At 47.7% G+C, this 70,697-nt stretch overlaps 1 protein-coding gene, 1 long non-coding RNA gene and 1 pseudogene across 25 annotated transcripts; 2 read left to right on the forward strand and 1 right to left on the reverse strand.

Moving 5' to 3' along the window:
- Positions 1-468: 468 nt before the first annotated feature.
- RABL2B (RAB, member of RAS oncogene family like 2B) lies at positions 469-16,714 on the reverse strand. Of its 19 annotated transcripts, none has more exons than XM_054542993.2 (10): positions 16,558-16,687; positions 15,837-15,906; positions 15,247-15,410; positions 10,938-10,967; positions 9,655-9,734; positions 8,730-8,809; positions 2,860-2,971; positions 2,416-2,513; positions 2,003-2,086; positions 469-1,836 (listed from the first exon to the last, which is right to left on the reverse strand). In XM_054542993.2, the coding sequence occupies exons 3-10, from the start codon at positions 15,351-15,353 to the stop codon at positions 1,738-1,740; spliced, it is 690 nt and encodes a 229-aa protein (XP_054398968.1). In that variant the 5' UTR covers positions 15,354-15,410; positions 15,837-15,906; positions 16,558-16,687; the 3' UTR covers positions 469-1,737.
- A 44-nt stretch (positions 16,715-16,758) lies between these two features.
- On the forward strand, positions 16,759-27,871 carry LOC103888999 (uncharacterized). Of its 6 annotated transcripts, XR_010139554.1 has the most exons (6): positions 16,769-16,919; positions 17,035-17,127; positions 17,386-17,479; positions 18,272-18,350; positions 26,884-26,983; positions 27,188-27,871. It is a non-coding gene; the product is annotated as an uncharacterized LOC103888999 (long non-coding RNA). The 6 variants fall into 6 exon arrangements; XR_010139553.1 differs by having other exon boundaries at positions 16,759-16,919; positions 17,035-17,479; XR_010139556.1 differs by lacking the exon at positions 17,386-17,479 and having other exon boundaries at positions 16,775-16,919; positions 17,035-17,184; positions 18,269-18,350.
- A 40,043-nt stretch (positions 27,872-67,914) lies between these two features.
- Positions 67,915-70,067, forward strand: LOC129052770 (tubulin beta chain-like; annotated as a pseudogene).
- Positions 70,068-70,697: the final 630 nt, after the last annotated feature.

Consider the following 70,697-nt stretch of genomic DNA (forward strand, 5'->3'; position numbering starts at 1 on the left):
GGGTCAGCTTCTAAGGAACCTGATACAAAATAGTCACATAAAACCAATACGATGGTGAACTTTATAGTATGTAAATTCTATCTCAGTAAGGCTGTTGTATTTTTTTAAAAATATTTACTATTTATTTACAGTAACTACATTTTTTTAAGTTCTACCTCATCAGGGGATACATTCCTGGGAACCCCTGGTCAGGTCAAACATCTTATGTTGAACATCTAAGTATTGCTGATTTAAAGGGGAGATGTGCTTGTTCTTGAGCTCCCAAATTAATAGGTGATTGAATTCTTTTGAAAACACTAAATTCCACTGAAATGGCCTCCAATATAGTGAATTGAGAGTAAACATGGGCTACCCTGCAACAGGTCAAGGCAGCTACCCCTCATTGATAAGGGTGATGATTTGCAGATTCTTTTGTCTTTTTGCTCAGTACACACTTCAGAGCCACAAAACACATACATTTACTCAATGTTTATGTAATTCAGCCTTTACTGTAAAAAAGGAAACAATAAAAACAAAACCCTATTAATAAACACAATGCAAACAATGCCCAAGATTATCATAAAAACACACTAGCAAGCCACAAGTACCAGAGAGGGGTGAACAGGCATATCTGCTAGCTCTCCTCTTGCAGTCCTCAGCCTCCCACAGGAGGCACAAGGTCCAAACTATTCCTCAAAAAAAAAAGGACAGCCTCTTTATGCTGAAATAGGAACTTTAAAGGAAGCTCTTCTTGTAGTCCAAATGGATGTACCTTGTGGTGTGGCTGCAAGGACTCTGGATTTTACTGCTTGTGTATTCCTAACTATAGCTAGGCCTGTCACCTGCTGTTCCTGTGATCTCAGCTTTACCCAGAAGAGCTCCTGAAGCAGAGTGGGTACACAGAAATCTGGAATGAATAGCTATCTGCTCAAAAACTCTTGTTTAAAAACAGATGACTGGGGCCGGGCGCAGTGGCTCATGCCTGTAATCCCAGCACTTTGGGAGGCCGAGGCGGGCGGATCATGAGGTGAGGAGATTGAGACCATCCTGGGCAACATGGTGAAACCCCGTCTCTACTAAAAATACAAAAATTAGCTGGGCATGGTGATGCCAGCCACTCGGGAGGCTGAGGCAGGAGAATCCTTTGAACCAGGGAGTCAGAGGTTGCAGCGAGCCGAGACTGCGCCACTGCACTCCAGCCTGGCGACAGAGCGAGACTGTCTCAAAACGAACAAAGAAACAAACAAACCAGATGATTGGGAGACTGAAGAGGAAAAAAGATGGGAGACAACGTAGGGAAAGGATGGGGCCTCACAGATTCAGCTGTGGGTGGGGGGCAATCATTACCTCAGCAGAAGCACAAGGAATTGTCCCCGAGGTGAGCTTTGGAAAGAAAACAAAAACAAAAACAAAAAAAGCAAAAACACCTAAATTTCCTTTATTAAAGTGACATACAATCATGTTTTCTGATTCTCTTCACTGTCTGCCTCGGGGGAGGGGGTGGGGAAGGTGTTAATGATGCTGATCCCTAATTCTGCTTCAAGGAGATCTGGTGGGGACTTTTTCCACCAGTGCAGAGTTTGCTGGTGCTGACCTCATCCCTGTATCAAGGGCCTTGAATGTGGGAGGCTAATAGGATGGGTGGGTTGCAGGAGGCAGAAGAGGGGATGGCCTAGAGAGTTTCTCCATTCAGAGCTGGAGAGTTGTTGAAGGGAAGGGTATTTTAAAAGGGCTCCACCCACCCCTAGCCCCAGCCCCTCAGCTGTGGGGAGAGGCCACCTCCTCTGATGGGGTCTCGATGCTGCTGCTCTGCTCCTGGTCTGGCACGTCCTCCTCTTCCTGCTCCAAGTTGAAGTTCTGTGAACAAAGTCACAGGTGAGGCCTGGCCCTGCATTTGCTCAACCGCAGCTCTGATACATTTAGTGGGGCAAACTTAGGCAAGAGCCACTCTACTGGGTTGTAGTCCCTATCCCTGAAGAGAAGCCGTTTCTTCCATCCCACCCGAAATGTGGACCTGACCTACCTCGAGCTCCTGAAGAATCTCATCCATGAAGTCCTGGGAGTTCTGTTTGTAAGACACAGCTAATCGAATTGCATCATTGAAGAGCTGGGGGTGAGGTAGAGATGGTGGATGAGCGTGCCTTGCACTCTGCCCAGTCCACCCCACTGGCCCCACTGTGAGACTACACAATACTCCATTCCTAAAATCAGCAACCTTACCCCTCCATTTGCCTCTCCCCGTCACCCTGACCTATGGATGGTCAATGGACTTCTGCCTCATCAAGTCCAGGCCCATCAGCTCCTCCCCTCCCTGCCACCCATGCCCATGCACTGTCCCGGTTCTCTCCATCACACCTGCAGTAAGCCCTTCTCTTCACAGCTTCCTTTACCACCTAGCGCCCTGACCTTGCTAGCTACCTCTGCAGTCAACCATACCTTCACAACATTGGTACCATCAGCAGCTGAGACGAAATACAGGGGCAGGGAGAACTTCTTGGCAAAATTGAAGCTTTTTTGGGTCACGTTTATGTCTGCTGTAAAGAGAAGGTAGGACATTGGTCTGTCTGTCAAGGGAAGGGAAGAGGGTTTGGAGAGGGGGCCACTGGAGGCCTTCATTCCAGAAAGTGGGATAGGCAGGGATGATTGGGAAACATGTCCTAGAAAGAGCTCAGTTAATAGGGATCTGTGTCTTGGAAAGAGCGCAGGTAGGCTTAGCTGGCTTCTTTATAAGGTGGGAAGAATGCAAGCAACCAAGGGTTGTATCTTATCGTGGGAGGGAGGACCAATCACTGAAGGTTGCCTGCCCGGGGAATGGAGGAGGAAATGTGTGAGGGCGGGTCCCCAGTGAATTGCTAACACCCACGTGCAGGATGGCCCCACCATCAATTTTATTGGCCACCACGAGGCATGGGATCTCTGGTCTGAACTCCCGAAGCTCTGTATACCAGGCGCTCAGGTTCTTATAGGTGACTTTCCTCTGTACATCAAACACCTGCAAAGGGCAGAGGAAGAAAGATAGCTCAGGTATGTCAATGTTTCTGCACCCCATCTCCAGGTGACTCACACACCCAAGCAGGTGAGCATGAGCACATGGCGCTGTTGGTGGGAATGCTCTGAATTGCAGCCTCTCTGACCACAGAGGCTGCCCTTTCTCAGGGAAGCCGCCTGGAGCCTCGAGATGCAAAAATGTTTTTAAAAATCTTATTCTTGGCCCAGTGCAGTGGCTCACACCTGTAATCCCAGCACTTTGGGAGGTTGAGGCGGGTCGATCACCTGAGGTCAGGAGTTTGAGACCAGCCTGGCCAACATGGTGAAACTCCGTCTCTACTGAAAATGCAAAAAATTAGCTGGGCGTGGTGGCGCATGCCTGTAATCTCAGCTACTTGGGAGGCTGAGGCAGGAGAGTTGCTTGAACTAGGGAGACGGAGGTTGCAGTGAGCCCAGATCATGCCATTGTACTCCAGCCTGGGCAACAAGAGCAAAACTCTGTCTGAAATAAATAAATAAATAACGTATGCCTTTTTTGTTATCTTGTCATCTAATCTTAATCACCTATTTTAACAATCATAAATTGAATAAATTTGCCAATCGATAGTCTGTTAGAAATTGTAAAAACTTTTGTGTTTTTTAGTCTACTCTTGTATTTATTGCTTAAACTGTTTTAAAGTTCCTCTGTAGTAACTGTAAATGTTTCTAGAGTTTTACTTTAGTTACTATTGATTTACTTTTACTTATTTACTTTTTAGAGACAGGGTTTCACTCTGTCACCCAGGCTAGAATGCAGCGGCTCAATCACAGCTCACTGTAACCTCAAAACTCCTGGGCTCAAGGGATCCTTCTATCGCAGCCTCCCAAGTAGCTTGCACGCATTAATTTTTAATTTTTTTTTTTTTTTTGTAGAGGCAGGCTCTCCCTGTGTTACCCAGGCTCATCTCAAACTCTTGGCCTCAAGGGATCCTCCCACCTGGACCTCTAAAGGTGCTGGGGTTACAGGTGTTAGCCACCATAACCGCCCTTGATTTTTTTTTTTTTTTTTTAGACGGAGTCTCACTCTGTTACCCAGGCTGGAGTGTGGTGGCATAATCTCAGCTCACTGCAACCTTTGCCTTCTGTGTTCAAGTGATTCTCTTGTCTCGGCCTCCTCAGTAGCTGAGACTACAGGTGTGCGCCACCATGCCTGGCTAATTTTTATATTTTTAGTAGAGACAAGGTTTTGCCATGTTGGCCAGGCTGGTCTCGAACTCTTGACCTCAAGTGATCTCCATATATGGAGTCTTGCTCTGTTGCCCAGGCTGGAGTGCAGTGGCGCTATCTTGGCTCACTGCCACTGCAACCTCCACCTCCTGGGTTCAAGCGATTCTCTTGTCTCAGCCTCCAGAGTAGCTGGGATTACAGGTGCGTACCACCACGCCTGGCTAAGGGCAGATCACTGCCCGCCTAGGCCTCCCAAAGTACTGGGATTACAGGCATGAGCTACTGCACCTGGCTGATTTACTTTTAAGCTTTTGTTTACTTCTTTGTTCTGCTTTTTGTTTTTTGAGATGGGGTCTTACTCTGTCAGCCAGGCTGGAGTGCAGTGGCCCAATCTTGGCTTACTGCCCCTCGACCCCCTGGGCTCCGGTGATCCTCCTGCCTCAGCCTCCCGAGTAGCTGGGACTACAGGCACATGCCACCATGCCTGGCTAGTTTTGTTTATTTTTTGTAGAGCTAAGCTCTCATTATATTAACCAGGCTGGTCTTGAACTCTCGGGCTCAAGCAATCCTCCGGCCTTGGCCTCCCAAATTTCTGGGATTACAGGTATAAGCCACTGTGCCCGGCCTCTTTAAATTTTTTTAAAGTAATTTTTATGTTTTATTATTTGTAGTTCATAATTGTATTACTTTATAATTTGTTTTTACTTATTTTATTTTTATTTATTTATTTACTTATTTATTTTGAGATGGAGTCTTGCTCTGTTGCCTAGACTAGAGTGCGGTGGCAGTATCTTGGCTCACTGCCACTGCAAACTCCACCTCCTGGGTTCAAATGATTCTCCTGTCTTCAAAGCATTCTCCTGTCTCAGCCTCCCGACTAGCTGGATTACAGGTGCGCGCCACCACGCCTGGCTACTTTTTGTATTTCTAGTAGAGATGGGGTTTCACCATGTTGGTCAGGCTGGTCTCGAACTCCTGACCTCAGGTGATCTGCCTGCCTAGGCCTCCCAAAGTGCTGGGATTAAAGGCATGAGTCACCGCGCCCAGCCTGTTTCTACCTATTTTAAAATATCAGCAAGAAGGATGAGCACTGCAAACCAGCTCTAAGGGCAGAACTCTGAAAGACAACTGAGCTGCTGCTACAGTGAGCCTTCATGCCCTTCACAGGAGCTCCTCCAAAGTGTCTAGCCCAAACCGCCCTAGTACAACAGTCAGTGGATTAAAGTTACAGACAACCACCACCCTGTAACTGCTGGCACAGCTGACCTCACTTCTAAATCACCCAGCTATTTGTGCAAGCAACATGGTTCAAGCTCAGGGCTAGGGGCTCGCCCTGTGTGGTGGCGGGAGGGTCAGCAGCTGTCACATCTCAAGAGGTGGCAAGAAGTCTATGTGGATTCTCTTTCACAGGCCAATTTCAATGAATCACCACGTTGTATTGAATTCCCGATGAAGACTCCTTATCAAGGATGTCTCTAACTAAACTTCTGGAATCTGCCTCACACCAGGCTCAGATGCCTTTTGTCCAGGTCTGGTTTCCTGAGCATCCTTTCCTTGTTTTGAGAGCTGAGGAGGAACTGGCTAGAATGAGGAGCATCCCCATCTCAAGGTTTCAAGGTGGAGGGTCAAGCCCTGGTTCCATCTCTGACCCTCAGCTCCTCGTGTGGTCAGAAGGCAAGTGCTTTCTACTCACCAGGCCCCGTGCAGCAGACTGGGGCTGGTGGCAGGAACCTGCAGACACAGGCATGGTGGCAGAAGAGACACCCCAGGCCTTCAGAAGAGGGTCTGAGGGGAGTCCACGGACATGCATTAGATGCAGGAAGCAGTCACTCCAAGAGAAAAAGAGAGGTGAGCTCAAAATACCAAATGCCACTGTAGGCCTGAAACCAAACTGGCTAGGACCAAACTCCTCTGCTCTTGAGGGTCAGACTTCTGCACTACACTGCCCCCATTTGCCTTGCCCCATCATCCTCTTGTTTAGTACCTTAACAGTTATCAGAGTTAAAGCTTTTGGAATTTTTCAAGGGATTTTCTTCTTAAGGGGCAGTCGGGGGAATTAGGTGACGAGCTCCTTCCTTTACCATCTGCAAAGGGTCAGAAGGGAAGAATCCTCACTGTCCTCACCACTGCTATCTGTACTGTGCCCACCAGTAAGTTCCTGGGGGCAGCACTTGTGTCTTTCCACCTTGGCACTCCCGGCATCCTGCACATGTGCATCACAGACAATCCATGTTGTGGAAGTGATCAGTGGTGCAGGAGCACACAGGAAAGAGCAATTCTAATGACAAACATCAGAGGAGGCTGCATGGAGGTGGTGGCATTTAAGCAGGGCCTGAAAAATGAGCAGAGTTTCAAATAAAGGGGTGTGAGCTGGGGAGAGGCTGAGGGAAGAGCATGAAGGAAGGTGTACAGAGGAACAGGTGACAATGAGCAGAACAGAGCAGCTCCTTCTGGATTCCCTCTGCTATTGCTTCTTACAGATGAGATGACACCTACTCAGCCATGCATCCCTCTCAGTGCCAAGGTAAGGCCGTGCATATTTACAGACAATCACTAAGTGGGAGGTAGGGCTAGAAAGGTGGGTATCTAAATGCTATGGGGTGCCATGGCAAACTTTATTAATATATGCCAACAATGGTGGCAACCTGTCCATCCCATGTGTTCTTTTAACCATGTGACTCTGGTTCCCCACGGAGAGATGCTATCTGTTTCTTCCCTCTGTGACTGTGGACACAGAGATGCCACGTATTCCAGGGCTAGGCCATAAAAGGAAATGTAAGTCCCACCGGGTTCTCTTTGGATACTTGATCTTGGGATCTTGGCTGACACTCTGTGAGCAAACCCAAATCAGCCCAACTGACAAACTGTGAAGAAACACAGGGAGCAGAACCTGCTGGTGGTCTAGCCAAGTACCAGTGTGTGTGTGGGGAGATGCCCCAGGCAGTTCCAGGCTGGAACCCAGCCTTGCAGTCTTCTTAGCTGAGACTTCAGACATTATGGATTTCCGATCCATCAGAAAATGGTTGTTTTGTACCACCAGGTTTTGGGGTTTTGTGTTAAAGCAAGACCTTGAATGCTATTCCAAGAAGTTTTAGTGACCGAAGTTTTCACTTGGTGACAATTGCTAGGGTTAATAATTCAGAAGACTAGTCTATTACTTTCCGCATTGTTGATGGCTGATATTCATGAAAATGTGGGTGTTTTTTTTTTTTTTTTAGATGGAGTTTTGCTCTTGTTGCCCAGGCTGGAGTGCAATGGTGTGATCTCGGCTCACTGCAACCTCTGCCTCCCGGGCTCAAGTGATTCTCCTGCCTCAGCCTCCCAAGTAGCTGGGATTACAGGCACCTGCCACCATGCCCGGCTAATTTTTTGTATTTTTAGTAGAGACGGGATTTCACCATGTTGGCCAGGCTGGTCTCAAACTGCTGACCTCAGGTGATCCACCCATCTTGGCCTCCCAAAGTGCTGGGATTACAGGCATGAGCCATTGTGCCCAGCCATGAAAATGTTTTTTAAGTGGCCCAAAAGAAAAACATGCTCCTTTTTAGCATCTAAAAGTGGTGGCCTGAGAACCAAGCCAGAGAATTCACGGGTAGGAACTTCTACAGGACACAGGTTTACGGAGCTCCTTTTTCCTTTCTTAGCCCTTTCCTCGGCTGCATTTTTCTCTTGGAGTGACTGCTTCACCACACCCTGGTCACCAGGGTGGAACCGTAAGGATTGCGTCCTAGGCAACAAAACGGGAGGCTCAGGGGGAGGCAAGGGGCTAGCCTGAGAGAGAAGGTTCTCTGGGACCCGCAGCATCTACTCAGTCCCAGCATGTGCCCCCTAGGGAAAAGCAGCAGGCAACAGTGGAGGGAGGCGTTGGGAGCTTGTCTGACAGGTTAGATCCATCAGAGGGACTGTGGCCCTGTTTCAGGCACATGTTTGCCTCTTGGATGCTACACCTGATGTTGAAGCCCTGAGCTTGCTGTTCCACCTTTTCTCCACCCATCCCCACCTACAGAGAGCTCACCTGGCACCTTCTCACTAAGAAGCTCTGGGGAGCAGGTGTGGTTTGAAACATCCCCGGGTGACCCTAAGCCCCCCTCCCACAACACCTTGTAACACTTGCTTACAAGGGCCCAGGGCTGCTAAGCCCCTCACCCCTCAGGCCAGACTTGCCCAGTGCCTTTGTCCACCTCCCACCGTCTCATACCATGACTAAGCCCCTCACCCCTCAGCCAGACTTGCCCAGTGCCTTTGTCCACCTCCCACCGTCTCATACCATGACTAAGCCCCTCACCCCTCAGCCAGACTTGCCCAGTGCCTTTGCCCACCTCCCACCGTCTCATACCATGACTAAGCCCCTCACCCCTCAGCCAGACTTGACCAGTGCCTTTGCCCACCTCCCACCGTCTCATACCATGACTGAGCCCCTCACCCCTCAGCCAGACTTGCCCAGTGCCTTTGCCCACCTCCCACCGTCTCATACCATGACTGAGCCCCTCACCCCTCAGCCAGACTTGCCCAGTGCCTTTGCCCACCTCCCACCGTCACCTCCCACCGTCTCATACCATGATGCAGGCGTGGGCCTTGTGGTAGTAAGACGCATGCATGCTCTGGAACCGCTCCTGGCCTGCCGTGTCCCAAAAGTCTGCAACGTGAACACAGCTCTGACTACGTGTTGGGGCTGCAGATCAGACAGACCCACATGCCTGGTGCATTTCTGTGCAAGTCACTAAAATACAACACACATGTGGCACAAACCACAGCACGTGTGTGTACATGGGGAGCACAGGAAGAAACAGAGACCACACAGCCCCACACGTGTGTCTTCAAGACACAGTGTACCTGAGTGTGATGTGAGAGGTGCGTGTTCACCTGTGTGTATGGGAAGACAGTGGGTCAGGGGCCAGGAGGAAGGACAACACACTGGAAGCCCAAGGAGGGAGAAGATAGTTCCCCGTTTCCCACGTGACATGCAGAGTCCTTGAACTTCTAAACTAGTCCAGCTTCTCACGTGCACTGACCACAGATGGTAGACAGAGTCAGGCAGGCTGTGTGCCTGGCCAAGGAGAAGATTATGACCCGATGGAAGGTCACAGCCCGATGTGGGAGATAATGTTCTGACCACATTTATTTTTTTAAACTGGCTGAGTAAGAACCTCTGAAGCTGGGAAAACTACTGCCTCATCGAAGGCCTCTTATGTTCTTCTTCCCTGAGGTGGGTACAGCCCCCTGACTTCTCCCTTCCTGAACCCTGTCCTGCACAGGTGCTGGCCTGGATGCCAGGTCCGAGGGCTGGGACTTGGCCCCTGCGTTCCTCCTTCCACCCACCATGGCCTCCTGGCTCTCTGGGTTCTCTCTACCACCCCTTGTCCCTGCCGGGGTCTCATTTTCTCCCTCTGGACTCTCTCCTTATGAACCTTCCCTCACCTCCCCTCGTCTCCCATTTCCTCCTTCCTGAGGGTCAGCATGGCTTGGCCCTGTGCCACTTACCCACAAGGATGGTCTTGCCATCTACCGTGGCTGTGTGCTTGTACAGGGTCAGGGCGTACGTGGACAGCTGCTGTGGCTGACTACACTCAGGTTAAGGACCAAAATCAATAAAAGGGGAGGTGAGGAAGGAGTGGGGAGCAGGGGTGTTTGGTTTGATGAAATGGATCCTCTCCCTCCTCTTCTCTTTGGAGTTATTGAGATTTTAAGTCAAACGAATGTTGCAGACAGAGGATCAGCTTCACATACCACTGGTACAAGCTCCATGGAAGGGTGAGGGGTGGGAGGAGATGGGAGTGTGTCCTGGCCATCGAAGTCTGAGTTAAAACATAGAACAGGATTTTACAGACAAGTGTCATAAAGGGCATCATGCAGTCAGAAAATGCAAATGTGGATACCCCAACTCAATCATGGATGGAGCTTTCGCAGGCTAGAAAGGAAACCCTAACCCTAGGTAGCAACATGACCATTCCAGGGACAAAAGCTCCCACAAGCCATACAGTTGACAAGCTGTCAATCAATTTGGAGTCTGCCTATGTGTGAGACCCTGAGAAAAAGGGTTAAACTCTGGGGATTAACACCTTCTGAGGCTGCAAGAAGCCGGACAGTGTAAAAAGCAGAGCCAAATGACGCAGGTGGGCTGGGTGTGCTGAAGCACTTGGTACAAGGTGGAGTAACACGTAGTCAGATCTTAAGGCAACTGAGCCTTGAGGTGCCGAGCCTAGGACAGGGAGCAGCAGGCTCCAGGGACTCCTCTCACCTGTGGTTCTCAGTGGATCCACTTGGGAAGCTGTTTAAAAATCTCCCAGTTGCGGGGAGGAACTCACTCCAAACCTATACAATATAACAATTCATGGGAGGAAGGTGGGGCTGGCAGCTCCTATTTTGCAAAGTTCATTCATATCAGAGATTTTTTTCAATAGTAGGGGGCCCAAGCTTTGAGGTTAGACAGGTTAAATGACTTGGCCAGTGTCAGAAGCTACTGAGGAGGAGGAGGTGGGGTTTGAATCCAGGCATTAGATCCAAACCATTTGCTGTTTGCCATTCTACTGCCCTCTTAATATAAAACAATCCAAATATGAGTAAGGTCCAAAATATACAGCACTGATTGTGCAATGCCATGTGGGTCAATCGGCAAGAAACAAGTGTGGAACAAAAACCTGTGCATTCACTTACCCAATCCTCCTTCCTGGGCTGCTGGTACAAAGGGGTGGGCAGTGGGACACTGATACATGAGCGTGGGAAGACCCACAGGAACAAAGGGTACTTCAAACCTTGAAGGATACAAGCCATCCATGAGAAATCTCTCCATGAGTCTGTAAGCAGAACAGGCAAGGTGGTCAGATGGCGTCTCCATCTCTCCCTTGTCCCAAACTTTATCGCCCTAAGGCTGACTACCTGGAAGCCACCTGTGGCTTCCCTTCCCCCTTTCACTCCACAGCCACACAGTTTCTGGGTCAAGTCTGGAAGCTGGGAATCAGCATTACCAACCCGTCATAACAAAACAGCTCATGTCACTATGAGTACACACGCCAGCCCATGTGAAGCTCTCAAATCTGTTATTTGCACCGCAGCACAGTGCTGCACATACAATTACCCTTGTGTCATGCACAGGGAAACAGAGGCTAGGCCAAAGCTGTGCCTTCCGTTCAAGAGCCATTTCCCGGCCGGGCGCGGTGGCTCACGCCTGTAATCCCAGCACTTTGGGAGGCCGAAGCGGGTGGATCACTTGAGGTCAGGAGTTCGAGACCAGCCTGGCCAACATGGTGAGGCCCTTGTCTCCACTAAAAATACAAAAAATTAGCCAGGCGTGGTGGCACACGCCTGTAATCCCAGCTACTCAGGAGGCTGAGACAGGAGAATCTGCTTGATCTATTGGTTATTGAGAGGACTATCTATTCTGAATGTGGTCAGTTATCCTGTGAAAAAGTTAGGCAGACTTGGTCACTCTGTGCAAAACCATCCAGTGGTTCCCCATTTCTTTCAGTTCAAACTCTCCCATTTCTTTTCTCTCCCTCCGTTCTAGCCACTGGCCATTTCCTCCTTTTGTTGTTGAAATGCTCCTGCCAGATATCTGCAAGGCTTACTCCTTGCTTTTTTCAAGTCTTCGACCCAATGTTACCTTTACAACTAGGCCTTCCCTGACCACTCTCTTGACATTGCAACCTTTTTTCCCTCACATTTTGAAGGGTCACTGCTTGCCTGTCTGTCAGTGTAATACACTCTAACCATGATTTTATACTTCTGATATTTAAACTGCAGCTTGAATTGTAAAAGGAGGATAGATTTTATTTATAACTATAAAGAAACAGCACCCTTACTATAAAGAAAACACATCATCTTCTTAGATCACGTAGAAAATTACACAAAGAAATGACCGCAGCCGAGGTTAAGATGGTAAATGAAAAAGACTCAAGCTCAGAACACTGTCTTGAGAGGGCACATGCTCAGGAAGTGCAGGAGGAAGAGGAGAGATCCATAAACTTGCCTCATCAAAGTAGAAGCAGTGAAAGAATAAAAACACAGGCACAGAGGGATTTTCTTAAGGAAAAGTTGCCTCTGGAAGACAGGATGAAGGAGAGAAAAACAAGCCCCAGAAACTCATTCCCTCCCAACATTCTGCCGCTTAGCAGAGAACCAGCTCGGCAGGCCTGAGCTCAAAAACAGAGCATCCCTATCTCTGGAGGCTCTAGGAAGCTGCCTCTGTCTCTGTCACATACACAGATGTTCCCTGTCTTCTTTTCCCAAAAATATTTAGAGTAGGCACTGGTCACTGGTGGCCTAAGCACAACTCCCTCAGGATAATGAGAGCTTGGGACCCAGGGAGTCACATGCTGTGACTTTTCTGCTTGTAAATTTCCCCCATTACCCTACTCTGTACTCACACCATGTGGCCTTAGTTTTGGGTGGGGGGTGTGCCTTTGCCCTCTTTGCACAACGAGGATAGGCAATTATTAACGGGAATGGAAGACCCTAAAGGCCAAGTTAGACAGCTATCAAAGAAAAAAGACAACACATCTGGACCTAACTACTCTTAAAGATGGAATCAGAAAGCCACGTCTTGTTGGCCGGGTGCGGTGGCTCACACCTGTAATCCCAGCACTTTGGGAGGCCAAGGCAGACAGATTACTTGAGGTTAGGAATTCCAGACCAACCTGGCCAACATGGCAAAACCTCTGCTAAAAATACAAAAACATTAGCTAGGCATGGTGGCGCATGCCTGTAATCCCAGCTACTCAGGACGCTGAGGCATGAGAATTGCTTGAACCTGGGAGGCGGAGGTTGCAGTGAGCTGAGATTGCACCACTGTACTCCAGCCTGGGTGACAGAGCAAGACTCTCTACAAAAAAAAAAAAAAAAAAAGCCGTGTCTTGTTATTAAGCAGTATGATCACCTGGGGTCAAAAGAAATCTGGTCGGGCGCAGTGGCTCACATCTGTAATCGCAGCTCAGGAAGGTGGCATGTGCAGGAGCAAAGGAAAAGCCTTCCACAGGAGGCAGTGCCCAGGTCTGAGGACGCCTGTTCACAGGGAGTAGGGGAACTGTCATCAGAGCCCACCAACAGAGCCCTGGGTGGAATCAAGAAGCATGAACATGCTGCATGAGGAAAAAAAAAAAAAAAAAAAGGAGGCACCTTAAAGAAAGCCTGGTGACTGGGGCTGCTACTGTTGTAAATTTCTGAACCGTGCAAGAAGGCCGCACTGCCACAAGATCGCTATCTAGAAATGAGGCCGTGTACAACTGACGCCCTTCAGATATGATGAACACAGGTGTTAACTTTATTTATTTATTTATTTATTTATTTTTTGAGACAGGGTCTTACTCTGTCACTAGGCTAGAGTGCAGTAGCGCAATCATAGCTCACCACAGCCTGGATGTGTTAACCTCTTAATGGGTGTTTTAGCCCAACTGAGTTTAGATTCATAGGTTAGAGACACTGAAAATGGGCAGATAATTCTTGAGTCCAATCAAAACTGAACTACAGTGTTCTCATGCACTCACCTTCCCTCAGATGCACTGTTTTCATAATGGTCTTTGTATCTGGGACAACCTTTTGCCTGAGATACTGCTAGTGGATGAAGACTGGCTTGTTTTCTAATTGTTATGTCTGTGGAGGCCAATGTTATGGTAATCTTTGACGTCAAGTTAACTACTTGGATTCTTATTTTTTGTTAGTCTTTGAAATAAGGCGTATAAAGAGACTAGCATTGAACTCGGGAGCTGGGTAGCACTTGGTATGAGACCACCTTACGTCTCATACCAAGATACAATCTCTGAAAGTTCTGTTTGTTATTAAAGTGGCAATTTGCTCTCCACCTGCCTGCCATTTCTATTCTCTCTTTGTTGTTTTTAAACTTGAGTGGGGCTAAAGGGGGTGTTATTTATTGGGTAACCTTCCCAAACTACAACACCTACCCTCACTTTTATTGTACAGGCCTGCTGTTGAGGATGGTCAAAGTAACTATAAAATACTAAACCAGAGGCCGGGCGTGGTGGTTCACGCCTGTAATCCCAGCACTTTCGGAGGCTGAGGTGGGCAGATCACGAGGTCAGGAGATGGAGACCATCCTGGCTAATAAGGTGAAACTCTGTCTCTACTAAAAATACAAAAATAAAATTAGCTGGGTGTGGTGGCAGGCGCCTGTAGTCCTAGCTACTCGCGAGGCTGTGGCAGGAGAATGGTGTGAACCCGGAAGGCGGAGCTTGCAGTCAGCCGAGATCAAGTCACTGCACTCCAGCCTGGGGGACAGAGTGAGGCTCCGTCTCAAAAAAAAAAAATACTAAACCAGAGCTGCAGTGTGTGATTGTGTGGTGGGGAAGAGAGAGAGAGAGAGAGAGAGAATTCAAATTCATGGAGATGGCCTAAAAACCAAGCCCCCAGAGAATTATTCACAGCTACCTGAGTCAAAGGACATGATTATAAAAATGAAGATAGAAAACAAGGTGGGCCTGGAGTACTTGGGAGATAAGCGTAACCACTTCTCTGGGCAGGGGCAAGTGTACCCTCATGCTATGAAGGCAGAAATGGACATGTGCCCTCAGCAGTCCTAGGTGTGAGAAATAGGACGTCTCATGGAGACAAGCTGGCAGCACCGCAGAGCCTCCCTTCAGCTCTCCGGGTGGCACGTAGGCACCGAAATTCATTACAAGAAGAAGCCAATCTTCACAATGATTATAGTCAATCGTCAGTTCTACCCAGTTTTCTCTATTTCAGGGAGTCCCTCCAAGAAAGCATCTTTACCACCTTTACCCAATCTGTCACAGTGGCATAGTCACTTTTCTCTTTCCATTCCCACTCCCCGCCCTTGCCATCCCTCAGCCCACAAACCACATACAATGTTCTCAGTTGCTCCACACGTTCTCTCAGGGCTCAGAGGAAACATTCAAATTCCTCAGTCCTTATGACCTGCCCCCTCCACCCAACACACACAATGGCTCAAGTGATTCCCCTCGTTCCCCCATGAACATCTGGGCTCCAGCCAAGACTGCTCCTTCACCAGACCCAAGAAGCCATGCTCCTCTGCCTCTGGAGGACTTTTTAAATGACCCAGACCCTCTCTGGAGCTGGTATTTATTCCCTAATCTCCCAACATACTTGGATTTGCCCACTGCGCTATCTCCCAGGCAGATGATCTTCACGTTGTCATCAGCATCATACTTCCCTTGGTCCAACTCACTGGGTTTGGTTCTGTGTTCTGCCATTGGCTCCTAGCTGTAGAGAGGGGTCCAGCCCAAGGGAGGGGAGGGCCTTGTCACTGTCTGGGAAGATCAACAAGAGGCTGTTGTCAGAGATAAGTCCCCTCAACCAAATCTCCAGCTGTACCTCCATCCAGACTGCTTCCCTCAGTGCCGGACTGAGATACGGTATGCAACTGACTACTAGACCTGGAATAGCACAGTATGACACACAGGCATCAATAATATGTTATACACAAATACTTAAGTCCTGTGCACCCCAAATGCTGCTCCTCACATTACCCATTTGCACAAGAAATTCACCAGGCATCCAGTGCCAAAGGCTGCGTGCAACATAATGTCTAGCTGTTTTACTCTCCTCACACCTAAATATGACTTTGCAAACATTCCTGAGAATGTAACCACAGTCCAGACTCTTAGCTAGGGGGGCACATAGAAATGATATAATGACGAGATAGCAGCAATAGGTGAGCCTTACTGGGCATTCACCATGAGCAGACGTTGCACAGGGTTCAGAGGATGGAAGACACAATGATAGCAGAGTCTACTGTGGTGAGAGCTACGACAGAAGTATGCACACGGGTCAGGGGTAGAAAATACCAACAGGGCCCCCGAGTTTTCCTGACTGTGCCACCACACAGCTACTGCTTCTGCACAGCCAAAGACTTCGGCTTGTTTATCCAGGGAGACAATTCCTGGGAAGTGGCAGATGCCTGGAAAGCATGATGAGGGGTCTGCCCCCTTTCACCTGTACCCTGTAGAGAGAGCGACAGAAAGCCAAATCCAGCTTCATGGCTCCATGCTTGAAGACGTTCTTTCTTTTGTTTAGAGATAGGGTCTCACTCTGTCGCCCAGGCTGGAGTGCAGTGGCGCGATCACGGCTCACTGCAGCCTCCAACTCCTGGACTCAAGCGATCCTCCCTCCTCGGCATCCCTGGACTATAGGCGTGAGCCACCGCTTACGGGCGAAGACTTGCTTGTCGGTGTCCTCGCCATCTAAGTGGGTAAGCTATCTTTCGATAAATGTTTTCGGCCACCAACCATGTCCAGGCATCGCCAGGCTGCCCGTCCCGTCCCCCACAACAGCCTCGCGAGGCCACCTTTCCGTGCTTCCTCCGACCGGGACGCCCTCCCGCCCACACCGCTAGGGAGGCCTTGGAGGGGGTGTCCCCGCGTGCTAAGCCAGCCACCGGGGCGGATTTGCCCTCACGTGCGGTTCCGAGTGAGGGCTGGAAAGACCAGGGACGCTGAGGGTCGGCCCCTTGGGCCCTGCCGCCCGTCTGGACTCTGCGCGCTCTCGAACCACGCCCGCCGGCCCAGCTCGCGCTGCAGCGCCTCCGCTTCCGGCTCGGCCGGCGTCCTCATGGCTGCTACGCAACCGCGCAAGGACCCCGAGGGAGGCTGCCCGGCCGAAGGCCTGAAGGACCCCCCGGGGCGCTGGCTGCCCAGCGCGGCGCCTGGCGGGAGGGCCGCAGGGAGTGCGCATGCGGCTGAATGCGGGACTGGGGCTCATGGCTGTGGGTGTGGTACTGAGGCTTCAGTGGGTGCCGCCCGCCTAGAGGGAGTGGAGAGGTGAGCACGTCAGGGGTGGGGGGCGCAGGTCAAGCTTTCACCAGTTTTTAATTCTTTGATGGGGTAAATTTGAGCAATTTTCTTGACTTGTCGACATTTGTTATTAACTGAGCAGGAATTAGGAGAGGAACCCGGTCCTCTCCACACAGCCCAGCAGGTACGCCGCCCATGTGCCTGTGGAGAAGAGAGGTTCCTGTGGGGCAGACAGGTGTGGACCAAGTAGCTGTGAAATTTCTTCTGAAGGAAACACACAAGGAGGAAGCGAGTGAGCTCAGTGGAGGAGGGGCGCTACCCCAGGGGACGTCCCCATGCATGGGCTTGTGAACCCCGAATATGTGAGACGGTCTCAGTCAATTTAGAAAGTTTATTTTGCCAAGGTTGAGGACGCACGCCCGTGACACAGCCTCAGGAGGTCTTGACATGTGCCAAAGGTGGTGGGGACACAGCTTGGTTTTATACATTTTAGGGAGACAGGAGACATCAATATATGTAAGATGGACGTTGGTTCCGTCGGGAAAGGCGGGACAACTCGAAGCAGGGAGGGGGCTTCCAGGTCACAGGTAGGTGAGAGACAAACTGTTGTATTCTTTTGGGTTTCTGAATAGCCTCCGCAAAGGAGGCAATCACATATGCACCTATCTCAGTGAGCAGAGGGGTGACTTTGAATAGAAGGGGAGGCAGGTTTGCCCTAAGCAGTTCCCAGCTTTTTTCCCTTTAGCTTAGTGATTTTGGGGCCCCCAGATTCATTTTCCTTTTATAGGCTAGACAGCTTTAGGAACTGAAAGGTTCACGAGGCTGTAACGAAGAGTGGAGTTGCCCCAGGTGAGCCTGGGCCCAACAGCGTGCAGGACCTGGGCGCCCACAAGGGGCTCCTGGGAGGGTTCGGGAAAGGGAGCTGTGAACCCTATCTGAGATGGTTTCAGGTAATATAGAAAGACGTGCACCCGTGACACAGCCTCAGGAGGTCTTGACGACATGTGCCCAAGGTGGTCAGGGCACAGCTTGGTTTTAGGGAGACATGAGACATCAATCAATATATGTAAGAAGTACGTTGCTTCCATCCAGAAAGGTGGGGACAACTGGAAGCAGGGAGGGGGCTTCCAAGGTCACAGGTAGGTGAGAGACAAATGTTGCATTGTTTTGAGTTTCTGATTAGCCTCTCCAAAGGAGGGAATCAGATGTGCACCTATCTTAGTGAGGAGATAGGTGACTTGGAATAGAAAGGGAGGCAGGTTTGCTCTGAGCAGTTCCCAGCTTGACTTTTCCCTTTAGCTTAGTAATTTTGGGGCCCCAAAATTTTCCTTTAAGAGAGCCTGTGACTAGGCTCTCTCATTTTTACGTCCTGTGAGGAGGCTGCTACACACATGCAGAAGTCATGCTGGTGGCCTGGACACTGAAGGGAGAGAAGTGGATTTGAGAGACATTTAGGAGGTAAGATTGCCAGGACCTTGGTGATAGCTTGGATATGGAGGGTGGAGGAGGAGGGGTGTCAAGCAGATAATGCTCTTAGATTACCACCTGGGATATTAGGGCGAGTGAGCAGGCTGTTTTTTCTTTGTTAGGCAGAACTTGGTCTTGTGGTGCAGTAGGGTGCCTGGAGCCGAAAGCCTGACTTCCTCATACAGGCCAGACCCCACATGTGACTGCCAGGCCACTTTGAGGCTGAGAGAGATGGTTTTGTCTGGCCTCTGTCTTGCACTTGTTTACGGATGACTTCTGTGTTGGCAGATTTAGGGGTCCGCCAGATAGGATCCTGTGAAGAGACCTCAAAGGTCTTTAGTCCAATCTATAAAACATTTTTATATTCATTATATCTTTTCCACAATCAAAGATGAATAAAATATACAGAGGTGTATTTAGTGAATAAGGTTGATGGTGCACCTGTGCTAGGCAGTGTTTTAGTTCGTTAAGACACCAAGGAGTTGAGACAATCCTTTACCTTAGAGTTTTGTGTCTGTAAGTCCTGCTGTTGAGAGCTGTGTGTGTTAAAATGTCTGATTTGGGCAGGTGAGATCTGGGCCCTCTGTAAGTTCAGGAGGTTGGTGTCCAGCAAATATTCAGTGCCCCATCAACATCCCAGTTCTCGTCCACCAATCTTCTAATTCTAGGACTGATGTGGAGGCACTCAGAGCGACTTCAGAGGAGAAGTAATGTGCTCTGTGGCTATCTTGTTTTGGAGTGTAAATTGTAAATCCTCTGCAAACAAAACGTTGGAAACAAGTAGTGTTTCGGCTTGAGTTTCTTGTAAACGGCTTGCAGTCATATAAACCAGAGCATGTATACCACAGGGCAACATGAGTGTCCCTCTATCACCCTTTTTCCCAGTGACCTAGGTGGAGATTTAAACAGAATAATGTGTGCAGCCTCACTGTGTGAAAATCCAGTGCTTTGAGCTTGGAGTGTCATCAGGGAAGGGCCCCTGACTTGGAAGGCTGCTGCGGTGCGTCTCGCTCTGTGACAGGAGGCACAACATGGCCTTGGTCTTATGATGACCTTTGGTGCCCTAGCTCACTGTATCCCTGATTAGCCTGATGCAGGCGCTGGGCCCTGGTTCTGGAGGTGAGAAAACACCCTGGGCTTCCACTGCATGGCTGGCACTGTGAGCCTTCAGGTGCCTATTTGGGCACTGATACGGAGTCCTGTGCCAGATGCAGTGGTGCACACCTGGGAGCCAAGAGTCCCTGCTTCTACTGGAGAATCTGGACAGATGTAAAGGGTAAGAAAGGCTAGGGGTAGGAGTTAGGGTTAGGGTTAGGCTTGGGGCTGGGGTTGAGGTTGTGTTTATGGTTAAGGTTATGGTTGGGGTTGTGTTTAGGGTTATGATTAGGGTTTAGTGTTAGGGGTTAGGGCTAGGGATAGGGGGTTAGGGTTGGCGTTAGGGTTAGGGGTTAGGGGTTAGGGTTAGGGGTTAGGGTTCGGGTTAGGGTTCAGGTTAGAGTTTAGGGGTTATTGTTAGGGTTCGGGTTCAGGTTGGGTTTAGGATTCGGGTTCGGGTTCAGGTTTGGGTTAGGGGTTAGGGGTTCGGGTTCGGGGTTAGGGTTCGGGGTTGGGGTTAGGGGTTCGGGGCTTGGGTTAGGGGTTCGGGTTGGGGTTCGGGGTTAGGGTTAGGGTTAAGGGTTAAGGGTTAGGGTTAGTGTAAGGGTAAGGGTTAGGGCTAAGTGTTAAGGGCTAGGGCTAAGGGTTAAGGGCTAAGCCTAGGGCTAGGGCTAGGGCTAGGGTTAGGGTTGGGTTAGGGTTAAGGGTTAGGGGTTAGGGTTAGGGGTTCGGGTTAGGGTTAGGGGTTAGGGTTAGGGTTCAGGGTTAGGGTTGGGTTTAGGGGATAGGGTTAGGGTTTAGGGCAAGGGCATGGGCGAGGGCGAGGGTCAGGGTTAGGGGTTAGGGTTAGGGTTTCGGGTTAGCGTTAGGGGTTAGGGTTAGGGGTTAGGGTTAGGGTTAGTTTTAGGGGTTAGGGTTAGGATTAGGTTTAGGGGTTAGTGTTAGGGTTTGGGGTTAGGGTTTGGGTTTGGGTTTGTGTAGTGTTAGGTCTAGGGTTTGAGTTAGGAGAATTGCTTGAACCTGGGAGGTGGAGGTTGCAGTGAGTCAAGAGTGCGCCACTGCTCTCCAGCCCAGGCGACAGTGGTTGATTTGGTCTCAAAAAAAAAAAAAAGATATTAAGTAATACCTACTTTTAACAGTCATGAGCAACATTTTTCTTTTAATGTGGGTCACTTCTTTATTTTTCTGATTGCTAGAGCCATGTCTCAAATGCAAACATCCTCGTGCTTACTTCATGCAGCTTCAGACTCGCTCTGCAGACGAGCTGATGACCACCTTCTACAAGTGCTGCAATTCTCAGGGTGGACACCGCTGTAGGGATTAGGACTAGGATGGCCCAGCTGCTTCAGTGTGTGTTTACCTTGTCCCTTGGAATAGATGCTTAGCTGGCAGTGTGAATCGTGTATCCTGAAGGTCTTTGCTGGTATGGTGGAAAGATGAACCTTTTGAGGTGAAGAGCCAGCGTGTCAGGAAATGTGGCTTATCTGCTAGTCAGAGTGGATGAAGTCATGAATGTCGGGGAGTTTTTCTGTATGGGTAGGAGACGGAGACCCATAACTAAGTATGTGCTGTTTAAAGTCCTGTTCTTTCATCTTCTACATTTATTGGCAGTTGACATTCCCTTACTCCCAATCAATACTATTTTTTTTTATTTTGAGACAGAGTCTCACTCTGTCGCCCAGGCTGGAGTGCAGTGGCGCGATCTCTGCTCACTGCAAGCTCCACCTCATGGGTTTACACCATTCTCCTGCCTCAGCCTCCTGAGTAGCTGGGACTACAGGTGCCCACCACGACTTCCGGCTAATTTTTTTGTATTTTTAGTAGAGACGGTTTCACCGAGTTAGCCAAGATGCTCTCGATCTGACCTCGTGATCCACTCGTCTCAGCCTCCCAAAGTGCTGGGATTACAGGCATGAGCCACCGCATTCAGCCTCAATCAACACTCTTGAATGTTTGTACTGTTCACAAAACTTAGTACATTAAATGTCTCTAAATATTTAACTGTTACTTGTAAACTTAATTTAGTATTTATTTTAATCAAAATTCTGAATATTTCATTAAAATGAAAGTTCTAATATTGCCTTCTCAGTGTTTTAAATAGCTTATTAGGTAGAAAGCAAACCCCAAATCACAGTGATCCCAAAATTGACTACACATTTAGATTTGAACAGGCTATGAAAATCCTCATCACTGGTATTTCAATTTATTTCTTTACTCCTATTCTTATTTCCTTATTCATTTTTTGAACCTTCCCTGATTGCTTCCTAGGGTTGCATTAAATGTATAAGCTTCTATTTTTTTTTTTTTTTTGAGACACAGTCTCGCCCTGCCGCCCAGGTTGGAGTGCAGTGGCATGATCTCGGCTCACTGCAACCTCTGCCTCCCGGGTTCAAGCGATTCTCTTGCCTCAGCCTCCCAAGCAGCTGGGACTACAGGCGCATGCCACCATGCCCAGCTAATTTTTTGTCTTTTTAGTAGAAACAGAGTTTCACCATATTAGCCAGGCTGGTCTCGAATCACCTGACCTCAGATGATCCACCTGCCTTGGCCTCGCAAAGTGCTGGGATTACAGGCATGAGCCACCGCACCCGGCACTATGTTTTTATACTTTATACTTTCTGTGTTAATCATTCAACTCTCAGAAGAGAAAGGACACCTGAGACTAGCTGGGTCTAGGTTATTGATAACTGATTCTTGGTCAAGGCCCCAGTCTTAATTGCTTTCTAAATCAATCTCTCTCTCTCTGAAAGAGATGGGGTCTTGTTTATGTTGCCCAGGATGGCCTCAAACACCTGGGCTCAAGTGATCCTACCGCCTTGGCCTCTAAGTAGCTGCCACCACTCCCCACTCCACATCTTTTTTTTTTTTTTTTGAGACAGGGCTTTGCTCTGTTGCCCAGGCTGGAGTACAGTGGCACGATCTTGGCTCACTGCAACCTCTGCCTCCCAGGTTCAAGCGATTCTCCTGCCTCAGCCTCCTGAGTAGCTGTGATTACAGGCATGCACCACCATGCCCGGCAAATTATTTTATTTTTAGTAAAGACTGGGTTTTGCCATGTTGGCCAGGCTGGTCTCGGACTCCTGGCCTCAAGCAATCCTCCTGCCTCAGCCTCCCAAAGTGCTGGGATTACGGGTGTGAGCCACCACGCCCGGCCTCCAAATCTTTTAATAGTGTATTCTTGCTTATGAAATTGTGGTACTTAAATCTCTGCTTTTGGCACAGTTTTTACTCTTTTGAGACTTGGTATCTTTCCCAGTAATGGTAAAATCTTTACTTTTTCTTTCTTTCTTTTTTTTTTTAAATGGAGTTTCGCTCCTGTTGCCCAGGCTGGAGTGCAATGGCACAATCTTGGCTTACCACAACCTCCGCCTCCCAGGTTCAAGTGATTCTCCTGCCTCAGCTGCCTAAGTAGCTGGGATTACTTAGGCATGCGCCACCACACCTGACTAATTTTGTATTTCTAGTAGAGATAGGGTTTCTCCCTGTTGGTCAGGCTGGTCTTGAACTCCCAACCTCAGGTGATACGCCCACCTTGGCCTCCCAAAGTGCTGGGATTATAGGCGTGAGCCTCTGCCCCCGGCCAATCTTTATATTTAATATGATTATTTTCATATTGTTTGAACATGTTAACCAGTTCCTGAGCCTATTATCTCTAATTGGCTGTAGTTCAGGATAGTTTGTTCTGGTTTCCCAAACGTGATTTTATCATGTGGGCATTATCTGTAACGTCTTCTGCTTATGCTGTTAGTTTTACTTCCTCAGGTGACAGTTCTGTTCAATTTTGTTGTTGGAAGGCAGCATGGATCCATGGTACACATCATGTACTCTGAAGCCAGCGTCCCTGACTGCACCTTAGCTATGAAACCCTGGTCAAGTTGCAGAACCTCTGCCTTCATTTCCTCATCTATAAAGTGGATATAATAATAACCTGTTTGAGGGATTTACAAACTGTTTTCTTAAGGGTCAGAGGGTGAATAGTATAATTTCTTACTTTTTAATTTTCTTTGAGACAGGGTCTCACTCTGTTGCCCAGGCTGGAGTGTAGTGGCATGATCTCAGCTTACTGCAGCCTGGACCTCCTGGGCTCAAGTGATCCTTCCACCTCAGCCTCCCTAGTGGCTGGGACTATAGGTGCGCCTCATGCCCAGCTAATTTTTTTTTTTTTTTTTTTTTTTGTAGAGACAGGGTTTTGCCATGTTGCCCAGACTGGCAACTTCCATATGTTTTTTATAGGCAATTTTTAAAAAATTTTATACTTCTTTAATTTTTTTGAATTTAACCTCAGAATGTGATTATAGGCAAAATTCAAAACATAATAATAATTGAGTTTAATTTTTGTAACGTGGGTCTATTAGTGAGAAGAGTGGATGCCATTTTGCTTAATTGGGGTTCAAAGTTAATGTTCCCTGTCACTGAAATCAATTGCAAATGTGCATCTGTGAATGCTGGTTAGGTGCAGGAGAGCAAATGAAGTATAACATTGACACCACTGAAAGAGTCAATAGATTCACCACTGACAATGGATTCAGATATTTCCCACAGAGTTCTTGCTGATGAGTAATACAGTGGAGTTCTTGCTGATGAATAATACAGTGAAGCAGGCGTGGTGGCTCACGCCTGTAATCCTAGCAGTTTGGGAGGCCAAGGTGGGTGGATCGCCTAAGGTCAGAGGTTCGAGACTAGCCTGGGCAACATGGCGAAACCTCATCTCTACTAAAAATACAAAAATTAGCTGGGCATAGTGGTGCATGCTTGTAATCCCAGCTACTCTGTGGGGGAAAGGAAGAGAGATCAGACTGTTACTGTGTCTATGTAGAAAAAGGGAGACATAAGAAACTCCATTTTGATCTGTACTAAGAAAAAGTCTTCTGCTTTGAGATGCTGTTAATCTGTAACCTTAGCCCCAACCCTGTGCTCACAGGAACATGTGCTGTATTGACTCAAGGTTTAGGGAATTTAGGGCTGTGCAGGATGTGCTTTGTTAAAAATGTGTTTGCAGGCAGTATGCTTGGTAAAAGACATCGCCATTCTCCATTCTTGATTAACCAGAGACACAGTGCACTGCGGAAAGCTGCAGGGACCTCTGCCCAAGAAAGCCTGGGTATTGTCCAGGTTTCCCCCCATGAGACAGCCTGAGATATGGCCTCCTGGGAAGGGAAAGACCTTACAGTCCCCCAGCTCGACACCCGTAAAGGGTCTGTGCTGAGGAGGATTAGTGAAAGAGGAAGGCCTCTTTGCAGTTGAGATAAGAGGAAGGCATCTGTCTCCTGCTCGTCCCTGGGAATGGAATGTCTCAGTGTAAAACCCGACCATACATTCTATTTACTGAGATAGGAGAAAACTGCCCTATGGCTAGAGGTGAGACATGCCGGCGGCAATGCTGCTCTGCTACTCTTTACTGCACTAAGATGTTTGTGTAGAGTTAAACATAACTCTTGTGCCTACGTGCACATCCAGGCACAGTACCTTTCCTTAAACTTATTTATGACACAGATTCCTTTGCTCACGTTTTCCTGCTGACCCTCTGCCCACCATTACCCTATAGTCCTGTCACATCCCCCTCGCTGAGATAGTAAAGATAGTGATCAATAAATACTGGGGGAACTCAGAGACCAGCACCGGTGCAGGTTCTCACTTGCTGAGTGCCAGTCCCCTGGGCCCACTTTTCTTCCTCTATACTTTGTCTTTGTGTCTTATTTCCTTTTCTCAGTCTCTCATCTCCATCTTGCAAGAAATACCGACAGGTGTGGAGGGGCAGGCCCCCTTCATTACTTGGGAGGCTGAGGCAGGAGAATCACTTGAATCCGGGAGGTGGAGGTTGCAGTGAGCCAAAACCATGCCACTGGACTCCAGCCTGGGTGATAGAGTGAGACTCCGTCTCAAAAATGATAATAATAATGATGATGCAGTGAAAAACCATACTCTTTAAGCACTTTATAATTTCACAATCTTCATACATTTGTCCACCTAAGCTTGTTCCTGATCCACACATGCTTTTACCACTGCCAGTTTTAACACATATTAGTAGATTCCTGTTTTGCTGCATTAGTTTTCTCAACTTTGGGAATATTCTCGCTGCAGTTGTTGGTTTTCTTTTTGGGGACAGGGTCTCACTGTCACTCAGGTTGGAGTACACTGGTGCGATATAACGGCTCACCACAACCTAAGCCTGCCGGACTCAGGTGATCCTCCCACTTCAGCCTCCCGAGTAGCTGGGACTACAGGCGTGGACCACCATGCCCGGCTAATGGAGGGGGAAGGGCTGAGCTTGTCTGAAGACCCTCCCGTGGGTGTGGCACAGCCTGTGGTCTGAGGCAGGGGTCCAGCTGCAGAGCAGCCCACAGCTTCACAGTGGCCCAGGGAACCAGGGCAGGCAGGCCATGAGGCCCAGTGCCTTCTGGGCCAGGCCTTGATGCTGAGGCCATGGAATAGGTGCGGCTCTGAGAAGGGACCAGAGTGACCATGGGCTGGAGGCTATGTCCACAGACCCAATGCGGGAGAAGCTGTGCCAGGCAGTGATGTCAGCCAGGCTCCCCAGCAGGTCTAGGGATGTCAGGGGCAGCTCTGTCCCAGGTGGCAGACACTGGTTTCCCCTCCTGCTCTCACAACCGTCCTGTGACCGGGTGTTGTCTGAGCTGTGATGAGGCCTCCCTGGTGACATCCAGGAGCAGGGAGCATGTGGGTGGGGGGGTGTGTGCACCTGCCCTGGCTGCCTGGCTCTGTGGTCAAGGATGGGGGAAGGCAGGTCTGCCTGTAGCTCCACCCCATCTATAGAGCACTGTGGTGCCTTCTGCTGGGGCATGTGCTGAGTGGTGCTTCGCAGGCACTGCCCTCGGGAAGTTCACAGGCTTGTGTAGAAGCTGGTGGGAATGGGCCAAGAACAGAGGTGTCAGGAGCCAGATATTAGGCAGGTCCCAGGTCTCTGAGCCTCAGTTTCTTCATCTGTAGGAGGGTGGTAACCCTGCCCTGCTCAGCTTACCAGGTACAGCTGTGAGTTTTCAGTGCAGAGGAAAAGCAGAGACCTTCCCCTCAGATGGCCATATTGCCTTGTTGCTGTACCCAACACTCCAGTGCTCCCCCAGGGGGTGTCCTGGCCTCCTCCTTTGTAGCTCTCAGGTGTCACATGTGGGTCCTGCCCTACCATCCCCTCTCCCTGTCTAGAAACGAGGCCTGCTGAGCTTGAAGCCACCCCACTCCCTGCTCTCAAGCCATCTGCTCCTGGGTTAGCTTGTGGCTGGCCTGACCTGATTCTACATAGATGTGGGTGTTTCTCCACTGCTGGGGCAGTGGTTGTCCATTCTGGGGCCTGGGTCAGCTCTCAGCTGTGGCTGTTGTGCCTGTGCTTCCCCAGGTCCTGGTGGTCACTCCAACCCTGCCCTCAGATATCCTAAGAGCAGGCTGACTGTCTTCCCCATTCCTACCTTTCCAGTAACTGTTGCAAGAAGGGACGGACACTGCTGCAGAGAACTTGCCATGGTGTTTCATGCTGCGGCTGGTGGTTCCAGGCTGCACGCTCCATTCTAGAAAGGGTGAGGATTACTGATCATCAGTCTTAACAGGGGACTGTCCTATGGGTACCTGGATACGCTACTGGGAGTGGGGCAGAGTGGGGTTAGAGTAGTGCCTGATGCCCGTTGAGGGTGTGCGGGTTCCTTAAGAGTGTGCACCCTGTAGCCTGTGTGTATGTCTGTTTTTTTTCTTCTCCTTATCACTAATCAGCCTTTTGTAACCAGGCTGGTCCTGCTTCCTGCCTACGGGGTAAAGGTGTATCATCTGGAGCTGCAAATGAGGTGATGGGGCATCAGTAGCCTTCCCACACCCAAGAACTTCCTGACACCCAGCGCCTCATCTCCAGCCAACCTCTGGCTCCCCCAGAGATCCTGGGACCCAGGCCTCACACTCCAGCAAGGGGGGTCTTCGTCCTCCTGGTGGTGCTCCCCTTTGGAGGTACCTTCGAACAGGGGTGCAACAGATAGAATTCAGGAAGTGCCATCTGTTGCATGGATACCCTGCTGCCACCCGTGTCCACCTTCCTGGGGCAGATCCTGGGATGGGTCTTCAAGTAAGAACACAAAAGGGAGAAAGAATGCATAGAGGCCAGGCACGGTGGCTCACGCCTGTAATTCCAGCGCTTTGGAAGGCCGAGGTGGGTGGATCACTTGAGGTCAGGAGTTCGAGACCAGCCTGGCCAACACGGTGAAACTGCCTCTACTGAAAATACAAAAAAATTAGCTGGGTGTGGCAGCGGGCACCTGTAATCCCAGCTACTTGGGAGGCTGAGGCAGGAGAATCGCTCGAACCCAGGAGTTGGAGGTTGCAGTGAGCCGAGATCACGCCACTGCACTCCAGCCTGGGCAACAGAGGGAGACTCTGTCTCAAAAATAAATAAATAAATAAATAAATGCATAGAAGTTGTCTATGTGACCCTGGGCAAGTGATTTCTCCTCCTTCCCTTCCTGGGACTCAGCTCCTTGCCTGTGAATGGGGACAGTGCTTCTCCATTACAGAGCTGTTGTGAGAATTAAAGTAGAAAATGCACCTGTGGTGGTTGTTGGTAGTGAGTGGTTCCCCCAATCCTGACTCTCCTGCAGGATGGGCCCAGGACAGGGGATGGGCTGGCAGAGGATGCCTGTCCCAGAGAGGAGCCTTCTTGGCAGACGTGGAGATCTAGCTGAGTCAGAGTCCAGGATCTAAGTTTGAGGGTGCATCTTACAGCCTGCAATTATGAGTCTTTGGCAGGGTCAAGCGGCCTTTCTGAGCTTCAGTTCCTTATCAGTAAACCCTGGGCAGTGGTGCCCAGCGTCTTTCACAGGACACCGTGTGAGTGCAGATGGAGACCCACTGAGCACTCTGCTGGGGAGCAATTCATGCGGAGCACCCCTCCAGAGAGGGATGGCTCGCACAGGCCCTCAGCCCAGCCCCTTGCAGGCTGGACCTTGGAGAGTGAGGCCCTGAGGCGAGACATGGGCACCTGGCTCCTGGCCTGCACCTGTGTCTGCACCTGTGTCTGCTCGGGAGTCTCTGTCTCAGGAGATGGACGAGGTGAGGGCTGGGCACTAGTGTCTGTATGAGGTGGGTGGAGAACTAGGGTGTGTTTGGGGGACTGGGTTGTCTGATGTTGAGCCCCTAGGGAAAGGTTTGGCCCAAACTGTGCTGGGGCATGTCCTCTAGGGGTCAGCCTGGACCTCTGTCTCTAGCCTCCCTTCCTTTACCTCCCTACCTCCGGTCCCTGGACCGACCCTTCCTTCACCCTCTTGACACCTCTCTGGTTGTGACTTGCCCATGTACCATGGGTCAGAGCCCATCACTTCCCAGGCCTCCCAGTGCTTCCCTGGACAGATTCTGGGATCATTCACTGGTGACTGCCCTGCTAGGATGTCAGCTGTCGGATCCCCGCCAACCCCCAACTCAACTCTCTTTTGAAGCACTCACTGTGGGCTCCCAGCTGTCAGTGTCTCCAGGGCCAAGGGCTGGAACCTTCACCTGCCTCACCAACAACATTCTCAGGACTGATTGCCACTGGTCTGCCCCAGAGCTGGGCCAGGGCTCCAGCCGCTGGCTCCCCTTCATCAGGTGAGGGTGGAGGGCCATGCCTATCTGGACAGGGATGAAGGTGAGGATTGTAACAGCTGCACCAGGATAGTGTAGCAGCCCCGTGGTGCTAACACATGCCCTTTTCAGCAACCAGGCTCCTGGTGGCACACAGAAGTGCATCTGGCAGGGCAGTGAGTGCACCATAGTGCTGCCGCCCAAGGGAGCACTCCTGCCATCTGACAATTTCATCATCACTTTCTACCACCGCGTGTCCGGGAGGGATCAGGTCAGCCTGGTGGACCTGTAGTACCTGCCCTGGAGACACGGTGAACAGCAGCTATAGGCCTGGGGCAGGGCCCCTTGGCAAGAACATCCTGGCTGCCTGGAGGCTGGGAGAAAGGCCCTGCAGCCTGTGACCCCTGTGGCCCAGTGAGTGTTCTCAGTCCCCGCCCAGTGAGGTCCAGGGAAGGGAGGGTCAGTCCCCGCCCAGTGAGGTCCAGGGAAGGGAGGGTCAGTCCCCGCCCAGTGAGGTCCAGGGAAGGGAGGGTCAGTCCCCGCCCAGTGAGGTCCAGGGAAGGGAGGGTCAGTCCCCGCCCAGTGAGATCCAGGGAAGGGAGGGTCAGTCCCCGCCCAGTGAGGTCCAGGGAAGGGAGGGTCAGTCCCTGCCCAGTGAGATCCAGGGCTGGGGCCAGGCTTGGCCCCTGGGAAGGGAGGGTCAGTCCCTGCCAAGTGAGGTCCAGGGCTGGGGCCAGGCTTGGCCCCTGGGAAGGGAGGGTCCACGTGGTTACTGCAGGAGCCAGAGGAAGTCACTGCTGTCCTATCCCGCCTGGGGCTTTTCTGGACCAGTCTCCCAGTGAGGCGTGTGGTCTGAGAGGGTCTTGACCATGCCCCTTGGGAATCTTTCAGATCCCCAGTCTTGGATGTGCTGACTGACACACCCAGACCCATGGGGCTTCAGCTTTACATGGATTCTCTCTGTTCCTGTGAAGCTGGACCCACTCTCTGACTTGCAGAGCACGTCAGCTCTGGCCACTGCATCCTGACCTGGAGCCTCAGTCCTGCCTTGGAGTCAATGACCACATTTTTCAGCTATGAGCTGGCCTTCAAGAGGCAGGAAGAGGCCTGGGAGGTAACACTTTGGCTGGCTTCTCTCCTGGGGGCCTCTCTCCTGGGAGCAGCAGTCCAGGGCAGACTCCCCACTCTAAATAAGGCGAGGTCAACTTGGAGTGATGAGGAGGGGAGGAACTGGAGCCAGGTGTGTGTGTGCGCACACACATGCTGACATGCACATGTGTGTGCTTCATGTGTGTGTATGTGAGTAGGGTGAGTGTGCCTGTGTCTCTGTGAGTGTGTGCACATAAGTGTGGTAAGTGTGCATGTGTTTATGTGTGTGCACATACAAGTGTCCCCATGTTTGCATTTGTATGTAAGTGTACATATGAGTGTGTCTGTGCCTTGTGTTTGTATGTGTGAGTGTGCACGTGGGCATGCCTATGTGTACGTGTATGTGAGTGTGGTGAGTTGCTTCTGTGCACACACTTGTGTGTATGAGTGTGCATGCAGGTGTGATGAGTGTGAAAGTTGCCTGTAGACATGTTTGCCTGTGTGTGCATATGTGTATTTGTGAGCAAACGCAGCTCTGTGTGTGAGTGTGAGTGTGCCTTCTCTGTGTGTGTGTGCGCACATGAACTTGGCGAGTGTGCCTGTGTGAACACAGGTGCGTTCATGTGTGTGTTATGTGAGCGTGTGCATGTGTGTATTCTCAAGGGCTGAGGGACCCAGCCCCACCTTCAGCACCTGCCAACTGTCCCCACCCCCACAGCGGGCCCAGCACAGGGATCACATTGTCGGGGTGACCTGGCTCATACTTGAAGCCTTTGAGCTGGACCCTGGCTTTATCCTTGAGGCCAGGCTGCGTGTCCAGATGGCCATGCTGGAGGATGATGTGGCACAGGAGGAGCGTTACACAGGCCAGTGGAGCAAGTGGAGCCAGCCTGTGTGCTTCCAGGCTCCCCAGAGACAAGGTGGGCGCTGCTATGGCTGCTGCACTTCCAGAGTCTGGGCTGGGTGTCCCCTGCACCCTTTCAGACTCCTGGAAGCCCCTCCCTGAGGCAGCCATGCCCCAGTTGACCCCCTTCCTCTGAAGGCCCGAGGTCTGTAGGGAGGACACAAACACCTGCCAACTCTGGGGCTTCCTGGGAACCCGTAGTCAGTGGCTCCTGTTAGGAGTGAGGGTGGCAGGGCTGCACACCAGCACTGGTGCTCCTGCCTGGAGGCTGGACATGACCTCAGTGTCCTTAGTGAGGGCTGGACTGACCCTTGCACACTGCAGTGCTGAGACGGCCCAGGGACCTTATGACCCACCATGTGGCAGATGGGAAGAGTGAGGCCCAGGAGTGTGGCTCACACAAGGTCCTTCAGCAGGTGACACAAACCTCCAAGGCCCATCACAAACCTTCCACTTTGGCCCAGGGCACTAAAGGGTGCACTTTTGCCAGGTAGGTTTGGGGGGAGCCTCCTGGCACTGAGGCTGCTCACAGCCCTGGGCCTTTCCTGCCCACGGGCCCTCTGATCCCACTCGGGGCGGCCAGGCAACACCTTTGTTGCTGTGTCCATCTTTTTCCTGCTGACTGGCCTGACCTACCTCCTGTTCAAGCTGTCACCCAGGTAGGTAGCTGATGTGTGTGTGTGTGTACACGTGTGAGCGGGTAAGAGTGTACATGTTAGTGTATGTGTGCAGATGTGTCACTGTGTGCATGTGTGAGTGTGTGGTGGGTGGGCCATCAAGGGCCACCCTTGTCTGGTTCCTCCCCTCCCCTCTCCACTGCCTGGTCCTGGATGGGGTGGGATTTTCAAGTCTCCACTCTGGGCCAGTAGAGAGTTGTCAAGTTGCCAGGGGAGAGAAGGGAAGGGGGATCTGAGGCAGAGGCTGAAGATAAGGGCAGCTTGGTCCCGACCAGACCCAGAGTCACCGAGATCAAGAGCCCGGGGTCCTAGTCTTCTGCCTCTGGAGGAGCTTGGTTTGTTCATTTGTTCACATGTTCTACAAAAGAACAGCTGGGGATTCTGGTGTACTCAGGACCCTGTTCTCACCCTGGCAGATGCCTTAGAGAACAAGATGGACAAGGGCCCTCCTTAAATAAACCGTCATGCCTCATGCACCACATGTCAGGTTACAAGATGGGGTGCAGGGGCCATGTCAGCCTCGGATGTGAGGAAGAGGGTGTGGGGAGAGGGGTATTGGGTGGGGCTAAGCGGGAGGGTGCTTGGCTTCTCCTTGGAGCAAAGGAAAGTGTGAAACTGTAACACGACCTAGTTTGTTTTGAGGAATGGATTGCTGGGAAAAGGGGGCATAGGGGAACTGCTGGGGGCCAGTGGGAGCCAGTGGGGTGTCCACAGGGAGATGATTTGGCATGAGCCAGTGAAAGAAGTGGAGGTAGAGCAAGGTAGAGGGAATTGCAGGGTCTTAGGAGAAGAAATAGAGGGGACGTGTGGCTGGATGAGATTTGAGTGGTGACCCCTGAGGTGGGGAAATGGGGCACAGCCTTGCGGGAAGGTTGGCAAGGTCTATTTACACCTGTTGGGTTGGAGCCCCAGGTGACATCCTTATGAGAGGGTCAGTGGATCCTTGGCAGCAAGTCAGGTGCTCAGGGAGACACTGGGTGGGGTGGGAGCCACAGATGTGCTGATGGCAAAGACAGAGAGTCTGGAGGTGCGGCTCCCTCTGTGGGCTGAGGATCTAGCTGATAACTCCCCGTTCTGAACCCGCCATCGCAGCTCACGCTGTAAAGGATGCGCGCCTCAGTATAAATCAGTTCTGTGTGGCCATTAGGCAAGGAGGCCCAGTTGGGTCCTGTCCTGAGAGTGGGTTGGAATGTGATGAGATGGGAGAGAGGCAGCAGCAGGGATGAGCTGGGCAGGCCTCCTGCTGATGGAAGGAAGCTCAGCCTCTGCAGTGACCTCAGGCCGCCTGGGTCCCCATAGGCCTCTGACTGTCCTCTCCTGGCCTCAGGGTGAAGAGAACCTTCTACTAGAATGTGCCCTCTCCAGCGGTGTTCTTCTAGCCCCTCTACGGTGTGCACAATGGGAACTTCCAGGTTTGTGCAGAGACCACGGCAGGGCGTCGGGGGCAGGTGTTGCCCAGAGCTCTGGCCTGCCTGAGATGTTGGCTTTCATGAGGGTTGGCGGCCAGAATGGGAGCCTTGTCAGTGCTTGGAGACTTTTTTGTATATTCAGTGTATTTCAATGTATACGCTGTGTCTCAAGTGAGGAAAAACAAGCTTTATTCTCCATTACTGATTTATTTTTGTTCTCATGTCTCCAGTTCCACTGTTGTTGGAAAAATGTAAATTTCTCATGACTTATCTCTGTCCCCTCTGGTTTGCGGTTGTCTGCACGCACCATGTGCCTCACCTCCTCCTTCTGCAAAGGTGTCTGTCCTGTGGCCATGGGGAAGGGTCTGTGGTGTGTGTGCTGCCCTTGGGGCTCTCACTGCCTCTGGGCTCCTGCTCTGCCTGGTCACCTGGTCCCCTGGTCCCCACGGATTGCATGCTGGCACCACAGCTGTGGAGTGGGCTCTGCAATTCCCCATCTGTGGCCCTGTTGGGCCCCCACAGCCCAGGAACCAGTGAGCAACTTGGGGGTTGCATCAGCCCCTCCCCTCCCTGCTGGGCTGGGGGTTCATGCCCCCTGGGTGGGAGGAGGGGGAGAGGGAGGGCTCCATTGAATGGTCTCTGGTTTTTTCCCTCAGACTCCTCACTTTAGGCAAAGGACAAGAGGCAGTGAGGGCCCCTCCCTGGGGTCTGGGCCAAGCTGACCCCTCTTCTCCAGGATCTTCCCTCCCTGTGCCTTAGGGCATCCCTGGGCCCTGTGTGGCAAGGATGTTCCCTCCACACCGCGGCTCCAACTTACTATGCAGAAAAATCCTTTTCTCTCTCAATGAGGAGCCTAGTTTTCAAGATTTTTGTCCAAATATTCAATTTGAACCATAAACCGGGCACCTGGCTCTTAGAGTCTCCCCCTTTCCCCGAGGTGGTAGGTGTGACTGTCATGGGCCTGGGCAGCCGAGTACAAGGCTGAGCAGGGCACAGATCATGACTGTCCCCTGGACTGTCATCCTGTTGCAGGCACCAGCCCTTCCCTAGAGAATAAGGGCACCTGCCAGGGGTTATTTAGACCCGCGGGTGGGGATCTGGTGCCGTAGGTTTGTCTCCAGGGAGCAGTGCAGTGATGGAGGGTGTGTTGTGTGTTGTGCATGGGATAGAGGTTCCTGGTCTCACCAAGGGAAGAGCTTCCTTTTGGAGGCGGGGGCCTCCTGTGTCCCCACAGAAAGATCCAGGTCTGCTAGCCTTAGCCCAGTGCTTTGAAAGTCAGCAGTCCTGACAGTGACTCGTGTGTGTGTGTGTGTGCGTGTGTGTGTATGTGTGTGTGTGTACGTGGGGTGGGAATGCCCAGTCTCTGCAGCTGATGAAAGGCCTTGAGGCACATGCTGTCAGGAGTTGGCTCTGTCCTGGGCAGACATCACCATCTGTACCTTGGTTCAGGCTGCTGTGAGCACCAGGCCCTGTGCTGGCGGAGTGGTGAGGAGCCTGAAGGGACTCAGGGTCCCATGATGAGGCTGGGCTGGCACATGGAGGAAAGACAGAATGTCCAAGACACAGGCGCTGTTTGGCCTCTGGGTGTGGACCTCAGGAGGGCTTCCTGGAGGAGGAGGGCTTCCTGGAGGAGGAGGGCTTCCTGGAGGAGGAGGGATGCTGGGCTTGCCAGAAAGGAGGCAGCTGCTCCTAGGATGAGTTCCGAACATGCTACCTGAGCCCTTCCCTCCTCCTGCACTCTGTTCCAGACTTGGATGGGGGCCCACAGGGCTGGTGTGCTGCTGAGCCAGGACTGTGCTGGCACCCGACGAGGAGCCTCAGAGCCCTGTGTCCGGGAGGCCACTGCACTGTTCACCTGTGGCCCAGCAAGTCCTTGGAAATCTGTGGGCCTGGAGGAAGAGCAGGAAGGTGCTGGGACCTGAGCTCAGAGCATGTGCTGCCAGCAGGGTGTACCGAGTGGAGGGTACAGCCACTTGCCTATCTGCCACGGGAGGACTGGGCCCCCACGTCCCCCACCAGGGCATGTTACTCCCTTCCGTCCTTAGCAAGTCTCGGTCCTGGATGTTCTAAGTCCCTGACTTGCTAGATGAATCATGTCCGTTTTTGGAAAATGGACTTAAGTCTCCGGAGCCCTTGTCTGGGACTGAACCTCCTGAGAATGGGCCCCTAGCAGTGGTTGGAGGTCCTGTCTGGATGGAGGCTCAGGGGCAGGTTCAGGGAGGAAGGATCCCTCTGCTCAGTGCCTGTAGGGAGGAACCTCTACCCTCAGCATCCTGCCCACAGGTTCCTCCTTCGGCTGTCCCTTTTCTGTATCCCTGGCCTCTCTGAGAATAGGGGTGTGGTTTCTCAGCTGTTCTACCATCATCCCCTTAAAGGGCCAGCCTGGGCCCACTGGACACAGGTAAGGCACTACGACCACCTGGTGTGACCTCTCTGTGCCTTCCTGAGGCACCTTTCTAGAAATTAAAAGGGGCTTCATGGCTGTTCCAAAGTGCTGATGGCTGGGAAGAGGGGCCAGAGGAGGAGTGAGGGGTGAGGTTTGGCCAGCCCTAGGCTTTCTGGGCTCTAGGGATAGCACGATGGATGCTCAATGACAGTTTCGGGGACAGCAGGGTGGAGGCTCAGGGACAGCTCCAGGGACAGCAGGGTGGAGTCTCAGGGGCAGCTCTGGGGACAGCAGGGTGGAGGCTCAGGGACAGCTCTGGGCTGAGGTCAGGGTGGAGGCTCAGGGACAGCTTCAGGGACAGCAGGGTGGAGGTTCAGGGACAGTTCCTGGGAGACCAGAGCCCTCATTCCTCCATCCTCCCACTTGCTCCTGGAAACAGAGCTGAGGCTGGAGCTCCCAGACAGTGAGTGCTGAAAGTGTCCATCCAGCAGTGATGGTGGCCTGTGAAGGGTCCTGCTTCTGTCCTCAGCCTCTCATGGGGTGGGCTTGGGGAGGAGCTGTGGTCTGGAGAGAGCGGCAGATGGAGCAGAACGTGCCTGCATTTGTTTCCTAGGGCTGCCGTAACAAAGTGCCACAAAATGGGTAGCTTAGAACCACAGAGATTTATCTCTGTCTCAGTTCTGAAGTCCAGAAGTTGGAAATAAAGATGTTGGCAGTGTTCCCGACTACATGTTCTTCGGCTCCCATGAAACATAAGTTGATACAAGGCCAAGCAAGTTTCCCAGACAAGGCTTTATTAAGTCTTATGCCCTAAAGGTTGAGCAGAAGAGAGACATACTAAGTCTTATGCCCTAAAGGTTGGCCAGGAGGAAGGATTCTTGGCTGGCTCCCCAGGGGGAGTGCATTGTGGTGTCTTAAGGAGGGTGACATGCATAATTTATGAGTTAGGTGAGTGTCGTAACACCTACAGGGTGGAGTGAAGGGTGCTCAGATGCAGTAAAGAATCATGCTAACACACACGTTGCATGATCAGAAAATAGCAGATAAGCCCATATCTGGGTGGGGACTTTAGTATTATAATGAGGCCGGGGTAAGGATCAGTCATTCTCCTGGCCTCGTGCACAAGAGGGTGATAGAGTCAACTCCCTTGGGTAAGACTTACGGCGAGATGCTGCTTATCTTAGTGTATTTCAGACAGTTGGCAAGGTCTGGCCAGCGAGTATGGCACCTGGAGGGTGGCGCTGCAAGGGATGGTGGTCAGCGGGCATGTACGGAACAACACGTTAGTGGGGGTGGGCTGAGTCCCATTTCTACTCTGTCTCAGCAGGGCCATGCTCCCTCTGAAGGCACTAGGCAAGGATCCGTTTCGGGCCTCTCTTCAGCTTCTGTTAGTTTCTTGGCTTGTGACAGCAAAACTCCATTTTTTTTTTAAGATGGCATCTTGGTCTGTCACCCAGGCTGAAGTGCAGTGGTGTGATCTCAGCCCTCTGCAACCTCTGCCTCCCCGGTTCAAGTGATTCTCCTGCCTCCACCTCCCAAGTAGCTGGGATTACAGGCGCGAGCCACCACATCCAGCTAATTTTTGTATTTTTAGTAGATACAGGATTTTGCCATGTTGGCCATGTCGGTCTCAAATTCCTGGCCTCAAGTGATTGCCTGCCTCCCCTTCCCAAAGTGCTGAGATTACAGACATGAGCCACTGAACCCGGGCATGTAATCTGTATATGGTTTTTGGTGAGGTGTCTATCTTTTAATTGGGTTGTTTTTCTTTTTGTTATTAGAATTTGTTTGTATATTTTGCACACAAGTCTTTTTCAGGTTTGTTTTTTAAATATTTTCTCTCAGTCTGTGGCTTGTTTTTTGATTCTTTTAATGGGATATTTCACAGAGTAGTCATTTTAATAAAGTCTACATTATCTTTTTTTATTTTATGAACTGACTTTTGGTATTGTATCTAAAGACTCATCACCAATCCAAAGTCATATGGATTTTCTTCTATAACTTTTACAATTTTATATTTGAAAATTTAAGTCTACAGACTATCTTGAGTGATTTTTTAGGGGTGAGCTATGACGTCTGTATCTACATTCATTTTTTTCCTTATGGTTTCCGATTGTTCTGTCGCCATCTGTGGAACAGACTTTTCTTTCCCCATTGAATATTTTGGCCCCTTTGACAAAAGCAGTTGACTATACTTATTTGGGTCTTTTGGGTTCTGTATTCTATTCTGTTTATCTATTTGTCCATTCCTTCACCAATATCACTCTCTTCATTACTTTAGCTTTGTGGTAAAGCTAACAGTAATGAGTGTACTGCTCCTAAACAAGGAGTATCTGCATTTATTTATATATTTTTTATTCTTCCCAACCATGATCCAAGGTGTTCTGAATGCGTATTTGGATGTATTTTATTACATTTATACTTAATACATTCAATTTTGGGGGTGCTATTGTAAATGGTATTTTTTTTAAATTTCAAGTTCAAATTATTCCTATACATTATTGCTGATAGAAAGAAAGTCAGGCAGTGCATGGTGGCTCACGCATGTAATCCTAGCACTTTGGGAGGCTGAGTTGGGAGGATCACTTGAGCTTGGGAGTTCTAGACCGGCCTGGGCAATATAGTGAGACCCACCCCCCCAATAAAAAATAAAATAATTAAAATAAATAAAAGAAAATCAGGTGGGGCTGGGCACGGTGGTTCACACCTGTAATCCCAGTGCTTTGGGAGGCTGAGGTTGGAGAATCTCTTGAACCCAGGAGCTGGAAGCTGATCCCAGGAGCTGTGATTATGCCACTGTCCTCAAGCCTGGGTAACAGAACGAGACCCTGTCTCTTAAAAAGAAAAGAAAGAAAATCAATTTAGTTTTGTCTACTGGCCATCTTCTTTTTCTTTCTTTCTTTCTTCTTTTTTTTTTTGAGAAGGAGTCTCGCTCTGTTGCCCAAGCTGGAGTGCAGTGGCACAATCTCAGCTCACTGCAACCTCCGCCTCCCGGGTTCAAGCGATTCTCCTGCCTCAGCCTCCAGAGTAGCTGGGATGACAGGCACGTGCCATCATGCCTGCTAATTTTTGTATTTTTAGTAGAGACGAGGGTTCACCACGTTGGCCAGGCTGGTCTCGAACTCCTGACCTCAAGTGATCCGCCCGCCTCAGCCTCTCAAAGTGCTGGGATTACAGGCGTGAACTGGCCATCTTCCTTGATTAGTATCTCAATGCGTTCCCGTCAAGGCACGGGATGGCGGGCTCCATTTCAGTTGAAATTTCCAAAATCTCGGCCTGGAAAAATCCAGACGCAGATTTTCGGAGATTCTAGAGAGCTGCCGCGAGGGGGCGCGCGGCCCGGCCAAACCCGGAGGGCTGCGCGCGCGAACCGTGTCCGAACCGCACGGCGGCGTCCTGGGGCGTCCACTGTGAGGGCGGAGCTTCCTCTCAGCACCCACCCAGGAGGGGCCGGGGCTTAGGACACGTGGGGCCACGCCCGCTGTGAGCACAGGGAGACGCTCCGGGACACCTGGGGCCGCTGAGGAGAAAGTGAGAAAAAGGCTTCCTGCCCGCGCTGTGACTGCGGCGGAGCGAGCGCGGCGCATTTCCCGTCTGGCCATTTGTACCCGGACTTCACTTTGTACCAGCGTCCCTTCATGGAGGCTTGGGCGGGTCACCCCCAGCACAGGACAAGATGCCGGTTAAGGATGCGATTTTGTTTCTGGGGAGAGACCCTGGTCCCGGGAGAAGAGGAGAAACGTGGAGACGCCGTTGTGCCGTGGGGAGGTTGGGGACTGGCAGGGGCCACAGCCTGAGGCGGAGGAAACAGACGCCCCCGATCTGTGCTTTTTTTTTTTTTTTTTGAGGAGTTTCGCTTCGGTTTCCCAGGCTGGAGTGCAATGGCGCGATCTCGGCTCACTGCAACCTCCGCCACCCGCGTTCAAGCGACTCTCCTGCCTCAGCCTCCCGAGTAGCTGGAATTACGGGGACCCACCATCACGCCCAGCTAATTTTTTCTATTTGTAGTAGAGATGGGTTTCACTATGTTGGCTGGTCTCGAACTCCTGACCGCAGGCAATGCACCCGCCTTAGCCTCCCAAAGTGCTGGGATTACAGGCGTGAGCCATCTCGCCTGGCCAGTGCTTGGTGTTTTAAGGCTTATTTGTTAACGTAGTGGAAACAACACAGGAAAATGGAAAAGTAGCACATTATCATGCTCACGGCACTGCACTCCAGTCTGGGCGACAGAGCGAGACCCTTTTTAAGAGTAAAAAGAAAAGAAAGAAAATAAATTGAGTTTTGTCTACTGGCCGTCTTCTTTTTTTCTTTTTCTCTTTTTTTTTTTTTTGAGACAGAGTCTTGCTCTGTCGCCCAGGCTGGAGTGCAGTGGTGCGATCTTGGCTCACTGCAACCTCCTCCTCCCGGGTTCAAGCAATTCTCCTGCCTCAGCCTCCAGAGTAGCTGGGACTACAGGCGTGTGCCACCACGCCCAGATAATTTTTGTATTTTTACTAGAGATGGGGTTTTACTATGTTAGCCAGAATGGTCTCGATTTCCTGACCTCAAATGATCCGCCCGACTCGGCCTCCCAAAGTGCTGGGATTACAGGCGTGAACTGGCCATCTTCTTTGATTGCTATCTCCATGCGTTCCGGTCAAGGCACGGGATGGTGGTCTCCAGTTCAGTTGAAATTTCCAAAATCACGGCCTGGAAAAAATCAGACGCTGATTTCCAGAGATTCCCCAGAGCTGCCGCGAGGGGGCGCCCGGCCGTGCCAAACCCGGAGGGCCGCGCGCGCGAACCGTGTAGGATCCTCACGGCGGCGTCCTGGGGGGTCCACTGTGAGGACGGAGCTTCCTCTCCTCAGGACCCACCCAGGAGGGGCCGGGGCTTGGGACACCTGGGGACACCTGGGGCCGCGTCCGCTGTGAGGACAGGGAGACGCTGCTGCAGTTCCCGGACACCTGGGGCCGCCGAGGCAAAGGTGGGGAAGAGGCTTCCTGTCCCCGCTGTGAGTGCAGCGGAGCGAGCGCGGCCGCGTTTCCCGTCGGGCTGTTTGTACCTGGACTTCACTTTGTGCAAAAGCGTCCCTTCATGGCGGCTTGGGCGGGTCACCCCCAGCGCAAGGCCAAGATGCCGGTTACGAATGCGAGTTTGTTTCTGGGGAGAGACCCTGGTACCGGGAGAGGAGGAGGAACGCGGAGACGCCGTCGGACGTTCGGGATGTTGGGGACTGGCAGGCGCCACAGCCTGAGGTCGAGGAAACAGGCGCCCCCGGATCAGTGCTCATTTTTTGTTTTGTTTTTTGAGATGGACTTTCGCTCTTGTTTCCCAGGTTGGAGTGCAATGGCGCGATCTCGGCTCGCTGCAATCTCCGCTTCCCGGGTTCAAGCGATTCTCCTGCCTCAGCCGCCGGGGTTACAGGCATGCACCAGCACACCCGGCTAATTTTGTATTTTTAGTAGAGACGGGGTTTCTCCATGTTGGTCAGGCTGGTCTTGAACTCCCAACCTCATCAGGTGATCCACCCACCTCGGCCTCCCAAAGTGCTGGGATTACAGGCGTGAGCCACCTCGCCTGCTCAGTGCTCCGTGTTTTCAGGCTCATCTGTTAACACAGTGGAAACAACACAGGAAAATGGAAAAGTAGGCACATTATCATGCTCACGCCACTGCACTCAAGCCCTGGGCAACAGAGCGAGACCTTGTCTCAAAAAACAAAAACAAATGAAAACAAAACCAAAAAAGCCATTGTGTGCGTCTAATGGAAGTGAACTCATCAACAACAGTTTTTCTTTTGTTGAGAAAGTCTGTTTAATTTGCAGTGTATTTGTAATGGTACATAAAATGACGTCTGTTTTATAAACATTCTCATCCTAAGTTAGTTGAAATGTATTAACTATATCAAGCTTTGACATGATACCATAAAATTAATTGAAGAAAGTCACTACTCTTTTTTTCCCTTGGCCGTGACCGTTTTAAATAAAATCAGATTTCGTTAAGGTTACTTAATACTGAGCTGTAAACCCCTCTGGCCCTGCGGTGTCTTTTCTTATCTTTTTTTTTCCTTGTGTTTTTTTTTTTTTTGAGATGGAGTCTAGCTCTGTCTCCCAGGCTGGAGTGCAGTGGCGTGATCTCAGCTCACTGTAACCTCCACCTTCCAGGTTGAAGCAATGCTCTGTCTCAGCCTCCCCAAGAGCTGGGATTACAGGCGTCTGCTACAACACCCAGCTAATTTTTTTGTATTTTTAGTAGAGATGGGGTTTCACCATCTTGGCCAGGCTGGTCTTGAACTTCTGACCTCGTGATCCACCCTCCTTGGCATCCCAAAGTGTTGGAATTATACGCGTGAGCCACTGAGCCCAGCCTCTTTTTTTGTCATGGAGTCTCACTTTGTTGCCCAGGCTGGACCGCGGTGGCGCGATCTCCGCTTACTGCAACCTCCGCCTGCTGGGATCAAACACTTCTCCTGCATCAGCCTCCTGAGTAGCTGGGATTACAGGCCTGCATCACCACACTGGGCTAATTTTGTATTTTTAAAAGAGGTGGGGTTTCACCATGTTGGCCAGGCTGGTCTTGAACTCCTAACCTCAAGTGATCCACTCGCCTCGGCTTCCCAAAGTGCTGGGATTGCAGGCAGGCCTGAGCCACCACGCCTGGATGCTTTTTTTTTTTTTTTTTTTTAATTAAAAAAATTTTTTTTGTTTGTTTTTTGAGATGGAGTTTAGCTCCTGTTGCCCAGGCTAAAGTGCAATGTCCCGATCTTGGCTCACTGCAACCTCTGTCTCCTGGGTTCAAGCAATTCTCCTACCTCAGCCTCCTGAGTAGCTGGGAATACAGGTGTGCACCAGAATGCTGGCTAATTTTGTATTTTTAGTAGAGATGGGGTTTCATCATGTTGGTCAGGCTGATCTCTAACTCCTGACCTCGAGTGATCCACCCGCCTCTGCCTCCCAAATTATTGGGATTATAGATGTGAGCCACTGCACCCAGCCTTTACATTTTTATTGATTGATTTTTTTTTTTTTTTTTTTTTTTTTTGAAAGAGAGAAGGTCTTGCTCTGTCACCCAGGCTGGAGTGCAGTGGTGTGATCATGCCTCACTGCAGCCTCAACCTCCTGGGCTCCAGCAATACTCCTGCCTCAGTCTCCCAAGTAGCTTGGACTATAGGCACCAGCCACCATGCACTGCTAATTTAAGCAGGATCTTTACGTCGCTCAGGTTTGTCTTGAACTCCTGGGCCCAAGTGATCCTTACATGTCAGCCTCCCAAAGTGCTGGGATTACAGGCGTGAGCCACTGCACCCAGCCTAAGGTCTCCCCCACTTTTTTTTTTTGAGACAGATTTTCACTCTTTTTTCCCAGGCTGGAGTGCAATGGTGAGATCTCGGCTCACTGCAACCTCTGACTCCTGGGTTCAAACGATTCTCCTGCCTTAGCCTCCCAAGTAGCTGGGATTACAGGCATGTGGCTAATTTTGTATTTGTAGTAGAGATGGGGTTTCACCATATTGGTCAGGCTTGTCTCAAACTCCTGACCTCAGGTGATCCCCCCGCCTCGGCCTCCCCAAAGTGCTGGGGATTACAGGTGTGAGCTACTGTGCCCGGCCCTGTGGTATTTTTCTTTTTTCTTTTTCTTTTTTTTTTGAGATGCAGTCTCACTCTGTTGCCCAGGCTAGGGTGTAGTGGCGCGATCTCCGCTCACTGCAACCTCCCCTTCCTGGACTCAAGCAATTCTCCTGCCTCAGCCTCTGAAGTAGCTGGGACTACAAGTGTGCTCCATGATGCCCTGAAATTTTTTGTGTGTTTTTAGTAGAGGTGGGGTTTCACCATGTTGGCAAGGCTGGTCTCAAACTCCTTACCTCAAATGATCCGCCCGCCTTGTCCTCCCAAAATGTTAGGATTACAGGCATGAGCCACCACGCCCTGCCCCTGGGGTCCTTTTTTAATGGGTATCTCTAAGGGTCACTCCAAGCTTTTCTATGCTAATTGGCGTATTTAAATTTTCCTTATTTTAGAGTCCATTTTGTTAATGTGTATTTTTACTAGGAAATCACCCATTTTCTCTCGGTTTCCAGTTTGATTCAATAAGTTTCTCCTTTTTTAAATTTTTTATTTTTTGAGACGGGGTTTTGCTCAGTCTCCTATGCTGGAGTGCAGTGGCGCAGTGGAGATCTCGGCTGACTGCAGCCTCCGCCTCCTGTGTTCAAGCAATTCATCCTCAGCCTCTTGAGTAGCTGGGATTACAGGTCTGTGCCACCATGCCCGGCTGATTATTGTATTTTTAGTAGAGACTGGGTTTCGCCATGTTGGCCGTGCCGTTCTCAAACTCCTGACCTCAGCTGATCCGCCCGCCTCGGCCTCCCAAAGTACTGTGATTACAGGCATGAGCCACCGTGCCTGGCCAATAAGTTTCTCTTATTTGACTTCTAATTTATCTCTTTCTAGTTTTCAACAGAATTCTTAATGCAATGTATTTCTGCTATTTGTTTCCATCAATAATATTTAAAAAATATACTTCTTAGTTTATCTTGTTTTCAATTGAGGGAATTGTTATATTAAACAATTTCATATGACCCAATGACAAGCTTTAATTATTTTAAAATAATTCCTGCTTAACGCAACACCTTTTGCAGGAACGAGTTGTCAGTGGTATTTGTTACTGACCAGAATTTCTTGGCTCTCCAGTAATAGAAATTGACATGAGGATGAGCAAGTTTCCCAGACAAAGCTTTTATTTAAGTGTTTTGTTTAGCTTGGTTAAATTTATTTCACAAAGCTTTTATTTTTATGTTTATATTCAAACACAAAGGAGGCAGCAGAAGAGAGAATTCTCTGTCTGGCTCCCTGAAGAGTCAGGAGGAGAGTGTTTCTAAGGTCTGGCCCAATTGCCCAGGCTGCAGTGCTCTGGCACCGTCTTGGCTCACTGCATCCTCCTGGGCTCAAGCCATCCTCCCACTTCAGCCTCCCAAGTAGCTGGGACTACAGGTATATACAGCTGTGCTCAGCTAATTTTTGTATTTTTTTTGTAGAGACGAGGTTTTGCCATGTTGCCCAGGCTGGCCTCAGACACCCACAAAGTGCTGGGATTACAAGCATGAGCCACCATGCCCGGCCCAGTGTGTTCTTATTAAATTTCAGTAATTAGTCATGCCATTTGCCTTTTGTTCAACGCTGAGATTTCGTTTTTCTTTCTTAATTGTCTCATACTTGGACTTTGGTTCCGTTAAACTATTATTTCCTTGATCTACAAATTGCGGGTGATTCTTGCAGATTATCTAAGAAATAATTATGTTTTGTTTTTAGAAAAACCACATTATTAACTTTATTACTGTTAGATACCACAACTGCTGTGACTTTAAGGATTTTGCTGGACAATATCTTAGACAATTTGCTAAGGGTGGACATTGGGTGAATGGCTTGAGGGAATATGCATTAAATACTCGAGACACCCAGGAGGCTGCTGTGTCCACATAAGAGAGAGCATACGAGACTGCAGGCCATTGGGGTTGAGCCTTGGAAAGGGCAGCTGCTGTGTCCCCGTAAGAGAGGGCATACGAGACTGCAGGCCATTGGGGTTGAGCCTTGGAAAGGGCAGCTGGTGTGTCCCCATAAGAGAGAGCATACGAGACTGCAGGCCATTGGGGTTGAGCCTTGGAAAGGGCAGCTGCTGTGTCCCTATAAGAGAGGGCATACGAGACTGCGGGCCATTGGGGTTGAATGCCTTGGAAAGGGCAGCTGCTGTGTCCCCGTAAGAGAGAGCATACGAGACTGCAGGCCATTGGGGTTGAGCCTTGGAAAGGGCAGCTGCTGTGTCCCCGTAAGAGAGGGCATACGAGACTGCAGGCCATTGGGGTTGAGCCTTGGAAAGGGCAGCTGCTGTGTCCCCGTAAGAGAGAGCATACGAGACTGCAGGCCATTGGGGTTGAATGCCTTGGAAAGGGCAGCTGCTGTGTCCCCGTAAGAGAGGGCATACGAGACTGCAGGCCATTGGGGTTGAGCCTTGGAAAGGGCAGCTGCTGTGTCCCCGTAAGAGAGGGCATACGAGACTGCGGGCCATTGGGGTTGAGCCTTGGAAAGGGCAGCTGCTGTGTCCCTATAAGAGAGGGCATACGAGACTGCGGGCCATTGGGGTTGAATGCCTTGGAAAGGGCAGCTGCTGTGTCCCCGTAAGAGAGAGCATACGAGACTGCAGGCCATTGGGGTTGAGCCTTGGAAAGGGCAGCTGCTGTGTCCCCGTAAGAGAGAGCATACGAGACTGCAGGCCATTGGGGTTGAATGCCTTGGAAAGGGCAGGTGCTGTGTCCCCGTAAGAGAGGGCATACGAGACTGCAGGCCATTGGGGTTCAGCCTTGGAAAGGGCAGCTGCTGTGTCCCCGTAAGAGAGAGCATACGAGACTGCAGGCCATTGGGGTTGGGCCTTGGAAAGGGCAGCATGCAGGAGCACGCAGTGTGTGGAGGTCGTGGTCAGTCCTGTGGTCCTTGTTCTAAGGCCAGTGGGAACCCATTGTAAAAGTTAAATCAGAGAGTGACATTATGAACCTTTGGTTTGAAAATGAGAATTTTGCCATTATAAATTTGAGATCACCAGTTGTGAGCAGGTGGATTGTGCTCTTTCTGGTGGGTTGCACTGAGGAGAGCAAGCATTGGGCTGTGGTGTTTCTGCTGGGAACGCAGGGTCTGCATCTGCTCAGGAGGAAACACGGGGCAGACCGAGCTTGGAGTTATCTGCCAAAGTTGTGAAACTGAGGGACAGCTCAGGAACATTCCAGAAAAAGGAAAACCCAATCCAAATGGAAAGAGACCTTTTCTCCCAGTAGGGGCAGGCAGTGAAGTGAAATGGGTCTGTGGATTGGATTGTCAGATAGAGACCTTGCATTTCCTGATTTGGGGGTTACGTGGTGGTTAGCTGGGAGGCTGTCTTTGCTTTGGTAAAATACACTGGAGTGTTTTGTGTGGAGTTGCCGTAACTGCTGAGGAATCTAAGAGAAGGGATAAGTAACACTTTACACTGCTATTGCAAGATTCCTAGAAGTATGAAATTACTGTAAAGTAAATTATAAACAACCACAGTAATACCATGTCAGTAAAGCAGAGACGACATCAAACTTCACTGTAGAGGCCAAACCCAATCCAAATTCAGGTCAGTGGAAGCTGTGTACCAAGCACCCTGGTGAGAGTCTGGATGCTATATCAGTATTGCGGCTGAAATATCAGTATTGGGGGTGTCATATCAGTATTTCGGGTGTCATATCTGTATTGTGTGCATCATATCAGTATTGCAGGTGTCCCATCAGTCTTACAGGTGTCATATCAGTATTATGGGTGTCATATGAGTCTTAGGAGTGTCATGAATCTTGTGGGCTTCACATCAGTCTTACGGGTGTCACAGCAGTCTTGTGGGTGTCATATGAGTATTACAATATGCCATGATATGTTATACCAGTATGATACCTCTTCTGAAAACACCTTCACAGGCATACCCACACATAGTGCTTTAACAGCTCTCTGTGTATTCCTTAATCTGGTAAAGTTGACACCTAAAATTAACCATCACAGTATTTATGCCTGATTCATGGCTAAAATTTTAGAAAGAAAGTTGGGCACCATTGCCAGACACCGTCCGTACGGAAATATTAAAAAGTTAACTGGTTGTACTTGCACACATGTGTAGTTCCAGTTACTCTAGAGGCTGAGGTGGGAGGATCTTTTGAGCTCAGGAGACTGATGCTGAAGAGCTAGGATTGTGGCACTGCATTCCAGCCTGGGTGACAGTGTGAGACTCTCTCAAAAAACAATCAACAGTAATAATATTATTTGGAATAAATTTAACCAAGGTACAAGACTTGTACATGAGGCTGGGCATGGTGGCTGAAGCCTGTAATCCCAGCACTTTTGGAGGCCAAGGCGGGTGGATCCACGAGATCAGGAGATCAATACCATCCTGGCTAACACGGTGAAACCCCATCTGTACTAAAAATACAAAACATTAGCCGGGCATGGTGGCATGCGCATGTAATCCTAGCTGCTTGGGAGGCTGAGGCAGGAGAATTGCTTGAACCCGGGAGGCAGAGGTTGCAGTGAGCCAAGATCTCGCCACTGCACTCCACCCTGGGTGACAGAGTGAGACTCCATCTCTGGAAAAAACAAAAAACAACAACAAAATAACTTGTACCTGGAAAATTTCAAAACATGTTAAAGTAAATTTAAGAAAGCATACATAAATTTAAAGACACCTCATATTCATAAACTAGAAGACTTAACAATTCTTAAGGTGGCAGTACTACACAAAGCCATCTACAGATTCTTTGTGATTCGTTACAATCCCAACGTCCTTTTGGCAGAAATCAACAGGCTGATCCTGTCATTTATACGAAATATCAAGGGATGCAGAATAGCCAAAATAGTGTCAAAAAAAAAAAAAAAACTCAGAGGCTCACATTTCCAAATTTCAAATCTTACTACAAAGCAACAGTAATAAAATCAACATGATTCTGGTATAATCAATTGAATAGATCAATGGAACTGAATTTTGAGTTCAGAAATAAACCCATATTTGTATGAGCAATTGCTTTGTGTTTACTTTTCTGAGACAGGGTCGCACTCTGTCTCCCAGGCTGGAGTGCTGTGGCACAATCATGGCTCACTGCAACCTCTATCTCCTGGGCTCAAGTGATCCTCCCGCCTCAGCCTCCCAAGTAGCTGGGACTACAGGTGTGCACCACCACATCTGGCTAATTTTTTGATTTTTTATACAGGTAGGGTCTTGCTGTCCTGCCCAAGCTGGCCTCAACCTGCTGTTCTCAAGTGATACTCCTCTCTTGGCCTCCCAAAGCTTTGGCATTACAGGTGTCAGCTACCATGTCCTGCCTGTTGATTTTTAACATGTAATTTCTTTTTCTTTTATTTTCAAGGCACGGTTTTGCTCTTTTGGCCAGGTTGGAGTGCAGTGGTGCGAATGTGGCTTATTGCAGCCTAAACCTCCTGGGCTCAAGCAATCCTCCCTCCTCTGTCACCCGAGTAACTACGACTACAGACGTGCACCATCACACCTAGCTAATTTTTAAGTTATTTGTAGAGAGAGTGTTTTCCTGTGTTGGCCGGACTGGCCTGAAACTCCTGGGTTCAAAAGATCATCCCACCTCAGCATCTCAAAGTGCTGATATTACAGGTATGAGCCACCACCCCCAGCCTGGAATGGTTTTCATAATTACATTCTCATGTTGTTTGTTGCTACTGTCTGGAAATACAGCAGATTACTGTGTATTGACATTTTGTGTTGTAATTTTGTGTTGTAGTTTACTAGTTTTAATAATATTTTGGGGGTTCGTCATGATATTTCTGTACATAAGATAGCTCCTGTGATCTGTGAGTAGCCGTTTTTACTGCTTTCTAACACATATAAGTGCTCTTTACTTCTTTTTCTCTCCTATTTGTTGTGGATGGAACTTCCCATACAGTGTTGAATACAGTGATGAAAATGAGCATTGGTGCCTTGGTCCTGATCTTAGGAGTAAAGCACTGGGCCCTGACAATGGAGATGGTGCTGAAGTCCTATTGTGGTGTTTAGAAAATTCCTATCCTTGGTTTGTTGGGTGTTTTTATGATGAAATGGTGTTGACTTTGTTTAAAGTACTTCCTGCTTCTATTGAAATTACTCTGTGGGTTTCTTCTTTATTCTGTTTATTTGATGTTCATTTGCAGTGATGGCTTTAGTATGCCAAACCAGCTTGATTTTCTGAGAAAAGGATGTAGTGATCATGTTGTGTAATCCTCAAAATACGTGCTAGTATGAAATTACAATTATTTTCTTGAGCATTATTTATTTTTTTTTAATTTTTTTGAGACAGAGTCTCACCCTTGTCGCTCATGCTGGAGTGCAATGGCGCGATCTCGGCTCACTGCAATCTCTGGCTCCCAGGTTCAGGCAATTCTCCTGCCTCAGCCACCTGAGTAGCTAGGATTACAGGCTCCCGCCACCACGCCTGGCTAATTTTTGTATTTTTGGTAGAGACAGGGTTTCACCATGTTGGCAAGACTGGTCTCAAACTCCTGACTTCAGGTGATCTGTCCGCCTTGGCCTCCCAAAGTGCTGGGATTTCAGGTGTGAGCCACCGCACCCGGCCTCTTGAGCGTTATTAATTGAATAATTATACTAGACATTGATCTGTACCTTTCTGTTCTTGTGATGTCAAGTCCTAGTGTGGGTTTAGTATTAAATTGGGGATGGGATTGGGTATGGGTTGGTTTACTATTTAGCGTATTAAGTGTTAGAAGTTTAGGGGAAAAAAATTAGCAGAAAGAAAACATACCTGAGGAATTGCGGGGAAGAGTATGAGGAGGTCTGGGTCAAAGTCAGGGTTTAGGGTTAGCAAGAGAGTGCCTGTAGCCTTTGCCAACAGTAAATATCAGTCCTTTTCTTGAGACAGGTTCTCGCTCTGTTGCCCAGGGTGGAGTGCGGTGGTGCAGTCTTGGCTTATAGCAACCTCCAACTCCCGGGTTCAAACGATTTTTAGGCCTCAGCCTTCCAAGTAGCTGGGAACACAGGCACGTGCCAACATGCCCAACAATTTTTTTTTTTTTTTTTTTTTTTTTTTTTTTTAGTGGAGATGGGGGTTTCCCCATGTTGACCAGGCTGGTCTCAAGCTTCTGGCCTCAAGTGATCCACTCACTTCTGCCTCCCAAAGTGCTGCGATTATAGGCAGGAGCCACCACATCCAGCCTGTGCACAGGCAGGCAAAGATATTTTAATATTCTTTTAATTGGCACTTCCTTCAGTATTAGTCAGTGTAAGCAACTTTTCGTTTATTTCTTAGTTGAGAGTTCTTTGGGTCACAAATCAGATGACTTTTCAGTATGTGTAGGGGTATGCATATGTGAGTGTGTTGATGTGTATGTGTGAGAGGAAGTGCAAACATAAATATGACAGAATGAATATGCACACCTCTGCTCTTATGTGCCTAGTGTGTTAGGGTTTGCTTAGAGTTTGATTTAGGGTTGGGGTAATGGTTAGGTTTAGGTTATGGAGAAGGGTTAGATGGTTAGTGTTAGGGTTAAGGGTTAGGGTGAGGGTTAGGATTAGAGGTTAGTGTTGGGGTTGGATTTAGGGTTTTAGGGTTAGGGTTGGGGTTAAGGGTTAGGGTTGGGGTCAGTGGTTAGGGGTCATGGTTAAGGGTTAAGGGTTGGGGTTAGGGGTTAGGGTTAGGGGTTAGGGGAAGGGTTAGGGCTAAGGCTAGGGCTAGGGTTAGGGTTTGGGGTTAGGGTTAGGGCTAGGGCTAGGGCTAGGGCTTTGAATAAACTTATATGGTAGCCAAGTTGTGGTTACAGTGGGCCTTGGGTGAGACCAAGTTCTGTGCCTACTTCAAGTGTGAACCAGCACAGTCTCAGTGGTGGTGGCCTCAGGGGGCTTATGTTACCCCAACTCCAGCTCCACATGCCTCAGCACAGAAAGAGAGACTGCTGGTTTCAGAGAAAGAAAGGGAAGATAACAAGAATCTCTACTTGATAAATCAAGAGAATTTTTCTTGATGTTAATCCAAGGCCACCAAAGCAGTACCTCTCCGTGTTTGCTACTGTGTTATTGGACTTGGGACCTAAGTCTCTTTGAACACCTGGAAAATTTTCCCAAAAATAATGGGCACAAACAAGCCCAGACTGTGAAGACTACAATAAAGACTGACCTCTTCAATTCCCAGATATAGATGAACATCTACAAGTATCAAGGCCATCCAGGAAAACATGACCTCACCAAACAAGCTAAATAAGGCACCAGGGGCAAATCCTAGAAAAATAGAGATATGTGACGTTTCATACAGGAAATCCAAAATAGCTGGTTGAGGTAATTCAAAGAAATTCAATATAATGCAGAGAAGGAATTCAAAATTCTATCAGATAAATTTAACAATGAGATTGAAATAAAAAGAATAAAGCAGAAATTCTGAAATTAAAATGCAATTATCATACTGAAGAATGCATCAGAGTTACTTAAAAAAATTGATCAAGGAGAAGACAGATTTAGTGAACTTGAAGTCAGACTATTTGAAAAGACAAAGTCAGAGGAGACAAAAAAGAATAAAAAATAAAGCATGCCTACAGAAGCTAAAAAATAGCCTCAAAATAGGAATCTAAGAGTTATTGGCCTTAAAGAGGTGGTGGAAAAAGAGATAAGAGTTAAGCATTTATTGGCCCGGTGCAGTGGCTCACACCTGTAATCCCAGCACTTTGGGAGGCCGAGGCGGGTGGATCACAAGGTCAGGAGATCAAGACCATCCTGGCTAACATGGTGAAACCCCATCTCTACTAAAAATACAAAAAGAAATTAGCTGGGCGTGGCGGTGGGCGCCTGTAGTTCCAGCTCCTTGGGAGGCTGAGGCAGGAGTATGGTGTGAACCCAGGAGGCGGAGCTTGTAGTGAGCTGAGATCACACCATTGCACTCCAGCCCTGGCTACAGAGCGAGACTCCGTCAAAAAAAAAAAAAAAAATCAAACATTTATTTAAAGAAATAATATTAAATAATATTAAACAATTCCCCAACATTTGATATCAACATTCAAGTACAAGAAAGTTAGAGAACATCAAGCAGATGTAACCCAAAGAAGACCACCTCAAGGCACTTAACTGAACCCCCAAAGGTTAAGGATAAAGAAATGATTCTAAAAGCAGCAAGAGAAGAGACAAATAACATTCAGTGGAACTCCAATACATCTGACAGCAGACTTTTAAGGGGAAAATTTACAGGCTGAGAGAGCGGCATGACATATTAAAAAAGCTGAAGGAAAAAAAAGACTTCTACTTTAGAATAATGTATCTGGCAAAAAGTCCTTTAAACTTGACAGAGAAATAAGAACTTTTTCTGACAAACAAAAACTGAGGTATTTCATTAACACCAGACCTGTCCTACAAGAAATGCTAAAGGGAGTTCTTAACCTGAAAGATAAAAAGTGAGTGAGCAATAAGAAGTCATCTGAAGGTACAAAACTCACTAGTAATAGCACATGGAAAAACACAGAACATTATAACATGGTAATTATGGTGTGCAAAAATCTGAAATAGAAAGAGTAAACAATAAACCAATAAAAAATAACTACAACATATTTCCAAGACATAGACAGTAAAATAGGGAAGGAAGAGAAACAACAAAAAGTTTAAAAGAATGGCGATGGAGTTAAAGTGTAGAGTTTTTATTAGTTGCTTTGCTTGTTTCTTTGTTTATGCAATCAATGTTAAATTGTCCACAGTCTAAAATGATGTGTTATAAGATATTATATTCAAGCCTCATGATAATTTTAAATCAAAAAGCATACCACAGATGTACAAAAAGTAAAAAGCAATAAATTAGATAATATTAAAAGATAAATCACCTTCACTAAAATGAAGACAGGAAGAAAGAAAAGAACGATGAGAGGACAAAAATCAATCAGAAAACAAGTAACAAAATGGCAGGAGTAAGTGCTTATCAATAATAACATTGAATGTAAATGAACTAAATACTCCAATCAAAAGACAAATAGTGGATGAATGGATAGAAAAGCAAGACAATAAATCTGTGACCTACAAAAAAACACTTTACCTATAAAGATGCATTTAGACTGAAAATAAAATGATAGAAAAAGTTATTCCATGCCAATAGAAACCAAAAAAGAGAGAAATAGCTTTACTTATACCAGAAAAAAATAGATTTCAACAAAAGACTGTAGGAAGGTATTAAGAAGGTCATTATATAATAACGAAGAGATCAATTTTTCAAGAGGATATAATTGGAAATATATATGCACCCAACACTAAAGCACCTAGATAAATGAAGCAAATACTATAAGAACTAAAGAAAGAGACATCAATACAATAATGGGCTGGACACTTCAACATCCTACTTTATTCATTGGATAGACCTTCTGGACATAAAATCAACAAAGAAACATCAGACTTAATCTGCACTGTATAACAAATGAACCTAATAGATATTTACAGAAAATTTCATCCAACAGCTGCAAAATACACATTCTTCTTCTCTGCACATGGGTTATTTTCAAGGATAGACCATATGTTAAGTAACAAGTCTAAAAACATTTAAAAAAATTGAAGTAATATCAAGCATTTTCTCTGACCACAATGGAACAAACCAGAAATCAATTAAAAAATGAATTTCAGAAACTATACAAACATTTGGACATTAAACAATATGCTCTTGAATGATCAGTAGGTCAATAAAAATGTTAAAAAGAAAATGGAAAAATTTCTTGAAACAAATGATAATAGAAACATAGCATAGCAAAACCTGTGGAATATGGTAACAGAGGTACTATTGTAAAAGGAAAATTTATAACTGTAAGTGCCTATATAAAAATCAGAAAAACTGCAAATAAATAACCTAACAATACATCTTAATTCACTAGAATATAAAGGCCAAACCAAACTCAAAATTAGAAGACAAGAAATAATAAAAATTAGAGCAGAAATAAAATGAAGAAAACAATGCCAAAGATCAATGAAATAAAAAGTTGATTTTTTGAAAAGTGAAACAATTGACAAATATTTAGACAGGCTAGCTAAAAAACAGAGAAGATACAAATTAATAAAATCAAAGGTGAAAAAGGAGACATTACAAGTAACGTTTCAGACAATCAAAGTATCATAAGTGGCTGCTATAAGTAATTGTATGCCAACAAATTAGGAAACCTAGAGGAAATTAATTCTTAGACACACACAACTTACCAAGAGTGAACTAGGAAAAAATCCAAAACCTGAACAGACCAATAACAAGTAACAAAATTAAAGCCATAATAAAAAAATGTCTGTAGGACCAGACTGAAAAATAGAGAAGGAAAGAACATTTCCGAACTCATTCTTTGAGGCTAGTATTACACCGATATCAAAACAAGACAAAGACACATTTAAAAAGCAAACTACGGGTCCATATTTGAGAACATTGATGCAAAAATTTGCAAAAAACCTAGCAAACTCAATTAAACAATACATAAATAGGTAATTCATAATGACCAAGTGGAATTTATCTCAGAGATACAAGGATGGTTCAACATGCAAATCAGTCAATGTGATATATCATATAAACAGAATGAAGGGGCCAGGCACAGTGGCTCACGCCTGTAATCCCAGCACTTTTGGAAGCCGAGGTAGGCAGATCACCTGAGTTCAGGAGTTCAAAACCAGCCTGGCCAACATGGCAAAACCCCATCTCTACTAAAAATACAAAAATTAGCCAGGTGCAGTGGTGGGCACCTGTAATCCCAGCTACTTGGAAGGCTGAGGCAGGAGAATCGCTTGAATCCGGGAGGCAGAGGTTGCAGTGAGCTGAGATCATGCCATTGCACTCCAGCCTGGGTGACAGAGGAAGACTTCATCTCAAAAAAAAAAAAAAAGGAATGAAGGACAAAATCCGTATAATCATTTCCATTATGCTAAAAAGTATTTGATAAAATTTAATATTCTTTAATAATAAACCCTTTGAAAACTGGGTATGGAGTGAACATATCTCAATATAATAAAAGTCATATATGACAGACCCCCAGCTAGTGTCATACTAAGTGGGGAAAAACTAAAAGCCTTTCTTCTAAAATCTGGAAGATGACAAGAATATCCACTTTTACCACTGTGGTTCAACATAATTCTGAAAGTCCTATCTGGAGCAATCAGACAAGAGAAAGCAATAAAAGGCATCTCAATTGGAAAAGAAGTCAAATTATTGCTTTTGCCAGTGATATAATCTTATATTTGGAAAAACGTAAAGACTCCTCTGATAGGATTTGAATGTGTGTCGCCTCCCAAATCTCATATTTAAATGTAATTCTCAGTGTTGGAGCTGGGCCAGGTGAAAGGTGATGTAACCATTGGGGTGGATTAACTCATAAATGGCTTAGCACCATCCCATTTGGTACTATCTTCATGATAGTGAGTGAGTTCCCGTAAGACCTGGTTCTTTAAAAGTGTGTAACAACTCGCCCCTCTGTTTTTTGCTCCTGCTTTTTGCCCTATGATGTACAAGATTCGCTTCAACTTTTGCCATGACTGTAAACTTCCAGAGGCCTTCCCAGAAGTGCATGCCAGTGCTGTGTCTTCTCTACAGCCTGTAGAATCATGAGCCACTTAAACCTCCTTTTTAAAAAATAAATTACCCAGTCTCAGGTATTTATAGTGATGGGAAAAAAGCTTAATACAGAAAATTGGCACAAAGGAGTGGAAAATTGTTATAAGAATACCTGAAAATGTGGAATCAGCTTTGTAATTGGGTAAACAGGCAGAGGTTGGAAGACTTTGTAGGACTCAGAAGAAGACAGAAAAATGAGGGAAAGTTGAGATTTTCTTAACTTTGAATGGCTGTGACCAAAATGCTGATAGTGATCTGGACAGTGAAGGCTGAGCTGAGGAGGTCTCAGATGAAAATTAGAAACTTATTAGGACCGAAGCACAGGTCATTCATGTTGTCTTAGCAAAGTGGTTGGCTGAATTTCTGTCATGCCCTAGGGATATATAAAAGTTTGAATTTGAAAGTGATGATTTAGGGTTTCTGTTGGAAAAATGTCTAAGCACCAAAGCATTCAAGATGTGGCCTGGCTGCTTCTAACAACCTATGCTTACATGTTGGAGCAAAAAAAAGTAAGTTGTAATTTATTTTTACTTACAAGGGAAGCATAATGTAAAAGCTTAAAAACTTTGCAGCCTAGTCATGTGGCAGAAAAATAAAAAGCTTTTACAAGAGAGGAACTCGAGCAGGCTGTGGAGCAATCACTTGTTAGAGATATTTGTATAACTTAAAAAAAAAAAGCAAGTGTTGATAGCCAAGACAATGGGAAAGAGGAATTGAAGGCATTTTAGAAATCTAAAAGGCAGCCCCCCATCACAGACCCTAAGGCCTAAAAGAAGAGAATAGTTTCTGGGATCAGGCCCAGGAACTGCTGCCTGGGGTAGCCTTAGAACATGGCTCCCTGCATCCTGGCCACTGCTTCTGCTCCAGGTGTAGCACAAATTGGCCCAGTTACAACTCCAGTCACTGCTTCAGAGGGTGCAAGCCATAAGCCTTGGTAGCTTTCATATGGTGTTAGGCCTGTGAGTGTACAAAATGCAAGAGTTGAGACTTGGGAGACTCCACCTTTACTTCAAATAATGTATAAAAAAGCCAGGGTGTGCAGGCAGAAGCATGCTGCAGGGGTGGAGCCCTCATGGAGAACCTCTACTAAAACAATGCAGAGAAGAAATGTAGGGTTACATTCCCTGTGTGGGTTCCCCACTGGGGCGTGGCCTAGTAGATCTGTGAGGACAGGATCACTGTCCTCCAGACCCCAGAATGGTAGATCTAGCTACAGCCTGCACTTTGCACCTGGAAAAGCCAGAAGCACACAAAAACCAGCCAGAGGCACACAATACCAGCCCATGAGAGCAGCTGTGGGGGCTGAACCATGCAAAGCCACAAGGTCTAAATGTCCCAAGGCATTAGTGTGCCCTGGAAATGGGACATAGAGTCAAAAATAATTATTTTGGAGCCTTACAATTCAATAACTCCCCTTCTGGGTTTCAGACTTGTATGGGTCCTGTGGCCTCTTTCTTTTAGCTGATTGCTTCCTTTTAGAATAGGAGTATTTACCCAATGCCGATGCCCTATTTGTATCTTGGAAGTACCTAATTTGTTTTTTATTTTACAGGCTTATAGGAGGAATAAACTAGCTTTGTCTTAGATGAGACTTTTGACTTTTGAGTTAAGGCTGAAATGAGTTAAGACTTTGGGGATTATTGGGATGTCATGATTGTATTTTGAAATATGAGAAGGATATGAGATTTGGAATGGCCAGGGGCAAAATGATATAGTTTAGGTGTGTGTTCCCACCAAAATCTTATATTGAAATGTAATCCTCAATGTTGGAAGTGGGCCTAGTGGGGAGGTGATTGAATCATGAGGGCCGGATTTCCATGAACAGTTTGGCATAATTTCCTTTGGTGCCATTCTCATAATAGTAAGTTTTCACGAGAGCTGGTTATCTACAAGTGTGTAGCACTTCCCCCCTGCCCTCGCACTTACCATGTGATGTGCAAGCACCGGATTTATTTTTCACCTTGATTGTCAGTTGTCAGAGGCTTCACCAGAAGCAGAAGCCAGTGCTATGCTTTCTGTACAGCCTGTAGAACCATGAGCCAATTAAACCTATTTCCTGTATAAATTAACCAGTCACTGATTATTTTTACAGCAATGTGAGAATGGCCTAATATATCCATCAAAAAACTATTAGAAGTAATAACTTGAGTAAATTTGCAGAATATAAATTCAACATATACAAATCAGTAGGATTTCTATATGCCAACAGTCAACAAACTGAAAAAGAACTCAAAAAAGTAATCCTATTTGCAGTAGCCACAAATAAAACAAAATGTGTGGGAATTTACCAAGGAAATAAAAGTTCTCAACAATTAAAAATGTAAAACACTGATAAAAAATGTAAGAGAAGACAAAAAAATGGAAAGTTATTTCTATGTTCACAGATTTGAATAATGAGTATTTTAAAAAATGTCCATAAGATCCAAAGCAATGTATACATTGCATGCCATCTCTATCAAAATAACAATGACATTCCTCACAGAAATAGAAAAAAGCCTGAAATATATATGGAACCACAAAACACCATAATAGATAGTCAAAGCTATTCTGAGTATATAAACCAAAACTGGAGGGATCCTATTACCTGGTTTTAAATTATACTATCAAGCTATAGTAATTAAAGCAGCATGACACTAGAATAAAAAGACATAAAGACAAATGGAATGAAATAGAGAACTTAGAAACAAACTCATACAGCTAAACTAAACTTATTTTCAACAAAAGTGTCAAAAACATACAACGAAAAAAGGCAGGGGTTGCAATCCTAGTCTCTGATAAAACAGAGTTTAAACCAACAAAGATCAAAAGAGACAAAGAAGGCCATTACATAATGGTAAAGGGATCAATTCAACAAGAAGAGCTAACTATCCTAAATATATATGCACCCAATACAGGAGCACCCAGATTCATAAAGCAAGTCCTGAGTGACCTACAAAGAGACTTAGACTCCCACACAATAATAATGGGAGACTTTAACACCCCACTGTCAACATTAGACAGATCAATGAGGCAGAAAGTTAACAAGGATACCCAGGAATTGAACTCAGCTCTGCACCAAGCAGACCTAATAGACATCTACAGAACTCTCCACCCCAAATCAACAGAATATACATTTTTTTCAGCACCACACCACACCTATTCCAAAATTGACCACATAGTTGGAAGTAAAGCTCTCCTCAGCAAATGTAAAAGAACAGAAATAACAAACTGTCTCTCAGACCACAGTGCAATCAAACTAGAACTCAGGATTAAGAAACTCACTCAAAACCGCTCAACTACATGGAAACTGAACAACCTGCTCCTGAGTGACTACTGGGTACATAACGAAATGAAGGCAGAAATAAAGATGTTCTTTGAGAACAAAGACAGAACATACCAGAATCTCTGGGACACATTCAAAGCAGTGTGTAGAGGGAAATTTATAGCACTAAATGCCCACAAGAGAGAGCAGGAAAGATCCAGAATTGACACCCTAACATCACAATTAAAAGAACTAGAAAAGCAAGAGCAAATACATTCAAAAGCTAGCAGAAGGCAAGAAATAACTAAAATCAGAGCAGAACTGAAGGAAATAGAGACCAAAAAAACCCTTCAAAAAATTAATGAATCCAGGAGCAGGTTTTTTGAAAGGATCAACAAAATTGATAGACCGCTAGCAAGACTAATAAAGAAAAAAAGAGAGAAGAATCAAATAGATGCAATAAAAAATGATAAAGGGGATATCACCACCGATCCCACAGAAATACAAACTACCATCAGAGAATACTACAAACACCTCTACACAAATAAACTAGAAAATCTAGAAGAAATGGGTAAATTCCTCGACACATACACTCTCCGAAGACTAAACCATGAAGAAGTTGAATCTCTGAATAGACCAATAACAGGAGCTGAAATTGTGGCAATAATCAATAGCTTACCAACCAAAAAGAGTCCAGGACCAGATGGATTCACAGCCGAATTCTACCAGAGGTACAAGGAGGAACGGGCACCATTCCTTCTGAAACTATTCCAATAAATAGAAAAAGAGGGAATCCTCCCTAACTCATTTTATGAGGCCAGCATCATCCTGATACCAAAGCCTGGCAGAGACACAACCAAAAAAGAGAATTTTAGACCAATATCCTTGATGAACATTGATGCAAAAATCCTGAATAAAATACTGGCAAACTGAATCCAGCAGCACATCAAAAAGCTTATCCACCATGATCAAGTGGGCTTCATCCCTGGGATGCAAGGCTCGTTCAATATATGCAAATCAATAAACGTAATCCAGCGTATAAACGGAACCAAAGACAAAAACCACATGATTATCTCAATAGATGCAGAAAAGGCCTTTGACAAAATTCAACAACCCTTCATGCTAAAAACTCTCAATAAATTAGGTATTGATGGGATGTATCTCAAAATAATAAGAGCTATCTATGACAAACCCACAGCCAATATCATACTGAATGGGCAAAAACTGGAAGCATTCCCTTTGAAAACTGGCATAAGACAGGGATGCCCTCTCTCACCACTTCTATTAAACTAAAGAGCTTCTGCACAGCAAAAGAAACTACCATCAGAGTGAACAGGCAACCTACAAAACGGGAGAAAATTTTTGCAACCTACTCATATGACAAAGGGCTAATATCCAGAATCTACAATGAACTCAAACAAATTTACAAGAAAAAAACAAACAACCCCATCAAAAAGTGGGCAAAGGATATGAACAGACACTTCTCAAAAGAAGACATTTATGCAGCCAAAAGACACATGAAAAAAATGCTCATCATCACTGGCCATCAGAGAAATGCAAATCAAAACCACAATGAGATACCATCTCACGCCAGTTAGAATGGCGATCATTAAAAAGTCAGGAAACAACAGGTGCTGGAGAGGATGTGGAGAAATAGGAACACTTTTACACTGTTGGTGGGACTGTAAACTAGTTCAACCATTGTGGAAGTCAGTGTGGCGATTCCTCAAGGATCTAGAACTAGAAATACCATTTGACCCACCCGTCCCATTACTGGGTATATACCCAAAGGACTATAAATCATGCTGCCATAAAGACACATGCACACGTATGTTTATTGCGGCACTATTCACAATAGCAAAGACTTGGAACCAACCCAAATGTCCAACAATGATAGACTGGATTAAGAAAATGTGGCATATATACACCATGGAATACTATGCAGCCATAGAAAATGATAAGTTCATGTCCTTTGTAGGGACATGGATGAAATTGGAAATCATCATTCTCAGTAAACTATCACAAGGACAAAAAACCAAACACCGCATGTTCTCACTCATAGATGGGAATTGAACAATGAGAACACATGAACACAGGAAGGGGAACATCACACTCTGGGGACTGTTGTGGGGTTGGTGGGGGAGGGATAGCATTAGGAGATATACCTAATGCTAAATGACGAGTTAATGGTTGCAGCACACCAGCATGGCACCTGTATACATATGTAACTAACCTGCACATTGTGCACATGTACCCTAAAACTTAAAGTATGATAATAATAAAAAAAAACATACAACAAAAAATAAGACAGTTTCTGTAATAAATAGGGCTGGGAAAACTGGCAAGCCATAGGCAGAAGAATGAAACTAGAACCCTATTTCTTGCCACATACAAAAATCAAATTAAAATGAATTAAAGACTTAAACCTAACACCTCAAACTATCAAAATTTTACAAGAAAACACTGGGGAAACTCTTCAGGGCATTGGTTTGGGCAAAAATTTCTTAAGTAATGCCCCATAAGCACAGACAACCAAAGCAAACATGGACAAATGGAATTACAGCCAGTCAGAAAGCTTTTTTAAAGTGGAGGAAACAATAAACAGAGTGAAGAGAAAACCCACAGAATGGGAGAAAATATTTGTAAATTACCCATCTGAAAAGCAATTAATAGCTATATGATATGGTTAGACTTTGTGTCCCCACCCAAATCTCATATTGAATTATAATCCCCAGGTGTTGAGGGAGAGACCTGGTAGAAGGTGATTGGATCATGGGGGTGGTTTCCCCCAGGCTGTTCTTCTGATAATGAGTGAGTTCTCATGAGATCTGATGGTTTTATAAGGGGCTCTACCCTCTTTGCTTCACATACATGTTCTCTCACCTGCTGTCATGGAAGAGGTGCCTGCTTCCCCGTCTGCCATGATTGTAAGTTTCCTGAGGCCTCCCCAGCTATGTGGAACTGTGACTCAGTTAAACCTATTTCCTTTATAAATTACCCAGTCTCGCCAGGCGCAGTGGCTGATGCCTGTAATCCCAGCACTTTGGGAGGCTGCAGCGGGTGGATCACGAAGTCAGGAGTTCAAGACCAGCCTGGCCAAGATGGCGAAACCCCGTCTCTACTAAAAATACAAAACTTAGCTGGGCATGGTGTCAGGTGCCTGTAATCCCAGCTACTCAAGAGGCTGAGGCAGAGAATTCCTTGAACCTAGGAGGTGGAGGTTGCAGTGAACTGAGATCATACCAGTGCACTCCAGCCTGGGCAACAGAGCAAGACTTCATCTCAATACATAAATAGATAAATAACCCAGTCTCAGTTTTTTTATAACAGTGCAGAAACAGACTAATACACTACAAGATATTGAGTTCAAAACATTCTATAGAAAAAAATATAATCAGTTAAAGAGTGGACAAAAATTTAAATGGACATTTATGAAAAGAAGACATACAAATGGCAAACAGGCAAATGAAAAGGTGCTCCACATTACTGATCATCATGGAAATGCAAATCAAACCCAAAATGAGATATCATTTCACCTCAGTTAACGTGGCTTTTATCCAGAAGTCAGTCAAAAACAAATGTTGCTAATAGCAAAGATTTGGAAGAAATCTAAATGTCCATCAACAGATGACTCGATAGAGAAAATGTGGTACATATACACAGTGGAGTACTATTCAGCTATAAGAAAGAATGAGAGTCTGTCATTTACAGTAACAGAAATGGAACTGAAAGTTTTTATGTTAAGTGAGATAAGTCAGGCACAGAAAGAGAAATGTCACATGTTCTCACTTATTTGTGGGGGCTAAAATTTGAAACAATTGATGTTATAGAGAGTATAAGGGTGGTTCCCAGAGGCTGGGAAGGGCAGTGGGGGAACAGGGAGTTAGTGGGGATGCGAAATGGGTACAAAAAATTGTTAGAAAGAATGAGTAAGACAGTATTTGATAGAACAACAGAGTGATTATGGTAAAAAATAATTTAATTATACATTTTATAAAAACTAAAATAGTATAATTGGATTGTTTATAACACAAGCTATAAATGCTTGAGGGGACAGGTACCCTGTTTTTTATTATGTATTACTCATTACATGCCTGTATCAAAGTATGTCATATACCCCCATAAATATATACACCAACTATGTACCCACAAAAATAAATTAAAAATTAAAATTAAAACCAAAGGGAGGAGAGTCTAATGAGGCAGGTGTGACCCACGGCTTGAACTAGCTTTTCAGGTTAACTTTGGAACATCCTTATCCAAGAAGAGGGGTCCATTTAGTCAATAGAGGCTTAGAAATTTATTTTTAGTTTATAAGTGGAAAAAAGAAGAATTTTTAATCCTGAGCCATAGCTCTCAGTCAGTCAGTCCCTGCAGGGAACCCTGTTCTTTACTCTGGAGATAAACACTAGTTTTCTTTCCCACTGAATAACACCACATTTCAAAATGAGGGGAAACATCTTGAAACTAAGAGGTATGGCCTTATTAAATTTGATTTGGTTTCCATTGTAATTAATTTAATCACATGTGTTCTAGAGTTTGTCCTCAGTCTTCTCCTACTTTAGGCCCATGATCTGTTGAATTTGCTCAGCTCCCTGCTCAACAGCAGGAAATCAGAATTATTTAAAAACCTCATTGTGTCTGGGAGCAGTGGCTCATGCCTGTAATCCCAGCAATTTGGGAGGCCAAGGTGTCAGGGGTTTGAGACCAGCCTGGGCAACAGAGTGAAACCCCATTTCTACTAAAGATACAAAAATTATCTGGGTGTGGTGATTCATACCTGTAATCCCAGCTATTTGGGAGGCTGAGGCAGGAGAATCACTTGAACCTGGGAGGCAGAGGTTTCAGTGAGGCAAGATGGTGCACTGCACTCCAGCCTGGGCAACAGACCAAGACTCTGTCTCAAAATAATAATAATAAAATAAAAATCTCATTGTGTTTCAAACAAAATTTCTTTTGCGTATCAACTGTGTCAACTTGCATATTAACTATAATCATTTTGTTTACTTTATATCCAATCTTGAGAAATCTTTGAGGACTAATTTCACTCTTTTCTGCCATTTTGTTAAACATACCAAATGCCATCAAACAAAATGCACAAAATTCCTGAGAAATACATTTTCTCCTTGAGGAGTAGACTTGCTGTGTTAGAGGAACTCATGGTTACCAAGCTTCTAGTTTAATAAACATGACTAGAATACTCTGTCTTAATATGAGTAGCTAGGTACTCACAAGGCATCTAGAAGGTTAATACCTATAGTCTGAAAATAGCCACATTTTTTTACTGGCCACAAATTACAACTGCAGAATATTTACGGCCATACAAGACATCTTCCACCAAGCCTGAAAAATGTGTAAATGTCCTAGGATTGCAGCATGTTTTCTTAAAGATAATATTAATGAGCTAGCTTAGGTCAACGGGTTAATGGTCGTTGTTAAAACCAATAGCCCCGACTTTAGTGAGTACATCTGCACCTTCCAAGTTTAATTATAACTCTTTCTCTTTATAGTTAGAGTAGAGACACTAACAAAAGACAATGCATTCCTGCTCTTGCTTTCTGAGGATGTCCAACTCTAATGGAGTCATTTCTAGTAAACTTGCTTCTTTCACTGTGCTCTCTGACTCACCTCAAATTTTTTCCTGCGCAAGATCTAAGAATCCTACTTTGTGGTCTGTATCAGGACCCTCTTTTCCAGCAACATCTTTCAGCAACACCATGAAGGGACACCAAGACAAGACCCCCACTCCAAGGAAAACAATCCACACAGAATCAATCAGCTGGCAAGTGGGCTGTCTTTTAGAGTCGTGAAGCCATTCAGGTTGGCAAGAATGATTATCTACTATTACTTAAGTGAGAGGCCCTAGGGTATAATATTAGGGTGAGAGACTCAGCCCAAAGTTAGAGACCTGGGGGTGTCATACTCAGAGTAGAGGCCAAGCCCACAGAGTTAGAGGCCCTGGGGAATATTGAGAAGAATGGATTTGGCTAAACAAGATGTTTGCCACTGTCTCTTTTTGGACTGTCCACCTTGTGCTCTTTTTCCCTCACCTGAGTGCTCTGCATATTGTTGCCTTTCTGCTCACCGCCTCCGTTTTGTAGTAGCCTGGAGGTTGCCCCAGGAAAGAGGCCCCAAACAGTTTAGCTTTTACTTTCCTCAGTGATCCTCTGACTTTTAGCCTTGATGTCTTAGAGCTATTGCCACTACCACTTTTCTAGTTGGCAAAGCTAATAAACTAACATTAGAAGAGCATCTACAGGTTTTTGACCCCACACAAAGGGAAGGTGGTCCTAGAAGCTAAAGGGCAGCAGTGGATAATAGGAGAATATTTATGAAAGCGTCAGGCCTTATTGCTAGACACTCCAGATATAACCCTTAAAGCCTGCCAAACCATAAACCCAGCTACTTATCTGTCAGAGTCCACAGGTGCTCCCAGCCTTTCTGGCATACAGGTTGTATTAGTCTGTTCTCATGCTGCTAATAAAGACCTATATGAGGCTGGGTAATTTGTAAAGAAAAGAGGTTTGATTGACTCACAGTTGCACATAGTTGGGGAGGCCTCACACTCATGGCAGAAGGCAAGTGAGGAACCAAGTCACATCTCTTACATGGCAGCAGGCAGAAGAGCTTGTGTGTAGGGAAACTCCCTTTATAATACCATCAGCTGTAATCCCAGCACTTTGGGAATCCAAAGCAGTGGATGACCTGAGGTGAGGAGATCGAGGCCAACCTGGCCAACATGGTGAAACCCCATCTATACTGAAAGTACAAAAATTAGACAGGCATGATGGCGGGCGCCTGTAATCCCAGCTACTCGGGAGGCTGAGACAGGAATCGCTTGAACCCAGGAATCAGAGGTTGCAGTGAGCCAAGATCATGATAATGCACTCCAACCTGAGCAACAGAGCAAGACTCTGTCTCAAAAATAAATAAATAAATAAACCATCAGATCTCATGAGGCTTATTCACTGTCACGAGAACAGCATGGGAAAGACCCATCCCCTGATTCGATTACCTCCCACTGGGCCCCTCCCATGATATTTGGGAATTATGGGAGCTACAATTCAAGATAAGATTTGACTGGGGACACAACCAAAGCATGTCACAGGTTATGAAACAAATTTATTCTAGCAGGCCAGACTTAGGAGAGATGAGCCCCTTGACCATCCCAAGGCAGAGTGGTTAACAGATGCAAGTTGTTTTATGCATCAGGAAAACAGGAGAGCTAGATATGCTATTAGTAGTCAGCACAAGAGAATCAAGGCACAAGCCTTGCTGGCCTCGACCTCAGCTCAAAAAGCTGAGTTAATTGAACTTACGAGGCCCCTGCAGTTGGAAAGGATTTAAAAGTTAACACTTACACTGATTCCAAGTATGATTTTTTAGTGCTTCATGCTTATGCCGCAATTTGGAATGGGTAGGGACTCCTGACCCCAAAGGGCTTTTCCATACAATGTCATTCAGATTTTGAGCTTGTTAGAATGCTGCTTTGCTGCCAAAAAGTGACTATAATTAATTGCAGAGGACATCAAAAGAGAGACTGACCGTGTAAAAGGAAATGCCCTTGTAGATGCCGCAGCCAAGGCCCCTGCACTGAAAGGGCCAGTGAAGCTTATGGGCGTGCTGGTCAGCATACATAGAACTGGGCCAGAACACTCTGAAGAAGAACAAAAATGGGCCAGGGATTGCATTTCAGTCCAGGGCCCCTCGGGCTGGCTGAATGATGGTAATAAATTACTAATGCCAAGTACCAATCACAGGAAGATAACTCAGCACTTTCATGGTTCTTTTCACCCTAGAAGGGATTCTTTGTTTCTGTTAATGTCTCATTTGTTTATAGGGGTAAATCTTTTCAAGACACTAAAACAGGTGACTCAGCCCTGTGAGCTCTGTGCCTGACATGACCCAAACAGCCAGCAATTTTCTCCTTCTCCAGTTAAACCTGTCCAAAATTGAGGAACCTATCCAGGTGAGAACTGGCAACTCTAATTTACCCCGATGCCTTTCTGCAGGAGATTCAAATATTTGCTAATGCTTACTGATACCTTCACTGGTTAGATCGAGGCATTCCCCACCCCATCTGAAAAATGTTTACCAGAAGAAATAACTCCTCAGTTCGGGTAATCTAAAAGCCTGCAAAGTGACAGTGGCCCATCTTTCACAGCAGGCATATCCCAACACCTATCCTCAGCTTTAAGAATCCAATATTACCTTCACTCTGCGTGGAGACCGCAGTCCTCTGGAAAGGTGAAAGGGCTAATCCTATTCTAAAGAAGACTCTAGCTAGATCAGAGGCCTGACTATCTCTGACACCCATAGCTTACTGCGGGTTTGAACTGCTCCAAAGTAAAACGTATAATTAAGTCCTGTTGAGTTAACATATGGAAGGCCTTTCCTAAACACAGATCTCCTAATTGATGAAAAGACGCATCCATTACAAAAATATGTCATCAATCTAGGACAGGTGCAAAGGCACTCTGTGAATACGGAAACAAGAGTCTTCCCCTCCTACATGGGAGGAAAATTCAGTTTCAGCTCAGCTAGGGATTTAGTCTTACTAAAGACGCGGGAGGAAGTTCTCCAGCTGAGCAGCTTTTCCCAACGTGGAAAGGACCACACAAGGACACCTGAGCTCTCCAACAGACGTTCAACGCCAAGGGATTCACAGGTGGGTGCACCTGTGTGGAAATAAAGCTGTTGCTTATTCTGGGAGCCGAATCCGAGGCTGGGGGAGGTGGGCGCGGGGCTATTTAAGCGTTGGCGGAGGGCGGGCTGGGTCGCTGCGCGTCTGTTCCACCTTCTCGCGCTTCTGCTACCGCCCTGATCCCGCCTTCGCCATGAGGGAGATTGTGCTCACGCAGGCCGGGCAGTGCGGGAACCAGATCGGCGCCAAGGTTGGCAGCCGGGGCTCTGAGGGCCCAGCTCGGGCCTGCCGGGGCCGGGGAAGATGTTGGCAGTGGCGGGAGCGGTGTCTCTGCATTGCGGCCCTTGGGCTCCCTGCCGGGGACGCGGTGGAACTGGGCGGCTGGCGAGGCGGCCGGGGTGGACCCCAGGGACATGGCGGCCTAGGGATGGGGGTGCGGATGAGGGTCGGGGTGGGAGAGGGGGCCTGCGGCGCCTCCGTGACTCAGCCCTGGCCTGTTTGGCCCCTCCCGTCTCTGGCGGTTCTGGGAGGTGATCTCTGATGAGCACGCCATCGACTCCGCTGGCACCTACCACGGGGACAGCCACCTGCAGCTGGAGCGCATCAACGTGTACTACAACGAGGCCAGCGGTGAGACCCCCGTCCTTCCCCCACCGCCCTCCTGGGAACGCGGCCCTCCCCTCGCTCATGCGCTCTCGCCCCACTCAGGTGGCAGGTACGTGCCCCGCGCTGTGCTCGTGGATCTGGAGCCGGGCACTGTGGACTCTGTGCGCTCAGGGCCCTTCGGGCAGGTCTTCAGGCCAGATAACTTCATCCTCGGTGAGCTGCTGACGAGGACTGGGGTGCGGCTCCTTAGCCAGGGCAGCCCAAAATCTAGGAATGCCCCCAAGCTCATCCTGTGGGAACTGTGGAGCCAGGGCCCTCCTATCTTCTGAGTCCAGTCGCTCAATGTGCCTCTCCTAAACGGGCTTTGGGAGGAAGGCCCGGGTGTCTCCTCAAGGTGAGGAGCTACTGATGTCCCTGCCGGGAGCTGAGCTGGGGCCGTGGCTACTGCCTTCCCTGAAAATGGGCAGGAGCCACCTGCAGCGAGGTCTGTTAGCCGGTCTCAGGTTTGACTCCTGTCTTAATTTCTAACAGGGGAAGCTGCTGTCCTGTAACTCTGGGGGAGGGGGTTTCATTTGCTCCACCTGCAGGGCGAATGGTGCTCTCACCTCACACGTGACACTTGGCCCTTTTTGCATTATGGTGGTGACCATTGATGACCGTATACCTGGCCATCGAGTGACCGGCTGTACTGTCTAACAGGTCAGTGTGGGGCCGGAAACAACTGGGCCAAGGGACACTACACAGAAGGCGCCGAGCTGATGGAGTCAGTGATGGACGTCGTCAGAAAGGAGGCTGAGAGCTGTGACTGCCTGCAGGGTTTCCAGCTGACCCACTCCCTGGGTGGGGGGACTGGGTCTGGGATGGGTACCCTTCTGCTCAGTAAGATCCGGGAGGAGTACCCAGACAGGATCATAAACACATTCGGCATCCTGTCCTCGCCCAAGGTGTCGGACACCGTGGTGGAGCCCTACAACGCCACCCTCTCAGTCCACCAGCTCATAGAGAACGCGGATGAGACCTTCTGCATAGATAACGAAGCACTGTATGACATATGTTCCAGGACCCTAAAGCTGCCCACACCCACCTATGGTGACCTGAACCACCTGGTGTCTGCGACCATGAGTGGGGTCACCACGTGCCTGCGCTTCCCAGGACAGCTGAATGCCGACCTGCGGAAGCTGGCCGTGAACATGGTCCCGTTTCCCCGGCTGCATTTCTTCATGCCCGGCTTCGCCCCACTGACCAGCCGGGGCAGCCAGCAGTACCGGGCCTTGACCGAGGCTGAGCTCACCCGGCAGATGTTTGATGCTAAGAACATGATGGCGGCCTGCGACCCCCGTCACGGCCGCTGCCTGACGGCGGCCCCATTTTCAGGGGTCGCAGCCCATGAGGGAGGTGGATGAACAGATGTTCAACATTCAAGATAAGAACAGCAGCTGCTTTGCTGACTGGCTCCCCAACAACGTAAAAACAGCCGTCTGTGACATCCCACCCCGGGGGGGCTGAAAATGTCAGCCACCTTCATTGGGAATAACACAGCCATCCAGGAACTCTTCAGGCGTGTCTCAGAGCAGTTTACAGCAATGTTCAGGTGCAAGGCCTTCCTCCACTGGTACACGGGCGAGGGCATGGATGAGATGGAATTCACCGAGGCCGAGAGCAACATGAACGACTTGGTGTCTGAATATCAGCAATATCAGGATGCCACGGCCGAGGAAGAGGAGGAGGAGTATGCTGAGGAGGTGGTGGCCTAGAACTCACCTTTCCTAGGTAAAGGGGGGAAGCAATGTGGATTCTTTACTGTGTTCTGACAGCCATGTGTCACTATGCACTTGTTCGTTTGTGTCTTCACCTATCCTCCTGCTTTTTAAAGCATTTTTATAGTATGTGGTTTAGACTAATAAAGTATTCTCATAGCATCTGGTTTCACCTCGGACTTCTTTCTGTGGGCCCCCTGGCTACTGCTGCCAGATGCGCACAGTTGTCCTGCAAGGCTGAAGCTGTCTGGGTTTATTACATGCCCAGGAACAAGCGTTCCAGTGGCTCCAGGAGGGGTCGGTGTGGGCTGTGGACATGGCAGGCAGGCTTCACATGAACTTGGGGATGCTCTGGGCCTTGGGCAGCGATGTGGTGGAAAACCTGTTCCTGAAGGCAAGCCTTGGCTTATCCTATGTACCAAACTTCTAGGGGACCAGCTTGCCACGTGTCTGGAACTTTAAAAGGGGTCAGCGACCCTGGTGGACAATGTCCCCCAAAGTCCCATCTCGGGGTAGGAATGTGGTCAGACAGCTGGCTCTGAACCAGCAATGAAGGCTGGGCAAGTAGGACCCCAGCCACTCCATCACCATGACGGCCTGGGTGTGTTTGTGTAGCCTCATTCTCTTAATGAGGTGGGCATGGGATATCTGGCAGGGACTAGGCAGTAATCGAGCCCAGTGTCTGCTAACAAGCACTGAACCCCATGTAGAAGGGGATTAGGTCCTGGGGGCCGTAGATGTGGTTGCTGGGCCTGTGACATGCACTGAACCCCATGTAGAAGGGGATTAGGTCCTGGGGGTCGTAGATGGTGGTTGCTGGGCCTGTGTGCTCAGGGCAGTCTCTCCAAAGGCACAGATGGGGTTTCTGAACAGGACCTAGGGAGACAGGCAGGTGCTCAT

Source organism: Pongo abelii, chromosome 23 (assembly GCF_028885655.2).
Source record: "Pongo abelii isolate AG06213 chromosome 23, NHGRI_mPonAbe1-v2.0_pri, whole genome shotgun sequence".
Classification (NCBI taxonomy): domain Eukaryota; kingdom Metazoa; phylum Chordata; class Mammalia; order Primates; family Hominidae; genus Pongo; species Pongo abelii.

Coding starts and splice junctions, on each gene's coding strand:
- RABL2B (XM_063722734.1), bottom strand. CDS start 16,712: ATGAGGACGCCGGCCGAGCCGGAAGCGGAGGCGCTGCAGCGCGAGCTG. Junction 9,735..10,937: donor AGATTTCTCATGGATGGCTT/GTATCCTTCAAG, acceptor ACCTGAGTGTAG/TCAGCCACAGCAGCTGTCCA. Junction 2,087..2,415: donor ATGGTACCAATGTTGTGAAG/GTATGGTTGACT, acceptor CCTCACCCCCAG/CTCTTCAATGATGCAATTCG.